This window comes from Staurois parvus, unplaced genomic scaffold (genome assembly GCF_062004578.1).
Source record: "Staurois parvus isolate SC_StPar_1 unplaced genomic scaffold, SC_StPar_1.0 ptg000827l, whole genome shotgun sequence".
In the NCBI taxonomy this organism is placed as follows: Eukaryota; Metazoa; Chordata; class Amphibia; order Anura; family Ranidae; genus Staurois; species Staurois parvus.
In genome coordinates, this window is record NW_028318623.1 from 6490779 (window position 1) to 6562867 (window position 72089).

General features: G+C 42.7%; 1 protein-coding gene across 2 annotated transcripts; it reads right to left on the reverse strand.

Moving 5' to 3' along the window:
- Positions 1-3264: 3264 nt before the first annotated feature.
- On the reverse strand, positions 3265-37362 carry CEACAM19 (CEA cell adhesion molecule 19). 2 transcript variants are annotated; one of them, XM_089655211.1, is made up of 6 exons: positions 37013-37362; positions 27473-27829; positions 19576-19722; positions 15221-15282; positions 11938-11970; positions 3265-5041 (listed from the first exon to the last, which is right to left on the reverse strand). In XM_089655211.1, the coding sequence occupies exons 1-6, from the start codon at positions 37032-37034 to the stop codon at positions 4994-4996; spliced, it is 669 nt and encodes a 222-aa protein (XP_089511337.1). In that variant the 5' UTR covers positions 37035-37362; the 3' UTR covers positions 3265-4993. The 2 variants fall into 2 exon arrangements, with proteins under 2 accessions (XP_089511337.1, XP_089511338.1); XM_089655212.1 differs by lacking the exon at positions 27473-27829 and having other exon boundaries at positions 37013-37359.
- Positions 37363-72089: the final 34727 nt, after the last annotated feature.

Sequence of the window (72089 nt, forward strand, 5' to 3'; positions counted from 1 at the left end):
CTGTTTCAAACCATTTCACATACATTTTGTCCCGAGTGCTTTGTCCGGCGCCCTGCCTGCATTTTTACTGTTCTTTCTGCCTGGAAACTTAGAAAAGTCCATGGCGTCCAAAAGCGTCCCTTTAGGTCAAAAGCGGTTTTAGACCGGCTAGAGAACAGCGATAGTAAATCAGAACCACTTGCAGAATTGAGTGATAATGATTCGTGGGGGAAATTCGTCTTTAGACACTGAAAACGATTTTGCGACTTTGCTCAGCGATGTGCGAATTTGCCTCTGTATTTAAAATTTCAGTGTTTTTGGTTTGATTATATTATTGAATTAAATGTATTAAAATTATATTATTATTTTTTATGATTATTTATTAAATTATAATTTATGATTTTGTGTTTCATATTTTATCATACCCGGGATGTTTAATAGACTCTTGTTCGGACAGATTTCAGTGAGTTATTCCTAAATATTACAGCCTACAATAAAAAAATGACATATTTCCATGCAAAATAATGGTACCGCTTTCAGCACCAAAAATCTGAAATAATCATACCGCCGGGGAGGTTAAAAACCTTCTGCCTTTACAACCACTTTAGATTCTGTAATTTTGTCATGAATGTTGAAGTTGTAAAACTCCACAGTGATTACAGGGCTGTAAAGTATCACAGACCTCTTACTAGCAGTACAAGGTATATGATCTACAATGCCATGAGTCCTCAGACATAACATTGACCACTATTCAGTGCATTTTCCATAGTAGAACCCCCTTCCCATGTTGAGCATTTTTTAAATATCTTAATCATACCTGTAGCATTCCTTCCAGAGATCTTTGCTAGGTGGCCTACCCTGTGCAGTATAGCTTTTCATCCAAAAAAAGTTCAGTCAGGGAGTTTACCCCGCACACATGCTTTGGACGAAATCCATTCACTAACTTCATTCTTCACCCTCTCTTATGGTCCCCAATGCCAGTTTTTTATGGTTTTTATATTTTGATATTTACGTGACGGAACGCTTGTCATCTGGATTGGGTGATTCTGTTAGAGAACCTTTTCCTCGCCACTGGGACACAGGACCAAGATATTATAGCTGGACATTGCACCCAAGACTAGACGAGGCTAGCTTAGATGCCAAATTGGAACTCTTTATTGAACAGAAAACACAGGTTTTTATACACTCCAGAAATAGGGGCATTGCCCACAGGAACAATATACACAAGTATTATACATTAGGATAAAGATCCCATACTGATTAGATAGCGAGGTGAAGCTTACATCAGTCTAATGTCATCATGCTGGAGCCTCCAAGAGGACTTGCCAACAGACAAGTAATAGGTAACTCAATTAACAATGGAATGCACACCTAGGAATCACACAATGGTAGAAAGACACATAACACCTTAACCACTTCCCGACCAGCCGTTGCATATAAATGGCCGGACAGTGGCAGTTCAGGGTCAGGTGGCCGTTTATGAACGGCCTCCCCGAACCCTGCTTGTGCGCGCTCCCTGGGAGCGCACAGCACTGCAATCCGGTGGCCGCTGTGTCCTCCAGACACAGTGAAACACCGATCGTCGGACGGGACCTCTGTATGAGGTCCCGATCATGTGATCACTGATTGGCCAATCAGTGATCACATGCAAAGTAGTAAGCAAGATGTCACTTGTGACATCATTGCTTACTACGTGTGAAATCTGTGAATGATCACAGAGGTCACATGGTACAGGGCTATTCACAACAGCCTTGTACCATGTGACAAGCTGTGACCAATCACAGCTCACTCAGTACTTCTCAATGAGTGCAAGAATGCAGACAGAGAGAAAGACAAATGATTGCTTTTACATGGTGACACTGTACTGCTAGGGTGACAGTATTTAAAAAAATAAATAAAAATAAAAAATAATAATATAAAAAAATAAAATAAAAATGTAAAAAAAAAATGTTTAAAAATTATATTTTTTGGTTATAAACTAATTTGGATTTTTTTTTTTACTAAAAAGATAACGGAATAAATTTTGGCAAAGATTTATGATGAAATATTATTTATTTGCAAAATTTTATAAAAAAACACTTTTTTAAAAAATGTTTGGACATTTTCATTTACATAGCAAAAAAAATAAAAATCCCAGCGGTGAATAAATACCACCAAAATAAAGCTTTATCTGTCTCAAAAAAATGGTAAAAAATTCATTTGGGTACAGTGTTGCATGACCGCACAATTGTCATTCAAAGTGTGATAGTGCTGAAAGCTGAAAATAGCCCTGGTCAGGAAGGGGGTAAATGTGTCCCGTCTGGAAGTAGTTAATAAACAGATTAGAGGAAGAGTCCTCACATCAGGTATGTTTTGAGCTGATTATATTAACATTGTCTTAGAGTCTCTGAGACTAGGAAGGGGGGGGGGGGTTGAAGCAGTCAATGCTGGTTTGGGCACAGAGACCCCAAATCTGTCCTGGTCCTCCAGTTCTCAGAGTCTGTGTGTATTTTGAGGGGGGGGGCATGGACTTGAATCCAAAGTAAACTTCTCCAAAGGTCCTCCCAGGCACACACCAAAGAATAGAGCCCCCTCAGACGACAGGGCCATGGTCAGTAGACAAGAGGCTAGCCTGCAGTTCCCTCCAAAAGCCCCTGTTCCCGTTGGGTCTGTCACATTTACCTTCAGTACATCCAAATTTTCATCATTCTCTGCAGTATTATGAAGGTGTTGTGGTTATGGATCACCAGGGGTGGGTCAGCAACAAACTGCACTCACAGTATGCACTCAGTCTTCCAGGTTTAGTGATGCTGGGCATCATTCAAGCTAAAAACTGAGGACATCTTGTGGAGAAAAAAAGGCACTGCAATGAGTGAAGATGAGCTTTTTATCTGGGGGGACTATTTCAAGAAATAAAAATTTAGTCTGGAGTCGGGATTTTATATAAAGCCCATTTCTATTTAAAATGTTCATATTAGGAAAAGGCTTACTTAGAATAAGGGTATGTATCCTTATATACAGCTTGTTTTTCAGGGGAAGCTATAGCAGAAAACTTTGAACTCTGCAAACCCCAGGAGATCTATTAATTTAAAGAGGGTTACAAGGGACTCCATAGAGAAAACAGAAACCCTTTCAGAAATTCAGAGGTCAATGGGAAAGCACAGTGGCACAGACTGAGAAATCCGAATTTATTATATAAATTTAACTGAAATCAGATTGGTTGTTGTTCTGCCCTCACTACATATTTCCTGTGTGTAACTCGACGTGCAGCTAACCCTCCTATTCTGCAATAAATCAGACTGAATGTAATCTTGAAGCTTTATTAACAAAACAGGGTAGGGTGAAACTATGGGAAAATCAGATAAGAAATACAGACGATCGGTGCATGAAACACACAAAAATACAATGAAATAACTAGGCTGCAGATGGCAATAAGTCCATGCCCACTGCCTGGGGGGGTTGTAGGTTTAGGCTATCAACATGCGCTGCAAAGAAGTGCTAAAAAAAAAAAAATCAGTGCAATCCTATGGTGATACCCCCAAAAAAATTGCTGCTTTTCACTACACCTCTCACCAATTATGTCTATTGCATATGTGCTGCAAGGATGATAGCTTCCTCTCCCTCATTTTAAAAATAGAGTCTGAGCTCCCAGGATGCCCCTATTTCCTTTTCTCAGAATGAGGGATGATGGATTAAACAGGCTTTAACTTCTGCAAATAATACATTTATTCCTGGTTCCATCTAGTGGCCAAATTTAATATTGCAGGGAGGACAACATAATGAATTTCCCTGCTGAAGGCAGAACAATTGTCGTGTTTTAGGACAGTGTACACATCATACTTATTAGGAGTGCTGGGGGGAGAGGGGGGGGCGGAATACTGCACATTGAAGGTTTTTTACCTTCATGCATAGACTTCACAGCCACTTTAATGTGATCCCATTCCCTCTGTTCTCAGCTACATAAGAGCTGGGGGAGGAGAAATGGCAGCAGACCGATCTTTCCAGTGAATGTGTAGGGGAGGGGGGGCGTGAAAGGACGAGTCTAATCAATGGAGGAGAGCACGTTGAGTTCTCAGCACAACTAGAAAGCTGTGCTTTCATGCCTAGTGTGGTCAGTTTTTAATAGGAACGCAGAAGGACTGGCAGGAACACCAGGGATTTCACACAAAGGAAACAATATAAAGAGAACAGGATACTTCTTCATACAAGTACATGGTACAGCAGGCACATATCAGGAATATGAGATTTTGGGTTAACATACTCTTTAACTCTTTCGTGCTCACTGCACACATATATGCAGCCTCTCGGTGGGTGGACCTTAATGCTGAGAGGCCGCACATATGCATACCCAAAGATAAACAGACCTGTGCCAAGACCGCGTGCCCTGAACGCTCCTGGGCAGGGGCGAACTGACAACTCATGGGGCCCCCGGGCAATAGGGGATCATGGGGCCCCTGTATCCTTGCCCAAACTCAAAAAAGCCTATGAAAAAGGTATCAGGGGCATCTCATGGGGTCCCCTACTGACCCCAGGCCCTCGGGCAGTGCCCGAGTTTCCAAATGGTCAGTCCGCCCCTGCTCCTGTGAACAGTTACCGGTGGCTAACAGAAACCTCCTGATCTCTACGTGCGATTGGAATATTTCCGATCATGTGACCGCTGTGACAGCCAGTCACAGAGAATACATGACCAGAAACCCTGCCCGCCCTCCCGCCATCTGAAACCCCTCAAAGGGCCGGGAGATGCCGGCACCAAGGAGTTAGGTATACCTTGTAAAGCAGCAACACCGTGAACACGGTGAAAAAATTACTTTTAATCAGAGGCAGTGAAAACATGTAGAATTAAGAAAAACAAAAATACAGAATATTATATTTGTCCTTGCTTTTTTTTTTTTTTTTTTTCCAAAAAAGTTTTATTGAAGTAAGAAAGACAAAACAGTGTCCTTGCTTTATCACATGCATTTACAATCTGATCACAGGGATGGTTGTCCATTGGATGTCCAGAAGAATCAGTCTTACAACGAGAACTAGTTGGGTGTCAGTTCTTTAGTGGTGTGTATACGTCTTCTGACTTCTTCTGCAAACTCTGCAAGATGGACAGGACCGTTAAAGCAGAACTTCAGTCAAGAAAAGCCATTTCAATAACATCAGTATGGTTCTAATTGTGTTGTATGTTTTTTTTTAAACACATAATCTTCAGAAGGCACTGCATGGAAGTTCCAATATTTCCTTTTCTCAGCTGTTACACTAATAGGCATTGATGGCTAACTGTTATTGGCTCAGATACCACTGAGGCTTCACAGCTAAAACTGGTGATATTGGTATCTCCCTTCTGCCTTGTACAGTGATGATGGGGGTGGGGGGGTTGCTCACTTTTCAGCAAATCCATTCAGATTTTGTCTTGTATTCTTCCACGAAGAATGCCATGATCAAAGGTCATCAAGGTCATCCAGCACTTCTGGCAAAGATGCCCCCCCCTTTCATTATGTTATATAGTCTGGATGAAGAAAAATGTGAAAAGTCCATCCAGTTCAACCATTAAAAAAAAAAAAAAGTTATAATCCTATACCCACAGTTGATCCAGAGGAAGGCAAAAAAAAAAAAAACACAGGGAAGCGTGATGCAATTTGCTCCTGCAGGGGAAAAACTTTACCTATAAATGTTAATATCCAGTTATATTCTGTGTATCTAAGAGAGAATCCAGGACTTTTTTAAAGCAAACCACTGAGCTGGCCACAACCAACTCTTGAGGGAGTCTATTCCACGTTTTCACAGCTCTTACTGTGAAGAAACTTTTCCGTGTTTGGAGATTAAATTTACTTTCCTCCAGATGTAAAGAGTGCCCCCTTGTCCTCTGTGATGACCTCAGGGTGAATAACTCTACACCAAGTTCACTATATGAACCACTGATGTATTTATACATGGAGATCATATCCCCCCTTATGTATTATACATGGAGATCATATCCCCCCTTATGTATTATACATGGTGATCATATCCCCCCTTATGTATTATACATGGTGATCATATCCTCCTTATGTATTATACATGTAGATCATATCCCCCCTTATGTATTATACATGGTGATCATATCCCCCCTTATGTATTATACATGGTGATCATATCCCCCCTTATGTATTATACATGGTGATCATATCCCCCCTTATGTATTATACATGGAGATCATATCCCCCCTTATGTATTATACATGGTGATCATATCCCCCCCTTATGTATTATACATGGTGATCATATCCTCCTTATGTATTATACATGTAGATCATATCCCCCCTTATGTATTATACATGGAGATCATATCCTCCCCTTATGTATTATACATGGAGATCATATCCCCCCTTATGTATTATACATGGAGATCATATCCCCCCTTATGTATTATACATGGAGATCATATCCCCCCTTATGTATTATACATGGAGATCATATCCCCCTTATGTATTATACATGGAGATCATATCCCCCCCTTATGTATTATACATGGTGATCATATCCCCTCTTATGTATTATACATGGAGATCATATCCCCCCTTATGTATTATACATGGTGATCATATCCCCCTTATGTATTATACATGGTGATCATATCCCCCCTTATGTATTATACATGGAGATCATATCCCCCTTATGTATCATTCATGGAGATCATATCCCCCCTTATGTATTATACATGGAGATCATATCCCCCTTATGTATTATACATGGAGATCATATCCCCCCTTATGTATTATACATGGAGATCATATCCCCCCCTTATGTATAATACATGGTGATCATATCCCTCCTTATGTATTATACATGGTGATCATACCCCCCCTTATGTATTATACATGGTGATCATATCCCCCCTTATGTATTATACATGGAGATCATATCCCCCCTTATGTATTATACATGGAGATCATATCCCCCCTTATGTATTATACATGGTGATCATATCCCCCCTTATGTATTATACATGGAGATCATATCCCCCCTTATGTATTATACATGGAGATCATATCCCCCCTTATGTATTATACATGGTGATCATATCCCCCCATATGTATTATACATGGAGATCATATCCCCCTTATGTATTATACATGGAGATCATATCCCCCCTTATGTATTATACATGGAGATCATACCCCCCCTTATGTATTATACATGGAGATCATATCCCCCCTTATGTATTATACATGGAGATCATATCCCCCCTTATGTATTATACATGGTGATCATATCCCCCCTTATGTATTATACATGGAGATCATATCCCCCCTTATGTATTATACATGGTGATCATATCCCCCCTTATGTATTATACATGGAGATCATATCCCCCTTATGTATTATACATGGAGATCATATCCCCCCTTATGTATTATACATGGTGATCATATCCCCCCATATGTATTATACATGGTGATCATATCCCCCCGTATGTATTATACATGGTGATCATATCCCCCCCTTATGTATTATACATGGAGATCATATCCCCCCTTATGTATTATACATGGTGATCATATCCCCCCCTATGTATTATACATTGAGATCATATCCCCCCTTATGTATTATATATGGTGATCATATCCCCCCTTATGTATTATACATGGAGATCATATCCCCCCCTTAATCTCCTCTTCTCAAGAGAGAATACATTCAGTTCCTCTAATCTTTCCTCATAGCTGATCTCCTCCATGCCTCTTATCAGTTTGGTTGCCCTTCTCTGTACTTTCTCCAGGTCCCCAATGTTCCTTTTGAGAATGCTTAGGGGATCCTACTCCCAGCAGTCATCCACTTTAAAACCTGACTGGCAGACTAGCATAGTGAGTTTTTTTAAATGGACTTATGCAGTGATGTTGTGGGACCAGCCTGCCTCTCCTGGTCTCCTTGTGCAGGAGCCAAAAACAAAAGGCAGAGCACTCATGCCAGTCACAGAGGAGGATGTAGTTGCACAGGGTAGGGAGAAGCATTGGGTTGTTTATGTCAGATCACCTAGCTATGAATTAAGTATTTAGTAGCTAATCCTGCACTGCCAGGAAGGAGAATTTGGGAGAGTGATCACAGCCCACACCTCCTCCTGGCTTTCTCCTCCTGTCCTCATCACTTCTATTGCTGGGCTGAAAGGAATAGTGATGCCTTGTCACTACTCCTTTCAGCCTTGTAGCAGAATTAGATCACCACTTGGCACCTCCATCCCTACGGTAAACTGCAGGGACCGGAAATTACGTTGCGAAAGACCAGAAGTCCTGATCGGAACGCATTTAAGGCCAACATCTTGATTGTCGGGACACTAGCGTGTGTTCTAGCATACCAGGAATGAACAGGCAAGAAAACTAAAAGACCTAGGATGAACGTTTTACAAATTGATGCTGATACTCTCTAGTAGCCATTTTAACAGCCAGTCCCAGATCAAGAATGCATTTCCTAGCAAGCATGCTCACATACTGGGGTAATGTGCTGTTTTCCATAAAGTCCGGAACTTCCATGGAGGGGAATATTGATATGTATATATATATAATTTTTTCTTCTATTACTGGCTTATTTTCACTGACAGCAGACCCCTCCCATAATAGGAGGAGCAAGCGGGGGTCTCTAGATTCCCATGATGTGATGGAGGGTATAAAGCTGGTTTTGTGATCATTTTTGGAGTTAGGCTCTGAGGAAGAAGGACTTGCCTTCAAAACTCATTAGCCTTTTAGGACCCGGTGTGGTTTCCCCGTTCCTGGGCTATGATTCCATTTGGCCACGGATGAGTGGCATGATGAGTGTGTAATCTTTTATGCTTGTGAGTAGTTTTTACTTTGAGTTTTATTAAACATTCTCTGGATAATGCACTACGTTGGTGAACCCTCTCTCTCTGTTGTTTCTTTACAGTAAACTGCTGTGCCTGGGGCAGCCGTCCCTCCTGCCCACCCTTTGTGCCAGCCCTGGCTGTGAGACACATAAAAGTATTCAGGCATCTCCATAGATCACTTTTACAATAAAGAACTGAGCATGCTGATTAAAAACTGAAAGAAGGTCAACAAGGTCATGACGCTACCAGGGGCGGACTGACAACTCATGGGGCCCCCGGGCAATAGGGGATCAAAGGGTCCCTGTGTCCTTGCCCAAACTCAAAAAAGCCTATGAAAAGGTACCAGGGGCATCTCATGGGGCCCCCTACTGACCCCGGGCCCTCGGGCATTGCCCGAGTTTCCAAATGGTCAGTCCGGCCCTGGGCTCTACTGTAAGTGTGAGCTCTATTTGGAAATGGCAGACACAAAGGATTCAAAAAGGAGAACTATATTGTATATATATATATATATATATATATATATACACTGCTAAAAAAAATTAGAGGAACACTGGAAACATATCAGATCTCAATGGGGAAAAATCTCCTGCTGGATATCTACACTGATATGGACTGGGGAATGTGTTAGGAATGTAAGGATGGCCCATCGTTTGATGGAAATTACAATTATCAACCTACAGAGGATGGAATTCACAGACAACCCCGAAAATCAAATTGAAAAAAATGATGCAGAAGGCGACTCCATTTTGCTGAAATTTCATTGCAGCAACTCAAAATGGTCCTCAGTAGTTTGTATGGCCCCTACGTGCTTGTATGCATGCCTGACAATGGCGGCACATGCTCCTAATGAGATGACAGATGGTGTCCTGGGGGATTTCCTCCCAGATCTAGACCAGGGCACCACTGAGCTCCTGGACAGTCTGAGGTGCAACCTGGCGGCATCGGATGGACCGACACATGATATCCCTGAGGTGTTCTATTGGATTTAGGTCAAGCGAGCGCGGGGGCCATTCAATGGTATCAATTCCTTCATCCTCCAGGAACTGCCTGCATACTCTCGCCACATGAGGCCGGTCATTGTCATACACTAGGAGGAACCCAGGACCCACTGCGCCAGTGTAAGATCTTACAGTGGGTCCAAGGATTTCATACCGATGTCTAATGGCAGTCAGGGTGCCATTGTCTAGCCTGTAGAGGTCTATGCGTCCCTCCATGGATATGCCTCCCCAGACCATCACTGGCCCACCACCAAAACGGTCATGCTGAACGATGTTACAGGCAGCATAATGTTCTCCACGGCTTTTCCAGACCCTTTCAAGTCTGTCACATGTGCTCAGGGTGAACCTGCTCTCCTCTGTGAAAAGCACAGGGCGCCAGTGGTGGACCCGCCAATTCTGGTGTTCAATGACAAATTCCAATCGAGCTCTATGGTGCCGGGCAGTGAGCACAGGGCCCACTAAAGGACGTCGGACCCTCAGGCCACAATTATGAAGTCTGTTTCTGATTGTTTGCTCAGAGACATTCACACCAGTGGCCTGCTGGAGGTAATTTTGTAGGGCTCATGCAGCGCTCTTCCTGTACCTTAGTGCACAAAGAAGCAGATACTGGTCCTGCTGATAGGTTAAGGACCTTCTACGGCCCTGTCCAGCTCTCCTAGAGTAAATGCCTGTCTCCTGGAATCTCCTCCATGCTCTTGAGACTGTACTGGGAGACACAGCAAACCTTCTGGCAATGGCAAGTATTAATGTGCCATCCTGGAGGAGTTGGACTGCCTGTGCAACCTCTGTAGGGTCCAAGTATTGCCTCAGGCTACCAGTAGTGATACTGACCCTAGCCAAATGCAAAACTAGTGAAAAACAGTCATAAAAGATGAGTAGGGAAAAAATGTACGCCTGTAAAATCATTCCTGTTTTGGGGGTCGTCTTATTGTTGCCCATCTAGTGCACCTGTTATTAATTTCATTAACACAAAGTCAGCTGAAACTGATTAACAACCCCCTCTGCTACTTAACTGACCAGATCAATATCTCAGGAGTTTAATTGACTTGATGCTATACTCCTGATTAAAAAGTGTTCCTTTATTCTTTTATGAGCAGTATATATATATACACACACACTATATTGCCAAACGTATTGGGACGCCTGCCTTTACACGCACATGAACTTTAATGGCCTCCCAGTCTTAGTCTGTTGGGTTCAATATTGAGTTGGCCCCGCCCTTTGCAGCTATAACAGCTTCAACTCTTCTGGGAAGGCCGTCCACAAGGTTTAGGAGGGTGTCTATGGGAAAGTTTGACCATTCTTCTAGAAGCACATTTGTGAGGTCAGGCACTGATGTTGGACAAGAAGGCCTGGCTCTCAGTTTCCGCTCTAATTCATCCCAAAGGTGTTCTATTGGGTTGAGGTCAGGACTCTGTGCAGGCCAGTCAAGTTCTTCCACCACAAACTCGCTGATCCATGTCTTTATGGACCTTGCTTTGTGCACTGGTGTGCAGTCATGTTGGAACAGGAAGGGGCCATCCCCAAACTGTTCCCACAAAGTTGGGAGCATAAAATTGTCCAAAATGTCTTGGTATGCTGACGCCTTAAGAGTTCCCTTCACTGGAACTAGGGGGCCAAGCCCAACCCCTGAAAAACAACCCCACACTATAATCTCGCTCCCACACAACCTTTGAAGGCCACACCAAGTTTGGACGTCTTTAGCTATTGGCTCTGCAGACAGTTGGCGACTTCTGCGCACTGTGCGCTTCAACATGCCTTACCCTGCTCTGTCATTTACGTGGCCTACCACTTGGTGGCTGAGTTGCTGTTGTTCCCAGTTGCTTCCACTTTGTCATAATCCCACTAGCAGCTGAGCGTGGAATATTTAGTAGCCAGGAAATGTCACGGATGGACTTATTGCACAGGTGGCAACCTATCACGGGACCACGCTTGGAGTCACTGAGCTCCTGAGAGCGACCCATTCTTTCACAAATGTTTGTAGAAGCCGTCTGCATGCCTAGGTGATGATTTTATACACCTGTGACCATGGAGGTGATTGGAACACCTGAATCCAATGATTTGGAGGGGGGGCCCAATACTTTTGGCAAATATAGTGTATATACAAACGTGCAAATGAACAACTTCTTCAATGCTAGTTATTTTTTTTTAAATTCTTCATGTGGTCAAGCAATTAACTTACTGTGTAATCTGAGTCTGTGCTTGCATCTTGGTCCTGTAAATCCAATAATATGAAATGTAAATGTAATGTAACTGGAGAACATAACAAGCAATGGAGAGAAAGGAAAAAACTATGTCCAAGAAGAAGCAAACCTAAATTTAGTTCATTTTTTTTTTATTTGCGTAAGGAATGGTATTTAGTAGTGTCTCTTGTGCTGATGTCAGCTATCTTCATTGAAATTTTTCATCACCCGCCCCCACCCCATACCCTCACAGGCAGTGCTCCATGGATTTACAACTACTGGACCTGTCAAATGTGCTGGCTATGCCGGCCTTTTCTCCATTCATAAAAACTGTACTATAGCTTCTAAAAACGAAAAGCTATCTATGAATGGAGAAGGGGCAGATGAAAGGAGGGTCTACCTCCTCCATTCATAGAGCACCTTTCATTAATAGAAGCTATAGTATTGCTTCTATCAATGGAGGAAGCAGCGTTGGCACCCTTGACAGATCCAGTGGCTGTCCAGTGGCACCAGAAAATTACCACTTAAGGGGTAAGTGGAGAGAGGGGATGTGGATTTCAAGTATCACAGCTGGCACCAGCACAAGGGATACTATACATTAAGCCCCGATTCACACGGTGTGACTTGACAGATCAAAGTCGCCTGACAAGTCCCACCCTATTTGCGGCTATGTAACCATTCACATCGGTGCAACTCTGAGTCACACCGACTTTGAAAAAGGTTCCTGCACTATTTTTTGTGATTTTATGTGGGGCTTGCATTGACATCTCTGCATGAATTCACGATTTACTAAAACTGGAGCACTCAGAATCTGGTGTACCTGTGCATGGTAGCCAATCAGCTTCTAATTTCAGCTTGTTCAATTAAGTTATGACAATAAAACCTGGAAGCTGATTGGCTTCTCTGCAGGTCTGCACCAGATTTTGCACTCTCCAGTTTTAGTAAATAACCTCCATAATGTTAGAATCTAGTTTACAACTGATAAAGGGATCTGCCAGCACAGTAGGGACAGGAATAATTATGGTAAACATAATTCGACAGCCCTCCCCTTACAGTACATAAAAGGAGAAAGTTATGTACGATTTTTAACCTCCCTAGCGGTATTCCCGAGTGTAGCTCGGGGTAAAATTTCTATACCAAAAGCGGTAACCCTGAGCTACACTCGGGCTTACCATGCAGCGCTGCATAGGGAGTCCCTGCAGCACTTACCTTGTCCTTCGCTCCCGCGGTGTGTCCCCTGCAGCGTCCCCGGCCATCTCCTCCGGCTGATGCCGGCATCCGGCTCCTGTGTTCCGGTCCCCGTGACGTCGGGACGTACGGGCGCCGCCAGCGGCGGGAAATTTGAAAATTTTAAAAAAATTAAATTTTTTTCAAAACGATTCTACATAGTAAAACATTGCTGTTTCAACCCATTTCACATACATTTTGTCCCGAGTGCTTTGTCCTGCGCCCTGTCTGCATTTTGATTGTTCTTTCTGCCTGGAAACGTAGAAAAGTCCACGGCGTCCAAAAGGTGTCCCTTTAGGTCAAAAGCAGTTTTAGACCGGCTAGAGAACAGCGATAGTAAATCAGAACCACTTGCAGAATTGAGTGATAATGATTCGTGGGGGAAATTCGTCATCAGACACTGAAAACAATTTTGCGACTTTGCTCAGCGATGTGCTAACTTGGCGCTCTATTTCAAATTTCAGTGTTTTTGGTTTGATTATATTATTGAATTAAATGTATGATTTAGACTCTTGTTCAGACAGATTTCAGTGAGTTATTCCTAAAAATTACAGCCTACAATAAAAAAACTACATATTTCCATGCAAAATAATGGTACCGCTTTCAGCACCAAAAATCGGAAAGAATCATACCGCCAGGGAGGTTAAGCAAATAAAAAGATCATTTTATTTTTTTTTTTAAAGTTATGCTTTGTGAACGTAAACAAATAACAATTTGGCTGCAAAAATGAAAATAGAATGTAAACTCTTTCATGTCTCATCACACCCTATCATCTAATCTACTATTGGAAACATTTTTCACACTTCAGCAAGCATAAATTAGGCAGATGTTAGACAAGTGTGAAAATGTTGTTATTAGTAGATTAGATGATAGTGCGAGCTCTTGCTGTGTGGCTGCTAAACTGGCTGATAACTATTAGAATGCATTTAATAGCAGGAAATTGGTAAATATCAGAGAGATTAAACTACATCACCCCCTTTCAGCTGTTGGCCAACATGGTGCTGGGAGGGGCCTGGTTTCTCTTTGGGAAATAAATTGAGGGGGCCAATTAAAGTGATACTAAACCCCGGACCCTGCATTCACTATATCCGCTCTCCCTGCACCCTGCATTCACTATATCTGGTCTCCCCGGACCCTGAATTCACTATATCCGGCTCCCCGGACCCTGCATTCACTATATCTGGTCTCCCCGGACCCTGCATTCACTATATCCGCTCTCCCTGGACCCTGCATTCACTATATCCAGTCTCCCCGGACCCTGCATTCACTATATCTGGTCTCCCCGGACCCTGCATTCACTATATCCAGTCTCCCCGGACCCTGCATTCACTATATCTGGTCTCCCCGGACCCTGCATTCACTATATCTGGTCTCCCCGGACCCTGAATTCACTATATCTGGTCTCCCCGGACCCTGCATTCACTATATCTGGTCTCCCCGGACCCTACATTTACTATATCTGGTCTCCCCGGACCCTGCATTCACTATATCTGGTCTCCCCGGATCCTGCATTCACTATATCCGGTCTCCCCGGACCCTGCATTTACTATATCTGGTCTCCCCGGACCCCGCATTCACTATATCTGGTCTCCCCGGACCCTGCATTCACTAAATCTGCTCTCCCCGGACCCCGCATTCACTATATCTGGTCTCCCTGGACCATGCATTCACTATATCTGGTCTCCCCGGACCCTGCATTCACTATATCCGCTCTCCCCGGACCCTGAATTCACTATATCTGGTCTCCCCGGACCCTGAATTCCCTATATCCGGTCTCCCCGGACCCTGCATTCACTATATCCGGTCTCCCCGGACCCTGCATTCACTATATCTGCTATCCCCGGACCCTGCATTCACTATATCTGCTCTCCCCGGACACTGCATTCACTATATCCACTCTCCCCGGACCCTGCATTCACTATATTACAGATATTTATATTACAGATATTTATATTTATATTACAGATATTTATATTAAGATATTTATATTTATATTACAGATATTTATATTTATATTACAGATATTTATACAGCGCCAACAATTTCAAAACTTACCACTGCAGTGTTCAGGGTATTTTCATAAATGGGCACCTGGATAGATGTGTCAACTGAAGGTCCTGCAAGTTCAATAGAAAATGGTAACAGATGTAACAATTTTGTATCATTACGGTGGACCTAGACTCAGGTGACCTTATATCACACATTGCAGTACAAAGAAAAGTCCTCATATATCAGGCATCACTAAATGGTGGACCGTGGTCCGGATCCGGACCTAGTAGCAGTCCTATCTGGACCACAGCCTCACCAAATAGTTGCCTGAGTGTCCTCTCCCCACTGCTGGCTCATCTGCCTTCTGCTGCCGTTATCATCCACAAGGAAGAGCACAACATGGGAGGGGGTTTGTGATGGGGGGTGGGGGGCTGTGTGCATTTTTCTGCAATGGATTGGAGCTCACCTGAAGGTACAGTCTGTTTCTACCCATATGGAAGAGAAATATATTTCCAATATATTTAGAAAAAAAAATGATACATGCAACATATATTTACAATATATTGGCCTACGTGAATATATTTTAACATGTATTCCAAAAATGTAAATTAAAATATATTTGCCTAAGGCAGTGGTTCTTAACCTTGTTGGAGGTACTGAACCCCACCAGTTTCATATGCGCATTCACCAAACCCTTCTTAATTGGAAAAATAAAATATGATTTTTAAAATTCAAAACATAGGTATATATTTATACATAGGTGCACAAAATGAACAAAACCGTTAAGAACAAAGAACAAAACCATTAAAACATGATTTTCACACAAAACAAAAACATAATAATGAATATTTACTGCACGAATCATATGAGTCGGGTGTGGGTCTTCACCTCTGCCGAACCCGCGAGACTGACTCACTGAACCCCTGGGGTTCGATCGAACCCAGGTTAAGAACCACTGTTTTATAGTAATTCATCCCCCATAGTAATTCATCCCCCCTATAGTAATTCATCCCCCATATAGTAATTCATCCCCCATAGTAATTCATCCCCCATATAGTAATTCATCCCCCATAGTAATTCATCCCCCATATAGTAATTCATCCCCCATAGTAATTCATCCCTCATAGTAATTCATCCCCCATATAGTAATTCATCCCCCATATAGTAATTCATCCCCCATAGTAATTCATCCCCCATAGTAATTCATCCCCCATATAGTAATTCATCCCCCATAGTAACACATCCCCCATATAGTAATTCATCCCCCATAGTAATTCATCCCCCATAGTAATTCATCCCCCATATATTAATTCATCCCCCATAGTAATACATCCCCCATATAGTAATTCATCCCCCATATAGTAATTCATCCCCCATAGTAATTCATCCCCCATATAGTAATTCATCCCCCATATAGTAATTCATCCCCCATAGTAATACATCCCCCATATAGTAATTCATCCCCCATATAGTAATTCATCCCCCATATAGTGATTCATCCCCCATAGTAATTCATCCCCCCTATAGTAATTCATCCCCCATATAGTAATTCATCCCCCATATAGTAATTCATCCCCCATAGTAATTCATCCCCCATATAGTAATTCATCCCCCATATAGTAATTCATCCCCCCTATAGTAATTCATCCCCCATAGTAATTCATCCCCCCTATAGTAATTCATCCCCCATATAGTAATTCATCCCCCATAGTAATTCATCCCCCCTATAGTAATTCATCCCCCATAGTAATTCATCCCCCCTATAGTAATTCATTCCCCATATAGTAATTCATCCCCCATAGTAATTCATCCCCCATATAGTAATTCATCCCCCCTATAGTAATTCATCCCCCCTATAGTAATTCATCCCCCATATTAATTCATCCCTTATATAGTAGTAGTAAGTAAGTAGCAAGTAGTAAGCCAAGTCCCCCCTGTGTCAATTCACTTACCTTTGCTCCGCGCGTTCCTCTCGCCGTATTCCCGCGCCGTTCCGGTCTTCAAGGCGGACTGTGAGAGGAGCCTAGCTCCTCTCACGTTCGTCACGCTGCCCCGCCTACACACATCCTGACAGCCAATCACTGGCTATGAGGATGTGAGTGGCAGCGAGACTGGCCAATCATTGCATTTGAGCGCGCTGCCCTGGCTGTTTTTTTTTTTGGATCACGCTGCAGAGTCCCTGCCGCCCGAGAGGAGGGAGGGGAGCGGGCGCCCGGCACACAAGAGCCGCATTAAAGCGTGTAAAGAGCCGCATGTGGCTCGCGAGCCGCGGCTTGCCGACCTCTGGGCTAAGCGATGTTGCGTGACCACCTGCAGCCAATGATGGACAAGCGGGGCATGTCATCACGAATCATATGAGTCGGGTGTGGGTCTTCACCTCCGCCAAACCCGCGAGACTGACTCACCGAACCCATGGGGTTCGATCGAACCCAGGTTAAGAACCACTGGCCTAAGGCATATATTTAAAAATATATTTTTTTAAATATATTTTCCAGATATTTTTGAACATCTAAAAAAAATGCATTTAAACATATATTTTTAAAATTACTTGTAAATGCATTCCAATTTACACTTTGAAATATATTTCAGCATGTGTTCTGAATATATTTTTAATAATGTATTCACAAATATATTAAAATATATTTTTGGAATATATTGAATATGGCCAAAATTGTGGTATTTGAAATATATGTCAATAGATTTGGGAAGAATAAATTCAGAATGTATTTTTTAAAATATATTTGTATTTTTCTTCCATGTGGGTATGCACCGCAACTGAGCTTTGGTGCATAAAAATGAATGAAATGTAACTTTGACCTTTCAATAATGTGGAAAGAAAAAAAGGACAAAGCGTGATGCACATAAATGCGCACCAGTATCTGTACCTCACACTAACAAGTACCCACACAGCAGAACCCTGCATTTCAACATAACCCACATGGAAGAAAAATATGCTTGCAATATATTTTAAAAATAGTCTTCCCAAATATATTGACATATATTTGAAATGCTACAATTTTGGCCATATTCAATATATGTCAAAATATATTTCAATACATATTTTATATATATATATATACAGTATGTATGTGTATATATATATATATATATATATATATATGTGTGTATATATATATATATATATATATATATATATATATATATATCCACACACACATACACTGCATATTGAAATGTGTTTTTATTACAAAATATATGAAAAATACTTTTTAAAAATACATTTCAAATACACTGTATGTCTTTAAAAATACAAATCTACATTTTTGGATTGCATTTACAAATATATGTAAAAATATATGTTAAAATGAATTTTTTATATGCTATAAAAAATATTTTTTTAAACATATTCTTCAGATTTTTTTTAACATACAAAAAAGTTATTTTATTTACATATATTTGTAAATGCATTCCGAAAATGTAGATTTGTATTTTTAAAGACATACAGTATATTTGAAATGTATTTTTAAAAATATTTTTCATATAATTTGTAATAAAAATGCATTGCAACATGCAGTATATATATATATATATATATATTTATATATATATATATATATATATATACACACACACATATATTTATATATATATATATACACACACATATATATATATTTATTGAAATATATTTTGAAATATATTGAATATGGCCAAAATTGCCAATGTCAAAATATTTGGGAATAATATTTTTAAAATATATTTCAAATATATTTTTCTTCCATGTGGGAAGGGACAGGATGTTTGGGTCCTAAAGGTATGTGTGTGTGTGGGGGGGGGGGCTGATGTGCACGGGAGGCTGTGATGTGAAGGAGTCACAGCACCAGCATGACACTTGGACCTCTGTTTGCAGAAGATGTTACTGACCGGACCGCTGTGGTTTTTAATTCAGCACCCCCACTCATATACTGTCTGCCCCCCTCCCACTGTAAAAATCATCTGCTGTTAGTTTGTGTTAGGACCAGGGACAGACTGACAACTCATGGGGCCCCCGGGCAATAGGGGATCATGGGGCCCCTGTGTTCTTGCCCAAACTCAAAAAGCCTATGAAAAAGGTACCAGGGGCATCTCATGGGGCCCCCTACTGACCCGGGCCCTTGGGCAGTGCCCGAGTTTCCAAATGGTCAGTCTGCCCCTGGTTAGGACTACAAAACACCTCCTTCTTTCCTCATCTCCATAACGTAGAGGGTCTTGTTGTCCACCACAGGTGAGATAACAATACAGACTGCATCAGACACAAGACAACATTACATTTCTGACATAAACAACAGGCATTTTTTTTTTTAATTGTCAGACATCACAAAATGCTTTCAGTGGTATATTTACCAGACCAAAACAGAACAGATAAGAGGAGCAGGGTTTATATGCACTTTAAATGTGATTTATGTACAAGCAATGATTACCATTGTTCTGCTTCCTTGTTTTATAGGTATAGTATAACAGGAAACCTGCAACAATCAACAGGGAAACAACAACCGCAACTGTCCCAACAATGGATCCGACGCTACATCCAGCTTTCTTCTTCACATTACCGCCATCAGGAGACACATCTACAGAAAGAGTGAGAAAACATTGTAATTCTTCAGTTTTAGAGCAGGGGTGTCAAACTGGCAGCCCTCCAGCTGTTGCGAAACTACAAGTCCCTTAATGCCTCTGCCTTTGAGAGTCATGCTTGTAACTGTCAATCTTGCAATGCCTCATGGGACTTGTAGTTTGGCAACAGCTGGAGGGCAGCCAGTTTGACACCCGTGTTTTAGAGGTTCTGTATGTAACACAATTATAAAATGAACCTGGAGGCAACTTACAAATGTGTAGCACAACCCTCTTGGGGGCTGTTGGATTTGTTTGGGTCTCCCTAAGCTCGCTTTTTTCACACTGGCACATCCAGAGTCAGTAAACAGTCCTTGAGCTGTTTTAAGTGTTAGAGCGATTTTACAGCTAAAAAACTCCTCTAGAAACTCACTAGTCCTGGGTTTTTTTTCCAGCCAAAAAACGTTGATTACAGTCTATGTGTGCATGGCAGGTGCGGACTGACAACTCATGGGGCCCCCGTGCAATAGGGCATCATGGGGCCCCTGTGTCCTTGCCGAAACTCAAAAATGCCTATGAAAAAGGTACCAGGGGCATCTCATGGGGCCCCCTACTGACCCCGGGCCCTCAGGCAGTGCCTGAGTTTCCAAATGGTCAGTCCACCCCTGGTGCATGGACACATAGGATAACATGCTGGGGAGTTTACTGGCTGTAGAAAAAGGTCAAAAGCCAAACACATCCCGTGTGCATGAGGGCTAAAACTTGTGTTTCAATGTTTATAAACTTAAAAAAAATATAACTCAAACTCATTAAAATCAGGAGATCTGAGGAGAAAGTACACAGATAGCAGGCTGTGGTGACCCACCTCCTCCACAGGAAATGCTACCACATTAACAGTTACCAGACAGCATTTCCTGATGACCCGAGGCAGAAATCAGCTCAAATAATAGCCAGCTGGAGAGCAACCTTGAAGCTGAGTTCCACCTGAGAAAAAAAAAAAAATTTAGCAGCTACAAAAACTGTAGCTACTGACTTTTAAAATACAGACACTTACCTGTCCCACAGTCCAGAGGTGTCCTCATCATGGCTGGTTTCACTGGCCATCTTCTCTCCCTGGTGCCGGCATCTTCAGTGTGGGAACCCGGCTGTGACAGCTTGCGGCTTCACAGCTGGGTGCCCACCGCACATGCGTGAGAAGCGCTGCACTTTGTGAATGGCCCCATAGTCTTCTGGACCTGTCATGTGTCCCAGAAGACTACAGAGAGGGAGGGGGGAGGACAGGGGTGGACTGACAACTCATGGGGCCCCCGGGCAATAGGGGATCATGGGGCCCCTGTGTCCTTGCCCAAACTCAATAAAGCCTATGAAAAAGGTACCAGGGGCATCTCATGGGGCCAATATACTAAGATAGTTATTAAAGAGGTTATTAAATACATTAACGTGTCACCCAATGTATGGTCTCCATTCAGTAGCCAAAAGAGGCATACAAAAAAGGAGGGTTGTGAAAAGAGATTCACAGAAAAGCGGCTACATAATGAACAGAACGTGACACTAAGGGAATAATTTCCAAAAATTATGCTTTATTACACACAAATGAATATGACATATGGGCATTTGCCCTGGTTTACCATCACCTCAGTATGAGACAATACACACAGACCTGAAACCATTTAAAATGACACAAAAACCGGTCTAAATGTATGTGTAGCAGGGAAAATGGCTACATGAGTCTAGTGTCCCTGCAACACAAACACACAGGTGAACACTTTCCTAGGGAGGTGTATCCAAAAATTATGCCATGGGCATACCATAATAGAGGATATAAGGGATTAAACAGTAACCATAATGGCAAATCCCTATCAAGAAATCCAAAAAATTATGCTGTAAACATATATATCACATGTATGCAATGGAGCAAGCACAATATGCGTCAAAAAGGAGAGTAGCAGGCCTCAGGCCTGTATGAAGGAAGACATAAATGTCAAATATATTGTACAATACATTCCTGTGCCGGCACAAGTGGTTGGGGCCCCAACCACTTGTGCCGGCACAGGAATGTATTGTACAATATATTTGACATTTATGTCTTCCTTCATACAGGCCTGAGGCCTGCTACTCTCCTTTTTGACGCATATTGTGCTTGCTCCATTGCATACATGTGATATATATGTTTACAGCATAATTTTTTGGATTTCTTGATAGGGATTTGCCATTATGGTTACTGTTTAATCCCTTATATCCTCTATTATGGTATGCCCATGGCATAATTTTTGGATACACCTCCCTAGGAAAGTGTTCACCTGTGTGTTTGTGTTGCAGGGACACTAGACTCATGTAGCCATTTTCCCTGCTACACATACATTTAGACCGGTTTTTGTGTCATTTTAAATGGTTTTAGGTCTGTGTGTATTGTCTCATACTGAGGTGATGGTAAACCAGGGCAAATGCCCATATGTCATATTCATTTGTGTGTAATAAAGCATAATTTTTGGAAATTATTCCCTTAGTGTCACGTTCTGTTCATTATGTAGCCGCTTTTCTGTGAATCTCTTTTCACAACCCTCCTTTTTTGTATGCATCTCATGGGGCCCTCTACTGACCCCGGGCCCTCGGGCAGTGCCCAAGTTTCCAAATGGTCAGTTCGCCCCTGGGGGAGGATAACTTCTGCTTCTGATCTCCTAGGCGATTGCAGTGGAAGTGGGAGCGGGTACCTGTCAAATTCAGGTATCCGCTCCCCCGCCACCCCCAAAGGTGCCAATCCTTAATGGGGAGCGGGGGAGCAGTCCTTAAAGCGGAACTTCCCCTTTTGGGTGGACCTCCGCTTTAACTCTACACATTTCTTATTTTCTGGATTTTAAAATACTACAAGTCCATAAAAATATCTGTTGATTGGCCAAAAATCGAGGAGTAAGCTAATTTTTTTGTAGTGAGCTGCCTCTGCTTGTACTGAAATCCCAAGTAGCGTTGTCTGTCAGTTTTCTTCCATGTTCTCCAGAACCCCTTCCCCTTTTTTATCACCATAACATAAGTGGGAGGTATTCTGCAGTAAGGGGGAACTGTTCATTCTTGCAGCATTTTTAGAGACAAAAGATGGAGAAATGTACAGTATGTAGGCACTTGCAGTCTACCTTCTCCACTGCAGATGGCACTTGTCCAGAATGGCCATTTAACTTGGGGAGGAAGTCAAGAGAAAACGTGTTTCTTTTTGGTTTTCTCTGTCTCCTGGAGCACTGATCCGTTTAGCTACACTGGATCCAGGTGACCCTGGTGGCCAACTTGGGTCACACTGAGTCTTTTGCCCTGGGGTTTTTGCGCACATCTTGCGAGTAGATAGTGCAGGGACAAGATAACCATCTGTCATGGACAGCAGTAGTGGCAGGGAAAGGTTCTGGAGAAGTAGGGAAAGCATAGGCCCATAGGGCATACGTCTGCAACTTCAGAAAGCTCACCTTTGGGTTGGACCAGCCAAGCCACATTCCGCTCCGCTTGGCAGGCACTATCATCTGTTTGGGCCTAGGCACTGCTGACTCTTTGCTCCAACTGAAAACAAGTCACCTTCTGCACTCAGAGACCCAGATCAGGCAATTCTGGACAGACCTTCTTGGGCAAAATAGATCCACCAATTAAATGCTGTGCTGCCCTTTAGGAAGGCAATACAATCGAATGGTATGTTATGTGTATTTCTTTCTCTTACTCCCACTGGCACTAACGATGGGGCACTATTCCTCCCACTGAAACAAACTACGGTGCACTATTCCACCCACTGACACTAAGGGGCACTATTCCTCCCACTGACACCAATGATAGGGCACTATTCCTCCCACTGACACCAACGATGAGGCATTATTCCTCCCACAAACACCAACGATAAGACACTATTCCTCCCACTGACACCAATTATGGGGCACTATTCCTTCCATTGATACCAATGATGGGGCACATTTCCTCCCACTGATAACAATGATGGGGCACTATTCCTCCTACTGATACCAATGATGGGGCACTATTCCTCCCACTTATACCAATGATGGGGCACTATTCCTCCCACTGACACCAATGATGGGGCACTATTTCTCCCACTGATAACAATGATGGGCCACTATTCCTCCCACTGATACCAATGATGGGGCACTATTCCTCCAACTGATACCAATGATGGGGCACTATTCCTCCCACTGATACCAATGATGGGGCACTATTCCTCCAACTGATACCAATGATGGGGCAATTTTCCTCCCACTGATACCAATGATGGGGCACTATTCCTCCCACTGACACCAATGATGGGCCACTATTCCTCCAACTGATAACAATGATGGGGCACTATTCTTCCCACTGACACCAATGATGGGGCACTATTCCTCCCACTGATAACAACGATGGGACACTGTTAACTCCCACTGACACAATGACATTTTCTACTCCTGCTGGGCCACAGTCTGGCCCTCCTAAAGTTTGAAGGACAGTAAACTGGCCCTTCATTTAGAAAGTTTGGAGACCCCTGTTCTAGAGTCTTCCTGCATTTGGGACTCGCACAGGACTCTGGTCCTGATGGTCAGTATTGCATATAACATGCTGATGAGTTTTGGCGTTTTGTGAGTATACAGGTGTACCTCGGTTTACGAACGCCTCGGTTAACATAATTTTCGGTTTACGAATGAAAATCCATTGAAAATAATGCCTCGGTTTACACATTTTTTTCACAATACGAACTGATTAATTTGTTTTCAATGCATTTACAAATTTATTTTAATCATGTCCCTGTACAGTATTTATGCCTTTAAAGTGCACTTTATAAAGAGTTTTGAACAAATAAAAGATTTTTTTTTACTTTTTTCTGACCTCCGGAACGCATTAATTGGTTTTCAATGCATTCCTATGGGAAACTGCGTTAAGGTTTACGAATTTTTCGCAATACAAAATGTCTCACAGAACACATTAAATTCATAAACAGAGGTACGCCTGTATATCTGTTTTCTCCTTTAGTAAACACGTTGCTGAGGTCATGCGCAAGGCTGGTGCGCCTTCTTTTTTTTTCTCTGCTCCAACTGTCATAAGTGCCCTGATCGGGTGAGCTTCCCCTCCGGATTTGTTGTTCTGTTTTACAAGCTCAATACATCGGTTTCTGCATTCCGGGACACCACGCTGCACCTAACCTACATTTACATTTATTGCAGTGATGCATTAAATATGTTTTTTATTGGGTCCATATGTACATTTTACATGGGAATATTGTCTAGGTAAACCAAATGTGGACTTTCTAGGCACATAGACTCAGTACCACGGTATGTAAAACCCAAGTATTCCTTTATTCATATAACTTGTCTAAAAAGAATATATCAATGATTTTAAAAATATACATTGCATAATACATTTATTCCAGTGTCTTTCCCCCAAAAGGTATTACCAATTGCCTAGTATGGATTCTGGATGGAACTGAAGCGGTCCACTTCCTTCAGATAAGAGGGGGTTCCAATGTTATGTCTGACCCAACATGTTTCATGACAGAGGTCGCTTCCTCAGGGGCTTGTAATGTATCTATGAAGTAAACAAACTTACAGATAAATATTGAAACAAGAGTAACAATACCATAATTAGACTTGGAAACCCGCCAATAGGGCACTTACATAAAAATGTGTAGAATAAATGAAGCAATACAAAGGACTCAATAGCATCGGGTAAGGCAATCCATGGCCAGGCGGTCCCAAAAGCTGAGTGTGGGGATACAAACCATGCCGCTGGAAGGAAAAGGGGCCAGCAACTTCCTTAAAGATGGGGATGCAATATACTATCAATAGTACATTACAGGGTTACTGAAATAAAACTCATGGAGGTCCGACCAGTAAAATGTTCTTCCAACAGAGGTCCGAACCGCATTATTTTTTTTTCAGCCATCTCCTACTGTATATTACAATCCCTATACTTCATTCAGTGTCCTCAGCCCCCTCCTATATGTCACAGTCCCCAACTTCACATCAGTTTCACTTTCACAGTAGTGTTCTCAGGCCCCCTGCACATCACCCCCACCCACCCCTTTACAGTACACCCCACTATTTTTAGCAGTCCTCAACCCCCCTTCCAATCATCACCCCCACCCCACACTCAGTGGTGTATTTAGGTGTTGTGCTGCCCTAGGCAACACAAAAATCCTCTGCCCCTATGGACACTGGCCAACACCACTCCCCACCTTCCCTCTCCCACGGGAGAGAGCCTGGCATTGACCAACAATACCCCTGCCCCCCACCTGGGAGAGCCTTCCGCTACCCCCCCCCAGCGAAAGACACTCATCTTCACAGCTCCGGACATCCCCGAGAATGAGAGTCAGGCTCTACATACACCTTCAAGCAGCCCACAGCCTCTCTCAGATCCCACCTGGTTCCAATGGTGCGCATATCCCTTCTTTCATCCCTTCTTCTGGGGTGAGGTGATGCCCCCCCTGAAAAATGCCACCCTAAGCAAGTGCCTTGTTTGTCTTGTGGTAATACGCCCCTGCCCACACTACTGTCCTCTGCCCCCTTCACATCTCTCCCCCACACTACTGTCCTCTTCCCCTTCACATAACTCCCAGCAGAACTGTGCCCCCTTCACATCGCCCACAACCATGCCCCCCCCTTTACATATTCCTCTCTACAACATTGCCCCCCCTACATCTCTCCCAACAGCCCTACCACACCCCCACACACCAAAAATCCCCCCCTCAACAGTAGTGTTCTCTGCCCTATTCACAACCCCCCCCCCACACACACACACAGCATTGCCCCCTTCACACCCCACCCCACCCCACCCCAGTAGTATACTCTACCCTCCTCACATCAACCCCACCCCCCACTTCACATCCCTACCCCACAGTACTGCCCCCCTTTACATCTCCCCCTCCACAGAAATGCCCCCTTCTCGCATAACATATCCCCCTAACAGTAGTGTTCTATGCCCCCCTCACATCAAGCCCCCCCCCCTGTGATCAGGTCCGGATGAAACAGTGGCTAGGTCCGCATTTGGACCACGGTCCGCCATTTAGTAATGCCTCATATATTGCATCACCATCTTTAAGTAAGTATTACTGAAATGGTGGGACACTTATGTTGCCCTTTTTACTACTCTATAGTTTTTTATATGCTGGCCCCTTTTCCTTCCAGCTGCATGTTCCAGCTTTTGGGATCGCCTGACCTTGGATTGCCTTACCCGCTCTATAGAGTCCTTTGTATTGCTTCATCTATTCTACACATTTTTATGTAAGTGCCCTATTGGCGGGTTTCCAAGTCTAAATATGGTAAAGTTACTCTTGCTTCAATATTCATCTGTAAGTTTGTTTACTTCATAGATACATTACAAGTCCCTGAGGAAGCGACCTCTGTCATGAAGCATGTTGGGCCAAACATAACAGTGGAACCCCCCTTATCTGAAGGAAGTGGACCGCTTCAATTCCATCCAGGGTCCATACCAGGAATTTAATACCTTTTGGGGGAAAGACACTGGAATATATGTATTATGCAATGTATATTTTTTAGTCACTCATATATTCTTTTTAGAAAAGTTATATGAATAAAGGAATACATGGGTTTTACATACCGTGGTACTAAGTCTATGTGCTTAGAAAGACCACATTTGGTGTACCTAGAAAATATTCTCTGAATCTGGAACATGGCACTGCTATAGTCTGTGGTGACCATTAGCCACCCGATGGTCTTCCAATCTCTTTTAATCAACTTGTTACATTTTAAATGATGCTAACAAATGTTGAGACTGATAAAAAATAGAAATCATACCCACCATAGACATGCAGCAATATAGAGGCTTCAGCTGTCATATTCGCCAATTCTACTTTCACTACATAAAGCCCTTGGTCTGTAGACGCTAGATTGGAGATCAACAGTGATCCATTGGGGAAGGCTGAAAGTCGAGGGTTGTACACTGGTCCATTATTTGAAGGAATTATTTCATTGGACGAATATAAAAGAATATGACATGCAGTAGATATGTCTGATCCTTTATACCAGAAGAAAGACCAATTTGTCTCAGTAATCCCAGTAACACTGACAGTGACAGATCCCCCGATGACCGGATACTCAGGGATCAGCTCAACGGACATCTTTCCACTGGACACATCCACCAACACACCAAGGAGAACTGCAAGAGTAAGATCCACGTTAGAACTCATTCTAAAGTCAAAAAAGATGGTAAGACTTGTTTGATTGGTTAAAGAGTTAAATGATAACCAGGGGCGGACTGACAACTCATGGGGCCCCCGGGCAATAGGGGATCATGGGACCCCTGTGTCCTTACCCAAACTCAAAAAAGCCTATGAAAAAGGTACCAGGGGCATCATCTCAAGGTAAGGCAGATCTAAATCCACAGCCAAAGAACAAAATGTAATAGAGGAAGCTGAATCCTGAATGGATGAAACTAAATATAAAGCAAGCATCCTTGATTTTCAAACTAATATTTAGCATGAGAAAGTGGAGTTTTCATTTAAAGTGACATTTAAATCAATGTATAATATCTTCTAAAGCTGGCCATAGATGGTTTGATTTGTTTTGTTTTTGTTCAGCCAGTGAGCACAAAGTAGATGGAGGAATCCCCTGGCTGATATATCGTATTCTGACAGCAGAACCTGCCGCTGTCAGAATACACTGATCAACTGCTGCAGCTAATTGATGGCAGCCCCTGATTGAGAAAGAGGAGGTTTGGGGCCACTCTGTTTAAAACCATTGTACGGAGCAGGTAAGTACACTCACCAGCCACTTTATTAGGTACAACTTGCTAGTGCCAAGAAGATATCACCCACACCATTACACCACCACCAGCAGCCTGAACCATTGATACAAGGCAGGATAGATCCATGCTTTCATGTTGTTTACTCCAAATTCTGACCCTACCCTCTGAATGTTGCGACAACCAGTCTGCCCATTCTCCTCTGACCTCTGACATCAATAAGAAATTTTTGTCTACACAATTGCCGCTCACTGGATATTTTCTCTTTTTCAGATCATTCTCTGTAAACCCTAGAGATGGTTTTGCATGAAAACCCCAGTAGATCAGCAGTTTTTGTAACACTCAGACCAGCCGCCTGGCACCAACAACCATGCCATGTTCAAAGTCACGTGAATCCCCTTTCTTCCCCATTCTGATGCTCGGTTTGAACTTCAGCAAGTCATTTTCACCGTGTCTAGATGCCTAAATGCATTGAGTTGCTGCCATGTGATTGGCTGATTAGCAATTTGTGCTAACAAGCAATTGGACAGGTGTGCCTAATAAAGTGGCCGATGATCGTATAATATGTTTGTTATTTTAAAAAAAAGCCTTTACAATTACTTCCAGGCTTTTGCATCCACATAAAGATTAGTAGACTCTTAGGCTAGGTTCACACCTATGTAGTTTGCGTTTGATCCGTTTCTGCAGTGCGTTTTGTATGCGTTTTTGCCGTGGTTTTGATGCGGAAAAAACACACTACATGCTTTTCTGCAGTGTTTCCATTGAAGTCTATAGATCCAAAAAATGCAGCTTTTTGCGTTTCAAAAAGTCCCTGACTGTTTCCAAAAAACGCACTGGGTGAAAAATGTGGAGATCTGAACACGTCCCATAGGAAATCATGTTAAATGGACCGTAGTGTGTTTCTGCAAAACGCTTAGGTGTGAACCTGGGGTAACTGTACATTACTACAAACTATAATGTCTTAGCCGACAAATATTATTTTATTAACCTCCTTAGCGGTAATCCCGAGTGTAGCTCGGGGTAAAATTTCTATACCAAAAGCGGTAACCCCGAGCTACACTCGGGTTTACCATGCGGCGTTGCTCTGGGGGTCCCTACAGCACTTACCTTGTCCTTCGCTCCCACGATGTGTCCCCTGCAGCATCCCCAGCCATCTCCTCCGGCTGATGCCGGCATCCGGCTTCTGTGTTCCGGTCCCTGTGACGTCGGGACGTCGGAACCGGCGGGAAATTTGAAGTTTTTTAAAATAAAATATTAGATGTGTCGCGCTCCTCAAAGAGTGTTTAGTGATGTATAATATATAATGTATATAAATGAAATAAATAAATCTGAATAAATCTAAATAAATATTAATTCATGGTGATGTAATTTAAATTAAATTTTAAAATTTAAAACACTCCTAGTGCTATAATTAATTAAATTGCAATTAGCTAAAAAAATAATTAATAATGTGAAGAAATAATATATAAAAATTATATAAACATGCCGTTAAAATGAATCAAATCAGGTGAACAAAGGAACCTCCATGCACAGTGATATTCATGTGCAAAAATGTGTGTGTGCAAAAATGCAAATATTGCCCAAACCAGTTATATAAAAAATATATATATATAATAAAGTGCAATGAACGAATTAATATGGAAAGATAAATAATAGTAAAACTGTGCAAATAATATTTTATAATCACTTCACTTATACAGCCTGAAGTGGTGATTAGAGCTATATACTGCTTATCCTTAGCTTAAATGACATATAATCGTCCCAATCTGTTTATACAGATATATGGAAAATATATTGCTGTTGGGGTAGACTGTGTTGTTACTTTCCTTCCACTAGATGGCCTCCCAGTTCCTTCTGGGTTGTGAGGGCTGGATGGATGGATATAGATATCTCCCCTCGTGCCGTTTAGGGTCTATCTCCTATCTCCTCTTCTTCCCTTTTACTCCTCCGATTTAGGCCATGAAAAAGAAAGATTCTCACATGGTGCTTTATCCTTTATAAAAGGTTTTGATGCGTCTCCAGAAAAATGCAAACTCACATTCCACAGAGCAATACAGAGCGTTTTTTTAAAATGTGTGCCCTCGCACAATGACAGTACTCGGCGTTCCGCTGATAGTGGCGTCGTGACGTCATGGGACGACAGGGTTGCCCTGTCAGCCACTTCCCTCGAATTAAAATTTCGGGTGGAAATTTGGTGAATGAATTACACCTACATTAGATCCAATGCGTACAGCGGCAACCTTAAATAAGTGATGCTTTAATACTCAAAATTTTATTTATCAGCGCTGTGCTCATAGTGTCCCTATGGGGAATCTGGATAATATGTGGGCTGTTTCTATGCGCTGAGAAATTACTGCAAGAACCTCAGGACAGCCTATTGCATTATATATATTTATTGAAATATATTGAATATGGCCAAAATTTTAGCATTTCAAATATATGTCAATATATTTGGGAAGAATATTTTTAAAATATATTTCCAATCTATTTTTCTTCCATATGGGTTATTATCATATTTAGGGTCCATGCACTCTGGGCTTAAAGGAAGCTACTTCTACAGGAGTTTTGTTTTGCCTGTAGAAGCAGCTCAATGTTATCCTATGTGTCCATATACATTAGGACGGTTAGAGTAATTTTTTTAACCACTTGCCCTCCAGAGGATTTACCCCCCTTAATGACCAGGCCTCTTTTTGCTACTCGGTGCTGCACTAATTCAACTGATAATTGCGCGGTCATGCAATGCTGCACCCAAACAAAATTTACGTCCTTTTTTTCACACAAATAGAGCTTTCTTTCGGTGTAATTTGATCACCTGTGAGCTTTTTATTTTTCACGCTATAAACAAAAAAAGGCCAAAAATTTTGAATAAAAAAATTTTTTTTTACTTTCAGCTATAAAAAATATATAGTAAACTCAAAGTTGGTTATAAATTTAGGCCAAAATGTATTCTGCTCCATGTTTTTGGTAAAAAAAATCCCAATAAGTGTATATTGATTGCTTTGTGTGGAAGTTATAGCGTCTACAAACTATGGTATAGATACTGCAATTTACGCCATTTTTCTGCTATACAGCGATGCGCTAGTTTAATGGACATTTGCACGGTCATGCAATACGGTACATAAATGAAATTTACATCCTTTTTTTCCCCACAAATTGAGCTTTCTTTCGGTGGTATTTGATCGCCTGTGCGGTATTTATTTTTTGCGCTATAAAAAAAAGGCTGACAATTTTGAGGAAAAAAAATTTTGGACTTTTTGCTATAAAACATGTCCAGTAAAGAAAAAATGCAAAAATCAAATTTAGTCATAAATTTCTGCCAAAATGCATTCTGCGACATGTCTTTGCTACAAAAAAAAATACGTGTAAATTAATTGGTTTACGTGAAAGTTATAGCGTTTACAAATGGCGGGAAAGATACTGGGATTTTTAGTTTTTTTTTATACTAATAATGGCGGCGATCAGCGAATTATGGCGGCGATCAGGGACTTATGACGGCGTCCAGCGACTTATGGCGGAACTGCGGCGGACATTCTGACATTGGGGGGTACTGACTTGGGGTCACTGACATCCCCAAAAACACTAATACAGTGATCAGTGCAAAAAAAAAAACACTGACACTGTACTAATGGCACTGGGGAGGAAGGGGTTAACTTTATTTTGCAGGGAAGGGTTATAGGAGTGAGGGGAGTGTTTTACTAGGGGGCGGGGGTGTGTACTGGGCGGGACAAGGCTGATCGAGAAAGAGAAACTGTTCTTTCTCGATCAGCTCATCCTCGAGCTGACAGGGAAGTGACAGACAGCACAGCTACTTCAGCTGTGCTGTCTGTCACTGTTTGCCGCCGATAGCCGGGAAACAGCCGCTAAGGACCGGCTGTGACCCGGCGACTCACATCTGCGGCGGTGATCGGTGGGACAGGGCAGCGGCGCGCCTCGCGTGCGCCCCCTATTTGTTTACAAAACACACGTTTTAAAACGTGGTTTTGCCTGCGAGTGCCGCCCTGCCGCCGTATATCTACAGTGGCTGGGCGGCAAGTGGTTAAGCTCAGCGTTTAGAGCAGCGGTTCTCAACCTGGGGGTCGTGACCCCTTTGGGGGTCGAACGACGCTTCCACAGGGGTCGCCTAAGACCATCGGAAAACACATATTTCCGATGGTCTTAGGAACCGAGACACCGCTCCTCGCCGCCGCCGCTGCCACCGCCGTCTCCAGGTGTGGGCGGGATGACATGCCGCCCCTGTCATCTGGACACACCTCGAGATCAATCCTCGCCTGTGATTGGCCGCCGGCACTGTAGCTCAGGCACACAGGCGGCCAATCACCGGCAAGGAGGTGGAGCTTGGAGAGGAGGGGCCGAGCGGCACCGCGAAGATCGAGCGAGTGAAGAGGAGGAGAGCGGCCGGAGAAGGAAGACAGCTGACAGGTAAGTGTCTGTACCATGGGAGAGGGAGGGAGCGAGCGAGCCAAGGCTGGAGCAGGGGTCTGCAAGGTAAGTATCACTGTTGTCAGTGGGAATAGTGCCCCATCATTGGTGTCACTAATACCAATGATGGGGCACTATTCCTCCCACTGACACCAATGATGGGGCACTATTCCTCCCACAGACACCAATGATGGGACACTATTCCTCCCACTGACACCAACGATGGGGCACTATTCCTCCCACTGACACCAACGATGGGGCACGATTCCTCCCCCAAATGACACCAACGATGGGGCACTATTCCTCCCCCACTGACACCAAGGATGGGGCACGATTCCTCCCCCCACTGACACCAACGATGGGGCACAATTCCTCCCCCCACTGACACCAACGATGGGGCACAATTCCTCCCCCCACTGACACCAACGATGGGGCACAATTCCTCCCCCCACTGACACCAAGGATGGAGCACAATTCCTCCCCCCACTGACACCAAGGATGGGGCACTATTCCTCCCCCCACTGACACCAAGGATGGGGCACTATTCCTCCCCCCACTGACACCAAGGATGGGGCACTATTCCTCCCCCCACTGACACCAATGATGGGGCACTATTCCCCCCACTGACACCTATGATGGGGCACTATTCCTCCCCCCACTGACACCAAGGATGGGGCACTATTCCTCCCCCCACTGATACCAATGATGGGGCACTATTCCCCCCACTGACACCAATGATGGGGCACTATTTCCCCCACTGACACCTATGATGGGGCACTATTCCTCCTCCCACTGACACCTATGATGGGGCACTATTCCTCCCACTGATACCGATGATGAGGCACTATTCCTCCCACTGATACCAATGATGAGGCACTATTCCTCCCACTGACACCAATGACGGGGCACTATTCCCCCCACTGACACCAATGACGGGGCACTATTAACCCCTACTGACACCTATGACGGGGCACTATTCCTCCCCCCACTGACACCTATGACGGGGCACTATTCCTCCCCCCACTGACACCAATGACGGGGCACTATTCCTCCTCCCACTGACACCTATGACAGGGCACTATTCCTCCTCCCACTGATACCAATGATGGGGCACTATTCCTCCTCCCACTGATACCAATGATGGGGCACTATTCCTCCTCCCACTGATACCAATGATGAGGCACTATTCCTCCCACTGATACCAATGATGGGGCACTATTCCTCCCACTGACACCAATGACGAGGCACTATTCCTCCCACTGACACCAATGACGGGGCACTATTCCTACCACTGATACCAATGACGGGGCACTATTCCTCCCACTGACACCAATGACGGGGCACTATTCCTCCCACTGACACCAATGACGGGGCACTATTCCTCCCACTGACACCAATGAAGGGGGCACTATTCCTCCCACTGACACCAATGACGGGGCACTATTCCTCCCACTGATACCAATGACGGGGCACTATTCCTCCCACTGATACCAATGATGGGGCACTAGTCCTCCCACTGACACCAATGAAGGGGGCACTATTCCTCCCACTGACACCAATGACGGGGCACTATTCCTCCCACTGACACCAATGACGGGGCAGTATTCCTCCCACTGACACCAATGACGGGGCACTATTCCTCCCACTGACACCAATGAAGGGGGCACTATTCCTCCCACTGACACCAATGACGGGGCACAATTCTCCCACTGATACCAATGATGGGGCACTATTCCTCCCACTGACACCAATGACGTGGCACTATTCCTCCTACTGCAAAATTACAGTTATGAAGTAGCAACGAAAATGATTATATGGTTGGGGGTCACCACAACATGAGGAACTGTATTAAGGGGTCACGGCGTTAGAAAGGTTGAGAACCACTGGTTTAGAGGCAGAGAAAAAAAAACCCTAATGGATTGAGTTTGGGTGGAGTTTTCTGGCAGAAAAAAAATCACTACATGCTCCTAGACGTATGTACAAAAAATCTCTATATGAGCGTTTTTTTCTGCCAAGGGAACTGGACTTTTTTCCAGCCCAGTGTGGATGGACTCTCAATGTTTTAGGTGCAAAAGATGGCCACAGACATAACCAAACAATTGACTACAAATTCCGGGAAGCATCTTTTTTACAATCAGTAGTACATAAACACTTACCGCTGTGAAGACAATTCTGAACATTTGCAAAAATAATCAATTAACTTACCAATGATCACCAGTTTATAACATTGTCTATCATAGACAGTAGTTATACAGTATGCATGTATTTTTACCTACTAATTTTCTTTTTAACGTATGTGTGTTTTTGTATGCATATATACATACATAAACGCAATTACCAATTTTAAAATATATCTTCAGCAAGTGTACTTTTTTCACAATTTTGTTTTGAAGTGTGTGTCCATATTTAGCTCAAATAAGTATTTTCAATGCATATGGGTCTATGTATAATTATGCATTGGATGAGACCTTTTATTCTTTTATCCATGTCTAATGACTTTTTTTTTTTTATACTTGTGTGCTATCTTGTAGCCCTGATGAAGGGGGAGATGAGTGTCCCCTGAAATATGTTGGCTTTTGTACCCTATATATGTTTGGAATCAGGGGCGGACTGACCATTTGGAAACTCGGACACTGCCTGAGGGCTCGGGGTCAGTAGGGGGCCCCATGAGATGCCCCTGGTACCTTTTTCATATGCTTTTTTTAGTTTGGGCAAGGACACAGGGGCCCCATGACCCCCTATTGCCCAGGGGCCCCATGAGTTGTCAGTCCGCCCCTGTTTGGAATAAATCCTTACTCTAAACTCTATTACTTCAGTTTAAGGCTTTGAATTGCATATAGTTACATAGTCTGGCTGAAAAAAGACAAAAGTCCATCCAGTTCAACCATTAAAAAAAAAAAGTTATAATCCTATACCCACAGTTGATCCAGAGGAAGGCAAAAAAAACCCAGCAAAACATGATCCAATTTGCTCCTGCAGGGAAAAAAAATTCCTTCCTGATCCCCCGAGAGGCAATCGGATATTCCCTGGATCAACTTTACCTATAAATATTAGTATCCAGTTATATTCTGTGTATCCAAGAAAGAATACAGGACATTTTTAAAGCAATCCACTTTGCTGGCCAGAACCAACTCTTGAGGGAGTCTATTCCACATTTTCACAGCTCTTACTGTGAAGAAACCTTTCCTTGTTTGGAAATTAAATCTCTTTTCCTATAGACATAAAGAGTGCCCCCTTGTCCTCTGTGATGACCTCAGGGTGAATAACTCTACACCGAGTTCACTATATGAACCACTGATGTATTTAAATTTGTATACTATCCAATCAAATGGAGATGGCTGTTTTGACAGCTGGCAGGGTCAAAATACAATAGCGACAACAGAGGGAAATGTGTCCATTCACGCTGTGTATTGTGGATGGAGGAATCTGTTTGATTTTTTTTTGTTTTATGAAACAGAAAAAAATCTATATGGGTATGGCCAGCTTTAGAGGATGGTTTGGGGTATTTGGCTTTTTTCAGTAAAAACATGGGAGGATGACCTTGGAATAGCAGGAGGGTTGTTCAAGGGTAATGCATTTTACTGAAAAAGTAGTGAATGCTTGAAACAGACTTCAGTAGAGATAGTAAGTAAACTAACAGTGATTGAAATACTCCAGCCAGGGGCGGACTGACAACTCATGGGGCCCCCGGACAATAGGGGATCATGGGGCCCCTGTGTCCTTGCCCAAACTCAAAAAACCCTATGAAAAAGGTACCAGGGGCATCTCATGGGGCCCCCTACTGACCCCGGGCCCTCGGGCAGTGCCCGAGTTTCCAAATGGTCAGTCGGCCCCTCACTCCAGCTATCCTCAGACAAAATATGCATTAAAAAAAAAATCCCAAAAAAGTAGGCAGACTCAACGGATCCACCATCATTTATCTACAATTCTTTGCATAATTCTATAGTATGGTGGTACTTGTGGGTAACAATTTGATGGTATATGGATTTATGTGCTCTGTAAAGTCACACATACCATTTTTGCTATGCAATATGAACATTTATGAAGAAGAGGTTGAATCAGAGGACTCTTGCCATTGCAAGATTTTAACAAAGATTGTAAATCCAATGCGCTTGGATGCATTTTTTTTTTTTGCTCAGGCATGTACTGTATGTCAAGTTCTGAGAAAAAGGAACTTACCTGTAACAGCAAAACCCGTCATTGTAGTTTACTGTCTGTCCGTTTCTCTCCCGGAAGCGACTTAGGGCAGATAAATATACAAAATAGCAGCACAATGATGTCAAACATGCAGAAAAGATAGGTGGACGTGGTTACAAGGTTGTGCTCATTATTTCCTATGAGTCATTCAGTCTGCTGGCTTCAACATAAGCTTGTGCTTTGCCCATTCTGGCTTTTTTTTTGCTATAGCCACCCCAACCCAAGAGCCACCAACGTACCTTCTCATCCAGGGGTGGACTGACAACTCATGGGGCCCCCGGGCAATAGGGGATCATGGGGTCCCTGTGTCCTTGCCCAAACTCAAAAAAGCCGATGAAAAAGGTACCAGGGGCATCTCATGGGGCCCCTTACTGACCCAGGGCCCTCGGGCAGTGCCCGAGTTTCCAAATGGTCAGTCCTCCCCTGGTATATACATTCCTTGAAGGGGTCTTTCGGAATGGTAAATAGCAGAAGACACAATAGACAGAGGGAGTTGCTACAATTTCATGCAGGAAATGTTAAAAAACATGACACTTCTAAAAAATAGCAGTGTCATAAAAATAGTGTAAGCAGACAGCAGCTCAAACTGCAATTAAATAGGGACTGACATAATGTTAGGTGCAGAACTATACAATATAAAGATGGATCAATGCCTGTTAAAGTGGCATTTTCAGTTACTTTACAAGTCTGCCTGAATACATTCCTGACAGGGGGCACAGAAATAGGTGATTTTGCCTGAGCTGAGAGGATTTTATCAGTTTACTGGAGGCAAACATTGTCTCATTCTCTACTTTACTTTTTCTATTCTATCCTGTTCTTTTATATTCGATTTTATGCTATACTATTCTGTTCATTTATTTTCTATTCTCTTCTATTCATATTCTATTCAATGTTATTCTGTTTTTATACTATTCTGTTCTGTTTTAGGCCTCTTTCACACTGACAGTCTGATCGGGTCTGTTTGTCAGTTTTTCAGGCAGACACAACTGGACCATCCATAGCTTTCTATGGAGCGGCGGGTATCAACGGATGTTTCCGCTGACACCCGCCGGCATCGGATCCGATCCTGTACACTAGAAACAGATGGATGGGGACATTCCCCATCTGTCTGGTGGATCGGATCAGATGGCAGTCCGATGGAAATGTATAGGTGGTCTGTTTCCACCCGACAGCCGATAGAGGACAGTGGAGTGTGTCTGTGTCCACTGACACGGACCTGTCATCCACCTGCTCAGGGGGGATCAGCAGAGAGATCCTATGCTGAGAAGGCAGATCCACTTGAAGGAGTCCACTCTGTCTGAAAGGGGCCTTATTCTACTCTATTTTTCTATTCTATTCTTTTATTTTTTTCATCGATTCTATTTTATTTGTTTATTTCTAATATTTTCTATTCTATTTATTTGTTATTCTCTTCTATTCTGTTCTATTTTTTATTTTCTGCTCTATTCTATTCTATTCCATTCAATTCTATGAAGCAGCTTAAGTAGGAATCATCATCTTATTTCACATTCATACTTTACTGTATTTATTGCAATATGTTTACAATTTCAATTCAAATTCATTTTCAAATTCAAAATCATTAATTCAAATTCATTTTCAAATTTGAATTCAGATCATTTGCTTTGTTATAATTTATTCCAGATTCGTTGAAATTTGTTACTATTGTGGTTCGGAAATTCAGATACATCCAAATCTCTGAATAACAAAAAATTCATCCGAATCTCGATTTGTAACGAAATGAATGGCACCTGTCTAGTTCCCATAGAGGGCACTAGGTGGCAGCACAATACAGACTACCAATATCCTGTTAGAATAGCTTATTGGTCTCCAAACTGCAGCCCTTTGCTTGTCTTTCTCCTTCCCTTGCGTAACTATTCCTCCCACTGATACCAAGCACTGTTCTTCTTGGGCAGCACTTTGACTAAATGGTTAGCACTTCCACCTGGCAGTACTCAGGTTGTTGGTTTGAATCCCAGCCATGTCACCTCCTGCCTGGAGTTTGCATGTTCTCCCTGTGCCTGTGTGGGTTTCCTCTGGGTACTCCGGTTTCCTCCCACACTCCAAGGACATGCTGATAGGTTAATTGGATCCTGTCTAAATTGGCCCTAGTATGTGTATGTATGAATGTGAGTTAGGGACCTTAGATTGTACACCCCTTGAGGGTTAGGGACTGATATAAATGTATAATATATGTAAAGCGCTGTGTAAATTGATGGTGCTATATAAGTACCTGAAATAAATAAAATTCTTCCCATTGAAACATGGCCCTATTTCTCTCACTGACACCAATTCCTTCCGCCAACAGCAAGGATGGGAAGCGGGAAATTCCTCCCAATGGTCACCAACTCCGGCCGCCCCAATGTCTAAAGGACAGTAAATTGGCCCTGTTATTTTCTTTTCCCGATAATGAAGGACATGGTCACTGCAACATTTTATATTTATTTTTTGCTTACAAACGTTTTTATTAGGAGATAGACTACAAAAACCGCACCATTTAGTGAGGTAGAATAAACAGCATGAAAAAAAGCTAAGAAATGAACAGAAATACAAAGTACAATCATGAAAGTACAAAAAAAACAGCACATGAAAGAGGTAGTCAATAATATCATCAGAACAACCACAAGATCAATAAAAGGTTCGATATAAAACAACCCATGATAGACCATCAATGGAATAATAAGTTTTGATGCGTTCTCCAACCATCCCATTTCCTGTTGAATAAATGCATCCCATCCAGCGACGTATATTGAATACGTTCCATAAGCAGAACCATATCAACTCTCCATAAGACAGAAGCCAAAGGGACCACTGGTGACTTCCAAGGAAGGGCAATGGCCCATAGGGTGGAATTGCAGATAGTGTGAATTAGCCTCATTTGGTTAACTGGGATCCCCGAAAGCGATACACCACACATTTTATATTTATAGACAGAGACCCGTAAGGCTGTTCTGTAGGGCTGTGTACAGCCAAAGCTTTGCCCACCACCTGGGAAAACATAGGAAACTGTAATGCCATTGCTGTGCAACCTGGAAAAAGGATAGAGTCTGCTGAGAGAAGCGAGGACATGTGGGAGCTTTGGTTTCCAGAGAGACTCTACCTGGTCCCGCAGAACATTTTGGAACTAATAGCCCCAGCAGGACCAGTGATCTACAGGAGAGGAAAAGGCATAGAGTTCCTGGGCTCAGGGCAGTCATTGGGAGGACATTGTGGAGGACACACAGTGCAGCAGGCTGCTGACAGGATGATCCGATGCAGTGCTGGGATGCAGAGAGGTCAAGTTGCAGATATCTTCTGGACATGGAGAGGACACTGCAGCTGACATCGCTGAGCCCCATACAGGTAGCTGAAGGTGGCAAGTCATCATCCTATATGTCAGTGAGAGGCCATTGGCCACACACTATTGCACCCCATTTAAAGGTACAGTATTGATCACTTGGGATATCACTTAGGCACCTATACCTGGACTCAGTGGGACCTAAGTTTATTGCTCCAATGCAGGATTTGGACCCCAATGCTTTGACGCATAGAGCCCACTGGTCATACCCTACTGCACCCCAGTCTTCCACAACCTCACCATGGTAGCAGAGTTTGGCTGTTCCTCACCCAGTTTTAAGCCTCCTACACAGCTGTTTCTGTTTCAGTTAAAGAATGTGGAGCCAAAGGAGACAAGTTATCATCATATGTGTCAATGAGAGGCCACTAGATATACCCTACTGCACCCCATTGAAAGGAACAGTATTGATCACTTGGGACACCACTTAAGCACCCATACCTGGACTCAGGGGGACCTAAGTTTATTGCTCCAATGCAGGATTTGGACCCCAATGCTTTGACACATAGAGCCCACTGGTCATACCCTACTGCACCCCAGTCTTCCACAACCTCACCATGGTAGCAGAGTTTGGCTGTTCCTCACCCAGTTTTAAGCCTCCTACACAGCTGTTTCTGTTTCAGTTAAAGATTGTGGAGCCAAAGGAGACAAGTTATCATCATATGTGTCAATGAGAGGCCACTAGATATACCCTACTGCACCCCATTGAAAGGAACAGTATTGATCACTTGGGACACCACTTAGGCACCCATACCTGGACTCAGGGGGACCTAAATGTATTGCTCCAATGCTGGATTGCTGGATTTGGACCCCAATGCATTGACACATAGACCCCACTGGTCATACCCTACTGCACCCCAGATTTCCACTCCCTCACCATGGTAGCAGAGTTTGGCTGTTCCTCATCCAGTTTTAAGCCTCCTACACAGCTGTTTCTGTTTCTGTTAAAGACTGTGGAGCCAGAGAAAGCAAGTTGTCATCCTATGCATCAATGAGAGGCCACTAGATATACCCTACTGCACCCCATTTAAAATAACAGTATTGATCACTTGGGACATCACTTAGACACCTATACCTGGACTCAGAAGGACTTACGTTCAGGGGCGGACTGACAACTCATGGGGCCCCCGGGCAATAGGGGATCATTGGGCCCCTGTGTCCTTGCCCAAACTCAAAAAAGCCTATGAAAAAGGTACCAGGGGCATCTCATGGGGCCCCCCACTGACCCCGGGCGCTCGGGCAGTGCCCGAGTTTCCAAATGGTCAGTTTGCCCCTGCTTACATTTATTGCTCCAATGCTGGATATGGACCCCAATGCATTGGCCAGTGGGGGAGGGTATGTCAGACACTGTTGGACCATTATCCTTGTATTGCCCTTAGTAAAGGGACTAAGGGTCAGTCATTAGTTCACTTGTCATCATCCAGGTTTATGCGTTATTTGGAAGTGTTTTTATACACTTGTTAAAGTGTAATTACTGCTTCTCCATCTTTTGTCTGTTGATTTATTGCATGTTGTCACAATAAATATATAGCTTTCAGCCCTGGTGTGTCAGAGGGTGTAGCACTGCCAAGAAGTCAGGGGACCCGAACATCAGCAGCTCCTTTGGGGGTAGACACTACAAAGATATGAAGAAGAGAATGCTAGATAAATAGTTGTTGCCTGTTTCTATGTGCTTCTTCAAAAGAGTTTGAAAAACACATCTTGGAACCCCAGTCTGCTTTTAAACCTTTGCCTGGGAGAGACCCTGCTGATGCAGTATAACTACCTTGTATCTTGTTAATGTGCTCAGTCCTGCCCTGGTGTATGGCCTATGACTTGAAATTGTCTTCCACAACCTCACCATAGTAGCAGAGTTTGTCTGTTCCTCACCCACTTTTAAGCCTCCTACACAGATGTTTCTGTTTCAGTTAAAGACTGTGGAGCCAAAGGAGACAAGTTGTCATCCTATGCGTCAATGAGAGGCCACTAGATATACCCTACTGCACCCCATTGAAAGGAACAGTATTGATCACTTGGGACACCACTTAGGCAAACATACCTGGACTCAGGGGGACCTAAATGTATTGCTCCAATGCCGGATTTGGACCCCAACGCATTGACACATAGACCCCACTGGTCATACCCTACTACACCCCAGATTTCCACAACCTCACCATGGTAGCAGAGTTTGGCTGTTTCCCGCCCAGTTTTAAGCCTCCTACACAGCTGTTTCTGTTTCAGTTAAGGACTGCGGAGCCAGAGAAGACAAGTTGTCATCCTATGCATCAATGAGAGGCCACTAGATATACCCTACTGCACCCTATTTAAGGGAACAGTATTGATCACTTGGGACATCACTTAGACACCTATACCTGGACTGAGAGGGACTTATGTTCAGGGGTGGACTGACAACTCATGGGGCCCCCGGGCAATAGGGGATCATGGGGCCCATGTTATCATCCTATGCGTCAATGAGAGGCCACTAGATATACCCTACTGCACCCCATTTAAAGGATTTGTATTGCTCACATGGGACGCCCCTTAGACACCTATACCTGGGTTCAGAGGGACTCGCCTTTATGACTCCAATGCTGAATGTGGGTCCCAACGCACTGGTCAGTGGGGGAGGGTTTTCCAGAGACTGTTGGAACATTATCCTTGTATTGTCCTTAGCAAGGAATTCCCATAGTATAGGAACTATGAGTCAGTCATTGGTCTGCTTGTCATCTACCAGGCTTATGTCTTATTTTCAACTGCTTTTGTATACTCGTTAAAGTGTAATTACTACTTTGACATAATTTGGCTGTTGATTTATTGTGTGTTGTTAAAATAAATATTTAGCCTTCAGCCCTGATGTGTCAGAAAGTGTGGCATTGCTGAGAAGTCAGGGAACCCAAACATCAGCGGCTCCTTCGGGTCAAAAATATACATGAAACGTATAGTAATATCAGTAAATAAAACTATGCATAATACTGTATATCTATACATATAATATCCATTTTGTTGCATCATTTATAACATATTCATTTATATCATTTAGATTCTACAAACCTAAAAAAAAACAAAAAGTAATTAAAGTAATAGAATAAATCTGTATTTGCATATAATAGATTTTAGCAAAATAGGCGAAGGTATAGATCATACAAAAATATGCATTAGATATGAATACAAATGATGTTTATTGTTGTGGTATATTAGATAATAAAATTATATTCCACGAACCCAAAAAACAAACAATAATTAAAGTTAGAGAACAAATCTGTTATTACATTACATATGATAAATGGCATTAGCAGAATAAGCAAAGGTACAGAGTGTATAAAAATATATATAACAGATCTATACATATGATTTCCATTTTGTGATATAATTTATTCTAAGATCAGAGTCTATGAATCTAAAAAACAAACAATAATTAAACGAACAGAACAAATCTGTATATAATAGATATTAGCAAGACAAACAAAGCTATAGGACATTTAAAGAAGAAATCCAGGCAAATTTTTTATTTTCCCATGCAGTGGGACCATGCCCTCACTGCATGAGTTAAATGCTCATTTTTGTCTAGGGGCTCAGAAAGTGAAGATATACTTAACTACTCCACTGAGCATAAGACCAGTCCCCGCTGATCCTGCCCCCCCCCCGCGCACTCTGGCGGCCTTGTGAATGGGCTGTTCCTGACGTCATCACGTCCATAGACCAGCTCTGGACGTAAGGATGGCAGGAACAGTCCACCTCTGGACGTGGGGGAGCGCAGTTTTCCAGAGGATCAAAGGAATGGGTAAGTATAGTTTTACCCTGAGCCCCCAGACAAAATGAGCACTTAACCCATGCAGTGCGGGCACAGCCCCATGGGAGACCCTGCTCTGTGGTTCAAATATGTAGGTCTTGTTAGTCATAAAAAAAGACACAGGGCTCCATTCACACTTGTGCAACTTATCATGCAACTTTGGTCATTAAAATCACATGACAAGTTGCACCCCAGGTTTACCTTTGAGTACCTTTCATATCTATGCGACTTATAGTCACAGCGACTTCAAGTTAGTTCAGGCATTAAGTCCTTATTTGCGTGCAAATTCTAGATCAGCAATTTCATGTATCAGGCCATGTGTGTCAGCTTGAATGGCAAAAATATATCATTTGCATAAAGAGATATTAGCAACGCCAGTATCCGACTTATCTCCATTGAGGAACCTAAGTACAAAGATTAACTATCATGAAGCTCACCAGTCATTGGATGTGGTGGCTGACTGTTTTTTTTTTTTTAAGGATTTTTCCTTTTATTTCCACTTGCTGATCCTGCCAGTAATGCACTTCATGCCCTAGGGTAATGATACTTCCTCCCCTCTCCTCTCCTCCCCTCTCCTCTCCTCTACTCTGTTCTCCTCTTCTCTCCTCACTTCGCTTCGCCTCTCTTTTCCTTTCCTCACCTCGCTTGGCCTCTCCTTTCCTCTTCTCTCCTCGCCTCACCTTGCATCTCCTTTCCTTTCCTCTTCTCTTCTCCTTTCCTCTCCTCCTTGCTTTGCCTCTCCTTTCCTTTCCTCTTCTCTCCTCTCCTTTCTCCTTCTCACCTCTGTTCTCCTCGCCTCAGTTTGCCTCTCCTTTCCTCTTCTCTTCTCTCCTCTCCTCACCTTGCCTTGCTTCGCATCTCCTTTCCTCTCCTCTCTCCTCCTTGCTTTGCCTCTCCTTTCCTTTCCTTTCCTCTTCTCTGCTCTCCTTTCTCCTTCTCACCTCTGTTCTCCTCGCCTCGGTTTGCCTCTCCTTTCCTTTCCTCTTCTCTTCTCTCCTCTCCTCACCTCACCTTGCCTTGCTTCGCATCTCCTTTCCTCTCCTCTCTCCTCCTTGCTTTGCCTCTCCTTTCCTTTCCTCTTCTCTGCTCTCCTTTCTCCTTCTCACCTCTGTTCTCCTCGCCTCGGTTTGCCTCTCCTTTCCTTTCCTCTTCTCTTCTGTTCTCTCCTCACCTCACCTTGCCTTGCTTCGCATCTCCTTTCCTTTCCTCTTCTCTCCTCACCTGTGGGGGGTAAGTGGTTAAAAGTGATTGTAAACCTCAAAAAAGAAATATGAACAAAGCATCAGTATAGTGTCTCTCTATAGTGTGTACTTGTCTCAATTGATAGCACTAAGTGTTTTTTCTGTCTGCTGCTTTCTTCCTTTGCTATCAGCATGAGTTGCTTCTGAGTGGAGAGGGTTGTGTCTCTTCCCTCCAATCAGTTCTCAGCGTTCACAGCATGTGTCGCTTCTGACAAGTTTTCCAGACACCAAGAGAAAAATGGTGACAGGGGAGGGACCTCCAGCAGATTGACAGTGTCAGCTCTGTCCCAGTTCACTGAGTGGAGAGGGGTGTGTCTTCCCTCCAATCAGTTCTCAGAGTTCTCCTCACTGAGCTATGCAGAGTGTAACTTCAGCTTTCCTCCCCCTTTTTTCTCAGACAAGCTGTGTAAATTCAGCACTTTGAACAGATGTAGAGAAGAGGACTGTAGATAAACAGGTACAACTTATGTAGGAGGATTTGTTTTATATCTGTATCTGAGGCCTGTCACTTCACTGGGTATATGTAAGGATTTAATATAGTTACTTATTATTTAAAATTAGAACTTAGTGTATAAAAGAGGGATGTATACCAACATATTAACCAGGGTTATATTGATTATAATTCCATCAGTCTTATTGGACCAACCTGATCTTTTTTTTTCTTTTTCTTTCTTTGTGTTTGATGGATACTAGTGTGTTGAAAATATTAATAGAATAAGATCACAATAAACCCAAGAACTAACATTAAGTATCTTGAAGCTCACCAGTCAATAGATGCGGTGGCTGAATTTTTTAAAGGCGTTTTCCTTTTATCTTCATCTGGTGATCCTGCCAGTAATGCATTCCGGTCCTACAGTGACAACGCTCACTCCCCTTTTTGCTTCCTGATAGAAGAGGTGACTTCTTGTCCACAGAGCTAACTAGGAACAACGTATGTAACTGGTAGGGATGTAGCACAGCAAGAGAGCACAGGAAACTCACAAGAGTTTTTTTTTTTGCTGTGATTAGCGTCTTTGCATAGATGACACAAGACACCCCTAAACTTCAGGATCAACAGGTTGGCAGATACTATAATAAACCATTTTCAATTGTTTATCTAAAGCCCAACCCCAGGCATAAAAAAAAGAAAAAAAAAACATGCAGTGCCTTGTTTTACCCCTTTCCCTCCACAGGATTTACCCCGCTTCCTGACCAGGCCATTTCTTGCGATATGGCACTGCGTTACTTTAACTGACAATTGCGTGGTCATGCTACACTGCACCCAAATACATTTTTTTTTCTGTGGTATTTGATCGCCTGTGTGCTTTGTATTTTTTGCACTATAAACAAAAAAAGACCAACAATTTTGAAAAAAACCCCCATATTTTTTACTTTTTGCTATAAAATATATCCAATTAAAAATAAAAAAAAATCAAATTTCAAAATGTGTTCTGCTACGTCTTTGCTAAAAAAAATCCCAATATGTGTAAATTAATTGGTTTACGTGAAAGTTATAGTCTCTACAAATGGTGGTATATATCGTGGAATTTTTTTTTTATGGTGACGAGCAGCGACTTAATGGGACTGCGGCGGGCATTCGGACACTGGGTGGGAATTGGTTAACTGCCATGGACATCCCAATGACACCAATACAGTGATCAGTGCTAATAAAAAGCACTGACACTGTACTAATGGCACTGGGCAGGAAGGTGTTAACATCTGAGGTGATCAAAGGGTTAACTGTGTGCTGTGTGTGCTTTACTAGGGAGACATGCTGCTGTGTATTTGTTGTGCAGAGAAATACAAAGCAGCATGTTCTTGCTGGCAGGAGAGAGGACTGTGTTGTTTATAGACAGGTCTGTCCTCTGTCAGTGTTACTCGGCGATCGCAAGGCGCCAGCAGGGAATCTCCAGCTGGGACCAGGACTGTGGCAGCATAGGTAGGGTGGCCCTACCCAGAAATGTGAATCACGTGTATAGTACTTCTGCTAGTGGGAAGTGGTTAAAGGAAAGGCTCAATCCAACAGATAGCCCCACGTAAGTACTTTTTTTTTTGTGCGTATACACGCATTTGTGCACACAATATATTCTTAGAGAAAATGCATTAATATTTATTCTCATATACGCGTATTCACGTGCATTCACGCTAACGTGGCCTAGGTTACTGACCAAAAATGGCGCTTTTCCTATTTTTACGTGGCGCTTATTTACCGGCCTGTGTGCAAAGGCACATTGTAAATAATGGGCTACATTTTAACTCAGTAAAAAAAAAACGCTGTACTGAGCTTTTCCAAGCTGCAGTGTGCAAGAGGCCTAAGAGTACCACACCAGCAAACACTCACAGTTCCATGTGACTTGAAAACACAACAGGTTCAGATGCACCGACGGCGTCTGTCTCAGAGGTGGGAGTGCAGCCTGGCTGGTCTGGTCCCAATGGGGAGGCTTCTGAAATAGAGTGTCCCTAGCCTGTCCCTCCTCATCAGGAACCTCTCCCTACCGCTATTACTTCTCCTGACAGACGTGGGCTCTTTCCCTATCCTATCCACTTTGCAAAATGCACGCAAAACCTGGGGGCAGGGTAGGGTTGCCACCTCATCCCTTTAAACCCTAATACATATTAATGACACATGTTCTGTGTCTGATTAAGGTGGTAATTAAACTCACTTAGTGCCTTATCTGCATTAAATTAGCCTCAGAACCTGTGTAATTAATATGTGTTCGGGTTTAAAGGGATGGTGTGCCAACCCTAGGGCAGGGACTTAAAGAAGACTCTAATGATCCAAGATGGTCACTAGGGGTCACCTGAATTCAACATAGCCAACCGAAGCACGACCTCGGGGGATCAGAAAACCATAGAGACATCATTTTTCTCCTGACTTCCTCTCTGACTGTGGTACCGCTCCGATTGAGCGCCACCTACAGTGCAGAAAGCAGAGTGCACCTGCCTACAAGTATACAAGCTACAAGTTTCTGAATGATCTTGCTATACTAAAAAATCATTCCTGCCATGGAGTTTCATTCCTCCTGTGTGCTCTTTATGAGAATGAAATAGAAAAATCAAGCAAGTAAAGCAAAAACGCTGTTCCTCATGGCAAAAGCGGGACATGCAAAGCTGGGAACTCCTATGAGATCCTGTGACCACGGTCTTGGCCTTTATGGGATGCTGATGGGTGACTCACTTGGCTGCTACCTACCCGAAACTGAAACACCTGATCCAGGTTTATTTTTCACGTCCATTAACATCTTTCACTTCCAAAGACTTTTAATGCAACAATTGATTAGCATAGACATCTAGGGCAAATTGACGGCTAATTCGCATTGATAGCAAAGAATCCACCCAACATGTCAATACTAAACAAAATGTTTTTTATGAAAACAATGATTCTTAATAAATATTCAAGAAAACATACACCCTATAATAAAACCCACACCTACTAATTACCTGTTTATTATCTTCTGTTACCTTCTTTGAATTCAGTAAGTAGTCAGAAAACAAATAGATGTGTTAAAATATACCTACAACACGAACATATAGGAATAGTTAGAACTCCTATCAGGGTTTTTTGCTTTTTTATATATATATATATATATATATATATATATATATATGCTGTTTGTGCTTCATTGGGGAGATTTCCCATCACTTTCAAGAGAGAAAAAATATGTAAACCCCCCATTTTTTTATTATTATACAGTATTTATAAAGCGCCAATAGTTCGCTCAGCGCTGTACATTACAAAGGGGGACAGAACATGTGACAGAACAATACCAATACAATGCAAAACATGAGGGGATTGAGGGCCCTGCTCTTTGGAGCTTACAATCTAGGAGGGAGGGGATGGTAGTACAGGAGGAGATAGCTGTGGGGGATGGAGTGGTAGGAAGAGTGGAGGAGGTCGGCAAGTTAGCAGGGGGTGGGGTAGGCTTCCCTGAAGAGATGGGTTTTCAGGGTGCGCCTAAAGGAGAGGAGAGTAGGTGATAATCTGATGGGTTGGGGCAGGGAGTTCCAGAGGATGGGTGACACCCTGGAGAAGTCCTGGAGGCGGGCATGGGAGGAGGAGACCAGGGAACTAGAGAGAAGGAGGTCTTGTGAGGAGCGGAGTGTGCGTGTTGGGCGGTACTTGGATATTAGGTCAGTGATGTAGTACGGGGCAGTATGGTGGACAGTTTGTACGTCAGTGTTTGGATTTTGAATTTCATATTCCTGATTATGTGCCTGCTGTACCATGTACTTGTATGAAAAAGTCTCCTGTTCTCTTTGTATTGCTTCCTTTGTGTGAAATTCCTGGTGATCCTGCCAGTCCATCTGCTTTCCTATTAAAAGCTGACCACACGGTATGCTATTGTTCCGCTCTGCCCCTGCGCAGGCGTATCATGAGCTTATTGTACTATAAAAACAAAAACTTCTTTAATTAAAATATTGAAATAGAAAAGCTGACCACACTAGGCATGAGAGGACAGTGTGGTCAGTTTTCTGGCTGTGCTGGAAACTCAGCCTGCTCTCCTCCAATGAGCAAACTTGTCCTGACACCCCCTGCCTGCGCAGCCATTCACTGGGAAGATCAATGTGATGCTGTTTCTCCTCCCCCAGGTCTTATGCAGCGAAGAACAAAGGGCATGTGATCACTTATTAAAAAAAGGAAATAAGGTATTTATAGTGTTTCTTTTATATCTGTGCATACATTTTTTTCCTTTCATTTCTATTTTAAACTGAATGGGCTGTTTAACAAGGTGAGGGTTTACAACCACTTTAAGCCGGACATATACTGGTAGATTTGTGAATAAAATTCTGTTTGAAAGTACCTAATTAATTAATGATGTCTCAGCCAATGAGGAGGGGGAGCCCCCAGAGAGCCGAGGCTCTCATGCACACCATTGAATTGTGATGGGGCTCAGGTAACTATTGTGGAGGGGGGCTGCTGCACAAAGAATGCACAAGGGTAAAAATACCTTGAGCCTTTACAACCATGTATGTGTATAAATTTCCATTTGAAAGCATTTAAATTTTTTTTTTTAACCTTTGATTTTGGGAATGAATGGGATTTCCTGAATGAAAACAACATTCACTGTTAGAAATTCATTTGTTCAAGAAAAAATTTCCGTCCTGCTCCTTTGAATTTTCTAGTCACTGAGATCAAAAACTAACTTTGATTTAACCACATTAGGCATAAGAGCACAGCGTGGTCAGTTTTCTGGCTGTGCTGGAAACTCAGCCTGCTCTCCTCAAATGAGCAAACTTGTCCTGACACCCCCCCTCTCTGCGCAGCCATTCACTGGGAAGATCAGTGTGCTGCTGTTTCTCATCCCCCAGCTCTTATGCATGAATAGAGGGAATGTGATCACTTATTTAAAAAAAAGGAAACAAGGTATTTATAGTGTTTTTTTATATCTGTATACAAATGTTTTGCCTTTCATTTCTATTTTAAACTGAATGGGCTGTTTAACAAGGCGAAGGTTTACAATCACTTTAAGCTGGACATATACTGGTAGATTTGTGGATAAAATTCTGTTTTTTTTGCTTTTAACAATCGATTTTGCAGTGAATGGGATTTCCTGAATGAAAATCACATTCACTGTTAGAAATTCATTTGTTCATGAAAAAATTTCCATTTTGCTACTTTGAAATTTCTAGTCATTGACATCAAAAACTAACTTTGATTTGACCACACTAGGCATGAGAGCACAGCGTGGTCAGTTTTCTGGCTGTGCTGGAAACTCAGCCTGCTCTCCTCCAATGAGCAAACTTGTCCTGACACCCCCCCTCTCTGCGCAGGGAAGATCAGTGTGCTGCTGTTTCTCCTCCCCCAGCTCTTATGCATGAATAGAGGGAATGTGATCACTTATATAAAAAAAAAAGGAAACAAGGTATTTATAGTGTTTTTTTTATATCTGTACACAAATGTTTTGCCTTTCATTTCTATTTTAAACTGAATGGGCTGTTTAACAAGGTGAGGGTTTACAATCACTTTAATCCGGATATATACTGGTAGATTTGTGCATAAAATTCTGTTTGAAAGTACTTAATTTTTTTTTCTTTTAACAAATGATTTTGGAATGAATGGGATTTCCTGAATGAAAACCACATTCACTGTTAGAAATTAATTTGTTCATGAAAAAATTTCCATTTTGCTACTTTGAAATTTCTAGTCATTGAGATCAAAAACTAACTTTGATTTGACCACACTAGGCAGGAGAGCACAGCGTGGTCAGTTTTCTGGCTGTGCTGGAAACTCAGCCCGCTCTCCTCCAATGAGCAAACTTGTCCTGACACCCCCCTCTCTGCACAGGGAAGATCAGTGTGCTGCTGTTTCTCCTCCCCCAGCTCTTATGCATACTGTTAGAAATGCATTTGTTCAAGAATAAAATTTCGTCCTGCTCCTTTGAATTTTCTAGTCACTGAGATTGAAAATGAAATTTGATTTGACCCCACTAGTGATTAAAAAAAATCAAAGAAACGCTCCAAAAACAAACATTTTTGAAACAAAAGTTTGTCCAGCTTCAATTTTTGAAAATCTGTGTGCTCGTTAGCAGGGGCGGACTGACAACTCATGGGGCCCCCCGGGCAATAGGGGATCATGGGGCCCCTGTGTCCTTGCCCAAACTCAAAAAAGCCTATGAAAAAGGTACCAGGGGCATCTCATGGGGCCCCCTACTGACCCCGGCCCTCGGGCAGTGCCCGAGTTTCCAAATGGTCAGTCCGCCCCTGCTCGTTAGTTGCTTCACTACTGGGCCAATTGTGAAATTTCTCTCCTACATGTAAAAGTCATCATTTTTTGCTAGAAAATTATTTAGAACCCCCAAACATATATTTTTTAGCAGAAATCCTAGAGAATAAAATGGTGGGTTATGAAAATTTTTGTCACACGGTATTTGTGCAGTGTTTTTTCAAACAGAAATTTTTTGGAAAAATACAATTTAATGAATTGTATTTGTTTTATTTATTTTATTGCACACGAGCTCAACAGAATATCCCAATTTTTTTTAAAAAAAAGTAAAAGATTGTGGTGTGAACATCGTTTATATATGCATGTGTGACCTATGTATGCCTTCGTCTTTGTGCACGAGCACGGGGCACTTTAAATTTTTTTTTTTTTTACACTGTCCCGTTAATTTTTTTTTACCAGCTTTATTGCTATCACAAGGGATGAACAACATTCTCTTAGATTGTGAGCTCTAACGACCAGGACCCTCTGTTTCCTCTTGTACCAATTTGTATTGCAACTGTAATGTCTACCTTCATTTTGTAAAGTGCTGCGCAAACTGTTGGCGTTATATAAATCCTATATATTAATAATAATACCTTGTGATAGCATGCGCAGTGACATGTACTCTTTACTAAGAAATCTGGGGTCTCTTAGCCTTTCCTCTGCCCTTCGAAACATCAGATTGGTTTGATCTGAGGCTGGTAATGCTCAAATTACATTAGAACGAAACTGGAACTGACAAAATACTCGCTTCCTCTCTCTTAGATCATAGAGATGATTGAGGACATTTTGGGCATTGATCATCTCTATGGTAAGTCATCGGAACAGCCAGCTTCAGTCCCGGGCTCTCCAGTGGGACAGGAGAGCCCGGGAAGGCGATGGAAGGTCCCTACATTGATCCAGCGGCTAATTAGCTTGCTTGGATCACTTTTAGTTTATTCAGCATCGCCAGCTGAAAAGACATATGGAGATCATGGCTGCAGCCATGGCCCCTTTATAACCACTAAGGGTTCATGTGCACTGCAGCTCAAGTTCAGGAGCTTTTCTGTGTTTTTTTCAGCAGCCCCTGAACTCTCCCTAATGTTTTCCTATGTGTCCATGTACACATCGTCGTTTACAGTCGCTTACAGGCAGTTGAGTTTACAGTCGTTTTTTTGAACGCACCAAACTTGCATTCAGGAGTAGATTTTATCAGCATTTCAAATGCCAAATGCTTGTAAATGCTTGTAAACATGGCTAACCGCGTTTATAAGCGTTTGCGTTTAGAAGCGTTTTTTAACTGTTCCGTGTCCAGGTGCTGTCCGGAGCCTTTTTTTATCATCAGAAATGCATGCAAAGTGTTTTCCATGTATTCAAATGGACCCAGTACACCAGCGCAGTCAGTTCCAGGTTTTGCATGAAGGAAAAAATGGTAGAACGCGACGCATTATGATGGGATCCATAGTGAATACAACCAGAAAAGACCGGTCATCTCAACACATACTGCTCTCTCTGCTTCTGCTCTCTCTATCTCTCTCAAAATGCCTGAAATAGTTAATTTTTTACTGTTTTTCAGTGCATTCTGGGCATTTTGGAAGGTCTCCTGAGGTTATCTTTAAAAAATGCTTCTAAACGCAAACGCTTATAAATGCGCATAAACGCGGTATGAAAACGCAGCTAAACAGACGTTTTTTAACCTACATTTTCCATCGTTCAGAAGCGTTTTCCAAACGTCCCGTGTACATGGAGCCTGAGGGTCCATGCACACGGGGCATTTTGATAACGCTGGTAACATTAGCTGTGTAGCGTTAAAAACGTGAGTCTTTCAGCTTTTTTTAGTGTTTTTGCATTGGCATTTTGCCGCGTTTTGCAGTGTTTTCCCGCGTTTGCGTTCTTTAGCTTTTTTTTAGTAAAAAAAAGTCCAAAAATTATGGTTTGCAGCGTTTTACCGTGATGTACCGCGTTTTGCCACTTTTTTCAGCGTTAGAGCATTTTTACAGCTAAAAAACTCCTCTAGAAACCCACTACTTCTGTTTTCTTTCCAGCCAAAAAGCATCCCTGCCAAAAAACGTTGATTCCAGTCTATGTGTGCATGGACACATAGGATAACATGCTGGGGGGTTTACTGGCTGTAGAAAAAAACGTCAAACATCAAAAACATCCGCTGTAAAATCGTCCAGTGTGCATGAGGACTAAAACTCAGGGATGTACAGGGACGCCCTTGGGCTATAAAATCAAGCAAGTAAAGCAAACCCTGCTTCTTATGTTAAAAGACTGTGTGCCGAAGCTGATGGCTGACTCATTTGGTTGCTACCTACCCGAAACTGAATCACCTGATACGGGTCTATTCTTTACCTACATTAACATCTTTCACTTCCAAAGAATTGTAATGCAGCAATGATTAGCATAGACATCTAGGGAAAATTTAGTACTAATTTATGTGGTTAAATTATATCTAAAACACATAAAGTAGGAATAGTTAGAACTTCTATCAGGGCTTTTCTAGTTGGTCTTCACTGGGGAGATTTCCCATCACTTCCAAGATATATTAGTTAAAGTGATATTAAAAGCTATTTTTTTTAATAGCAAATGTGCTATACTTATCTGCCATGTGCAGTGGTTTTGCATAGAGCAGCCCTGATCAGGGGCGGACTGAGAACTCATGGGGCCCCCGGGCAATAGGGGATCATGGGGCCCCTATGTCCTTGCCCAAACTCAAAAAAGCCTATGAAAAAGGTACCAGGGGCATCTCATGGGGCTCCCTACTGACCCCAGGCCCTCAGGCAGTTTCCAAATGGTCAGTCCGCCCCTCACTCCAACCTATCCTTCCAGCCTCGAGTCCAATCACTAACTAACTCAAGCAGACTCCACCTCCGCAACATAGCTAAAATCCGCACTTTCCTAACCCCAGAAACCACTAAACAGCTCATCCACTCCCTCATCATATCACGACTGGACTACTGCAACTCCCTCCTCACTGGCTTGCCTCGTCACAGGCTATCCCCACTTCAGTCAATCCTGAACACGGTAGCCAGACTCATCCACCTTACCAACCGCTCTGTCTCCGCCACCCCCCTCTGCCAATCCCTCCACTGGCTTCCGATTGCACAACGGATCAAATTCAAAATCCTAACACTGACGTACAAAGCTGTCCACCATACTGCCCCAAACTACATCACTGACCTAATAGCCAAGTACCACCCATCACGCACACTCCGCTCCTCACAAGACCTCCTTCTCTCTAGTTCCCTGGTCTCCTCCTCCCATGCCCGCCTCCAGGATTTCTCCAGGGCGTCACCCATACTCTGGAACTCCCTACCCCAATCCATCAGACTATCACCTACTCTCCTCTCATTTAGGCGCACCCTGAAAACCCACCTCTTCAGGGAAGCCTACCCCACCCCCTGCTAATTCCCGATCTCCTCCACTTTTCCTACCACTCCATCCCCCACAGCTATCTCCTCCTGTGCCACCATCCCCTCCCTCCTAGATTGTAAGCTCGAAAGAGTAGTGCCCTCGAACCCCTCGTGTATCACATTGTATTGTTATTGTTCTGTCATATGTTCTGTCCCCCTTTGTAATGTACAGCGCTGAGCGAACTATTGGCGCTTTATAAATACTGTATAATAATAATGTCATTCAAATGAAATGAATGCTTTCTTTAATTCCGTTATATCTTCTTTTGGATTCATTGACATTTGCCTTTCGATACCTAAAACAAGTAGGAAAAATGTATAGATTTGTAGCATCAAACGTTGCCCAGATGCTGCAAGCCACAATTATTGAACATAAAAAGAGACAGAAAGCAACAAGAACACTTCATTTTTAGAGTGTGCATGCTGAATAAATGGCAACACATTGATATACATATCTACGCCCTGAGTAGGGCTAGACAACAATGGATGAAGCAACTCTGAATACTAATTGCTTGATTACTGTATAATTATTGATCACAGAGCTGTTTATTCTTCACTTTGTGGATTCAGTCTACATAGCAGACTTACAAAATAGGAAGATAAACACATTCTTATAGCATTGGACATATTGCACCTGCCATATCACTGACTATAGGCTCTTTAAAGTGTAAGTGTTTAGTTATACATACTTTAGTTATACTTACTTTTTTTAAACCATCCACCAACTTCCTCTGCTAGTTCTATCCCCAATCCAACGAGATCTTGGTTGAATGGCTTCATTGAGGCCATAGACCCGCTTGTCAAAATCTTTTATTCTGGCCCCATGCATGCACCATTTTATCCACTAGAGAGCTTGTACACTATGACCTATGAGGAAATGTCTTCTGCATTTTTCAGTATCACAGAGATGGGGGCAGGGAGCTGCAGTCGGAGCTCTGTGAGAACTGATTGGAGGAAAGGGACCCCCGCACACAGCACATAGTAACTATGTTGTGAATAGACAAGCTGTCTGCTGAGCTCCCCCCCTCTTTCTCCAACACAAATTTATCTCATGTGTCTAGAAAACTTGTCAGAAGTGACTTATGCTGTTAACAGAGGAATGAAGAACCAGAGAGAAAGGACACTCAGAGCTTTGCAGAATGACAAGTAAACATATATCTGCGCTTTGTTTACATTTCATGACTAAAGCACTGTATATACGTTGAGAATAGCAGACACATTTTCTTTTGCTCGCTTGTCCCATATTGATAATGAAAAATTTACTAAAGTTACGAAAATTCTCCTACAAATTCGGAAGGGATGTAATGTGTTTGTATTGTATTTTCAGATGATAACTGTACTGATGAAATGAAAATCATACGATCTGGTAGTGAACGACAACAATTTTAGTTCTTGTGACTTCGAGTAACTTCGGACGATTGCTGTGTATGAACAATCAGATTATTGTACGGGTGTACGGGGCTTAAGGGTTTATATGTAGGGCCAACATCTATTTTCTAGACTGGGATGCTGTGTAGCTAGATCAGAAAAGGGAATCATGCCCCTCTGGCAGTGCCAGGTTAAGGTAATCCAGCACTCAGGTCAACGGGCAGCACAGTGGTAAATGGTTAGCACTTCCGCCTGGCAGTACTAGGGTCGCTAGTTCAAACCCCAACCACGGCACCACCTGCCTGGCGTTGGCATGTTCTTCCTGCGCCTCCGTGGGTTTCCTCTGGGTACTCTAGTTTCCTCCCACACTCCAAAGACATGCTGGTAGGTTAATTGATTCCTGTCCAAATTGTTCCTAGTATGTATGAATGTAAGCTAGGGACCTTAGATTGTACACCCCTTGAGGGTTAGGGACTGATGTGAATGTACAATATATATGTAAATTGATGGTGCTATATAAGTACCTGAAATAAATAATACTTGAAAGTTTATATGAGATTTTAGTGGATTTACATCTATCTTGACAAACTATGTTGAGTTCTGTGAGTTGCAGTGCTCACGTACATTCTCTTATGTGCTCTGCTTGCATTCACAGATCTGAACTTTCATCCAAAATCTTTTGAAGGACCAAGATCTCTCTACAACTAATTGTTAGCTCCTCCTTTGCAACACCTTAGCTACTTTTTTCTATTAATTGGGGCAATATCCCTAGATTGTCTTGTAGTATGGGGTATTCAAAGTGCATTGGGCAGTTGTTGCTGACCATTCTGCATAATTTGAAAAAACAAGTGTGTAGCACCCTCCTAGCGTAGGTGGCTAGGCAAATTTAGCTCTTGGGTTCCTTTCTGATTGTTTAGTTTGGTCTGTTCATTGTCTCACAGGCTGGGAGTTTGATTTCCTCTCTTGCATCTGGAAGAAGCTTTCAGGACATAGGACAGGAGATTTAAATCATCCAGCTTGAATATTTATAAGGGTCAAGCCAATCGTTGGTGGGGAATCTTCCAGAAGGTGCCGGAGTGTGGATTAGTAGTCATAGATACTGGAGAGCAGGGTTCCTCCTCCCCAGGAGGGTTCTAGATTTACAGGTACTGCTGCTGCTTCTGCTGGGCAGCCCATGGACTGGACAACTATTCAAGGGGGCTTCAGATGGATTTCGGCTCAGAGCTGATGTCAGAACCACATCACAAGGGATTCAGACCTGAGAGGTGTCATATCACTCATTGGGTTGTGTCCAGAGGAAGCTGGAGAGTTTAGAGTAGTGCCTTTAAGTTGAATCCTGAGACTGAGTGCTGGACACTGTCCTGGATACTGATGTTGCGCTTTGGCTGGGGTAACTAGATGCTCAAAGACTTGCGCCATGGTCTTCATTTGTGGGATCTTGTGCTATTCTGCTTCTAAAAGATTGCCGTCTTATTGCTGAGCGTTTCTATGGAAGCATCCCATGCCTTAATCCCTCTCCTGTTACCAGTTATATCAGCAATAAACTACAAAAAAGATAACCTTTAGACCAGGGGTCTCCAAACTGTCTAAACAAGGGGCCATTTTACTTTGCTTCAGACTTTAGGGGTGGCCAAAACATGGCCAATGGGAGTAGAATATTCCCCAGCATCATTGGGAGTAAATCATTTTCCATCTTTGGTATAAGAGGAAATTAGTGCCCCATTATTGGTATCAGTGGGAAGAATAGAGCCCCAACTTTGGTGTCAGTGGGAGGACTAGAGCCCCAACTTTGGTTTCAGTGGGAGGAATAGAGCCCCAACTTTGGTATCAGTGGGAGGACTAGAGTCCCAACTTTGGTGTCAGTGGGAGGAATAGAGCCCCAACTTTGGTGTCAGTGGGAGGAATAGAGCCCCAACTTTGATATTAGTGGGAGGACTAGAGCCCCAATTTTGGTGTCAGTGGGAGGACTAGAGCCCTAACTTTGGTGTCAGTGAGAGGAATAGAGCCCCAACTTTGGTATCAGTGGGAGGACTAGAGCCCCAACTTTGGTGCCAGTGGGAGGACTAGAGCCCCAACTTTGGTGTCAGTGGGAGGAATAGAGCCCCAACTTTGGTATCAGTGGGAGGACTAGAGTCCCAACTTTGGTGTCAGTGGGAGGAATAGAGCCCCAACTTTGGTGTCAGTGGGAGGAATAGAGCCCCAACTTTGATATTAGTGGTAGGACTAGAGCCCCAACTTTGGTGTCAGTGGGAGGAATAGAGCCCCAACTTTGGTGTCAGTGGGGGGAATAGTGCCTCGTATCAGTAGGAGAAATAGTGCCCCAATAAAAGTATGCAAAGTGCTGCATTTGGCCCCTGGGCCACAGCTTGGAGACCACTGCTCTAGACTGTTGTTTGGAGCCAGAGAGGATAGATTGTTGCTGCGTGCCTGGCTATCTTGCACTGCATGGGAAGGACCTGTATTTAAACTACAGAAGCTTCTATAAGAGTAGTCCTACATGTGTAAAAAAAACTATGCACCCAAACTACAGCACACACCCAATATTTTCCCTGCTGTATTCCCATATACCCATTTTTTTTCAATATCAGGTATAGAGGTATAGAACTTAGTTATGATTTATTAAAAGCTAATTAGTGACAGGACAGTACATGACCATGACCAGGCAGAAAAGACTAAAATGTGAATCCACAAACAAGGCAGGTCAAAAACAACACCTCAGAGACGCTTCAGAAAAAAATCCCCATCAGCAGCCCGACAAAACACTTATCCAGAATAAGGAAAACATTAAACAAGAATGGAGTACATGGGAGGACACCACGGAGGAAGCCATTGCTGTCCAAAAAGAATATTGCAGCACGTTTGATGTTTGCAAAAGAGCACCTGGATGTTCCACAGCACTACTGGCAAAATATACTGTGGACAGATGAAACCAAGATTGAGTTGTTTGGGAAGAACACACAACACTATGTGTGGAGAAAAAAAGGCCCAGCACACCAACATCAAAACCTCATCCCCACTGTAAAACATGGCGGAGGGAGCATCATGGTTTGGAGTTGCTTTGCTGCCTCAGGGCCTGGACGGATTGTTGTCATTGATGGGAAAATGAATTCCAGAGTTTATAAAGACATTTTGCAGGAAAACGTACGACCATCTGTCCGCCAACTGAAGCTCCGCAGAGGATGGGTGATGCAACAGGACAATGACCCAAAGCATACAAGTAATTCAACAAAACAATGGCTGCAACAGCACAGAATACGCCTTCTGGAGTGGCCCAGTCAGAGTCCTGACCTCAACCCGATTGAAATGCTGTGGCATGACCTTAAGAGAGCGATTGAGCGATTCACACCAGACATCCCAAGAATATTGCTACACTGAAACAGTTTTGTGAAGAGGAGTGGTCCAAAATTACTCCAGATCGTTGTGCAGGTCTGATTTGCAACTACAGGAAACGTTTGGTTGAGGTTATTGCTGCCAAAGGAGGGTCAACCAGTTATTAAGTCCAAAGGTTCACATACTTTTTCCTCCCTGCACTGTGAATGTTTACATGTTATATGCAATTAAACCATGGCAACATCTAATGTTTGTGTAGTATTATGTTCAGCAGACTGTGTTCTTCTATTGTTGTAACTTAGATGACGTTCAGAGCACATTTTATGCCCAATTCATGCAAAACTCCATGTAATCTCAAGGGGTTGACATACTTTTTCTTGCAACTGTATATTATTATGAGAAGTTTCCTCTAAATATGAGAGAAGTTGCAGCGAATGTTTTGTATAAGTTACCACATCAAAACTTTGTAATAGGGATGCATTCGTTTACTGAAGAATTTTTTTTCGCCTTATTCATTATATTTACCTAATTCGTTTTCAGAATTTGTTTCATATCTTATTTTAGTCAGATTTTTTTTATTAGTTTTTTTGCATTTTGTTTTTAAACAAACACACAATTTGTGCATGAAAAACTACAAACAAATCAAATAACATTGGTTATACAGTGACAAAGCAGCAATCAGTAACTAGGATTTACGTCATAGTCCATAAGCATACGGGCAGTCATTCCAGGCAGGGGTGTATTTATCACAAGGCAAACAAGGCATTTGCCTAAGGTGGCATTTTTTAGGGAGAAGGAACATATGCCCCCGGGAAGAAGGGACATGTGCAGCATGGGGTCCAGGTGAGATCTGAGAGAGGCTGTGGGCTACTTGATGGTGCATGCAGAGCCTGACTATTGTTACCGGGGATGTCCAGAGAGCTGTAAAAGTGAGTGTCTTTCTCTCTGTTGCCAAAGGGGGGTGTGTGTTAGTGGAAGGCTCTCTCTGATGAGGGGAGGGGATGGGGCAGCGGCAAGGGCAGGGGCGTCCCTAGGGTTGGTGTCACCCAGTGCAATAACACTTGGTGACACCCCCTTCAACGATCCCCGCAGAATGGATCGGATCTGCAGATTGAGCATAATCGATCGGACTCTGATCCATTTTGCTCCCCAATCCGCAGATCCGATCCATCCTGCAGGGATCGTCGGCTTTCTTTACAACTTACCTTTTCCTGGAGCGGGTCCGGTGTCACCCCGTATAGGTTGCATGCTGACGATCCCCGCAGGATGGATCGGATCTGTGGATTGGGGAGCATAATGGATCGGACTCCGATCCATTATACTCAATCTGCAGATTCGTCGGCTTGCTTTACAACTTTCCTTTTTGTGGAGGGGTCCAGTGTCACCCTGTGCGGTAGGTGTCACCCGGGGCGGCGCGCACCCCCCCCGCACCTGCCTCGGGACACCACTGGGCCGGGGTGTTGCTGGTAACTGTCAAGCTCTCTCCGTGGGTGTGGGGGGATCTGGTGTTGGTTGGTGTCAGGCTCTCTCCACTGGGGAGGGGAGCATCTGATTTTTGTGTTGCTTAGGGCAGCACAAAACCTAAATACATCACTGATTCCAAGAACAATAATTAGTATTCATGCCATTGCCTGTCAGTTGGCATTGTATATAAAATATTGAGTAAGTTTCCAATAAAAATGTACACCGTATGAACATATATCCTAAGGCAATAAAACTGCTAATAAATACGTTAATAGGTAGCTGCTTGTAGCAACATCTTGTATCTTGAGGAGAACCTGTTATTGTGCATCCATTCACCATTTGTATGCCTAGAGTCTTGTGATCACTCAACTGGGGGCAGTTATCTTTGACCCCCTGGATCCACATCCCATATTAGGAGACTGGGAGGCCTGATCCAGGAAAGCTTGCTGCTGGTTGTCAATGTTTATGGTTACAAACCGCTAGTTGAACACCTTAATCAGAGTCAATTTATTCTGGTGAGTGAGAAATTCACTTATTGTCTGCGTGTGGTGAAAGAGGAAAGTTTTGGTCTACAGGACTAGATCTTTATGGGACTGTTACTAAATATATGTTCACTTTTCATCATATTGTGTCCAGGATTATCATTTGTTTTATGTTATTGTTAGATAATTTTATTTTTGGGCGGAGCCTCCCCTCTGACATCATTGCGTTGTCCGCCATCTTGGAATCTGTATATGATATGAATGCTGCTTTTTTCTTCAGTGTTTGTAAGTAAGATTATATTTGCGCATTAAAGGCACTTTGGTTTTACTGCACTAGGAGAGGCACTTTTTATTCTTACTGCACTAGGAGAGGCACTTTTTATTCTTACTGCACTAGGAGAGGCACTTTTTATTCTTACTGCACTAGGAGAGGCACTTTTTAATTTTTACATGGGCTAATCTAGATATCAATGTCGTAATGGCTTACTGATATCCAAGTGGAACCTGGGTCCTAGTAAAGTATAGGAGTCGGGACGGAGTGTTTATACAGATCCTACTATGACCCCCTATAATTAAGGGGTCTGCTTATCTGGTAAGCCTCCAATTTGCCTATATGGTGGTGGTCCATTCACGTTGGTGGCTTTGTAGATGGAAAGAAGGTCATCACACTTGATTATTTTACCCAGAAAACGAATGTGTTTTTTCATGAACTGTCTGTGAAGGCTGCTATTCACGTGGACGTGGACGTGAGCAGTTATGGAGTGTTTGTGATTATATTCACGCGATTAATTCTGAGCACTTTACTGTGTATTTATCAGCTGTTTTTTTATATGTTTTCACGTATTTGTCACTCTACTCACACATAGCGAAACATTAATTGTTAACTTATCTTGAGGAGAGCCTGGGATTGGGAATCCATCCACTATTTGCAATAAATACGTTAATAGGCAACTGCTTGTAGCAACATCTTTTATCTTGAGGAGAACCTGGGATTGGGAATCCATCCACAATTTGTATACCCAGAGTCTTGTGATCACTCTGGGGGCAGTTATCTTTGACCCCCCTGGATCCACATTCCATATGAAGAGACTGGGAGGCCTGATCCAGGAGAGCTTGCTGCTGGTCGTCAATATTTATGGTTACAAAGCGCTATTTGACCACCTTAATTGGGGTAAATTTTTTCTGGTGAGAAATTCAGTTGTCTGCACATGGTGAAAGAGGACATTTTTGGTCTACGGGACTACATCTTTATGAGACTGCCACTAAATATATGTTCATTTTTCATCATATTGTGTCCAGGATTATCATTTGTTTTATTTTATTGTTAGATCATTTTATTTTTGTCATATGACATATTTCAGCGCCTACCTATTTATGTATTTATTTGTTATAAGTGTATTTCATTATTTAGGGGCAGCTGTCAACATTGCCGGTTTAGTGCGGGCATCATTCACTATTGTTTGATATATTCACCTATCTAGGCGCCACAATATTGCTTTTCACATATTAATAAAACTGCTAAACCAGCATAAATTGGCTTAAGTCTGTTACCTCTTCTAATAACGTCAAGCTGCATGTGTCTATCTGCTTATATGTTAATTTCAACTGTTACAATATAGAATACCCCTCACATTAATAGAGAGAGCAGACCAGGGGCGGACTGACCATTCGGACACTGACATATCTGTCATGAACATATTCATGTCCAAGGGCGGACTGATCATTCGGAAACATGGGCACTGCCCGAGGGCCCAGGGTCAGTAAGGGTCTCCATGAGATACCCCTGGTACCTTTCATAGGCTTTTTTGGGCGTGGTTTGAGTGTGGGCAAGGACACAGGGGCCCCATGATCCCCTATTGCCTGGGGGCCCCATGACTTGTCAGTCCATCCCTGGAGCAGACTATTGTCCATCATATGGAATGGAGCCAAAACGGGTGTTGCCAACCAGGGGTTCCATATGGCTTCACATTTTCTAATACAGTTTCTGTGTTGAAATATGAGTTTCTATCTGGAGATTACATTATTAACTTGATTTTTCCACTCTGTTACTGAGGGAGGGCTGAGCGACATCCATTTCCATGCTATATAAAGCAATCTGGTGACAGGAGGTACCAGCTCAGCAGGCACAATAGATTCATCAAGCATGTTAAGGAGACATATTTTAGGTTCTATTGTTAAGTTAACCTGGTAAATAGAGGATAGAAAAAAAAATATCTTACCAATATCTATGGCGTTTTGGGCACCTCCAGACCAAATGAATAAAGTCCGCTGAACCTTTGTCACATCTAGGACACAGATCTGTGCCTCTACGATTCCATCTATGTAATTTAACTGGGGTGTGATAAACCCTATGAAGAATAGTGAGTCTCTGCATTGGTGACAAGGATACCATAGGGAAGGATTGTAAGGCTTGCTACATAGTTCTTCTGACAATGAGCCTATATCTTCCTCCCATCCCCATCCAGCTGGAATATAGGTGCATGTATGTATCTCCACCATCAGGGTCCTGTATAGCTGGGAGATGGGAGATAAGCCCTTTTTTTTAGAATTGGTTTCCTTGAGTAACTGTACAATTGGGTTTTTATTTCCTACTAGTTTATATAAGTGTGCTTAAGTAGTTAACCTCCCTGGCGGTATTCCCGAGTGTAGCTCGGGGTAAAGTTTCAGTACCACAAGCGGTAACCCCGAGCTACACTCGGGCTTACCATGTGGCGCTGCTCCGGGATCTGTTCTTCTCTTACCTTGTCCTGCGCTCCCGTGATGTCCCTCCTGCAGTGTCCCCAGCAATGTCCTCCGGCATCCGTCTTCCGGGTTCCGTCCCCTGCGAGCGTCGGGACGTACAGGGCACAGAACGGCGGGAAATTTGAAAATGACAAAAAGTGACATTCACTAAATTCACTAAAATCACATAGTATAACATTACTGTATCAACCCATTTCACATACATTTTGTCCCGAGTGCTTTGTCCTGTGCCCTGCCTGCATTTTTACTGTTCTTTCTGCCTGGAAACTGAGAAACGTCCATGGCGTCCAAAAAGCGTCCCTTTAGGTCAAAAGCGGTTTTAGACCGGCTAGAGAACAGCGATAGTAAATCAGAACCACTTGCAGAATTGAGTGATAATGATTCGTGGGGGAAATTCGACATCAGACACTGAAAACAATTTTGCGACTTTGCTCAGTGATGTGTGAACTTGGCGCTCTATTTCAAATTTCAGTGTTTTTGGTTTGATTATATTATTGAATTACATTTATTATTATTATATTATTTTTTTTTTATGATTATTTATTAAATTATAATTTATGATTTTGTGTTTCAAGTTTTATCATACCTGGAATGTTTACTAGACTCTTGTTCGGACAGATTTCAGTGAGTTATTCCTAAAAATTACAGGCCTATAATAAAAAAAATACATATTTCCATGCAAAAAAATGTACCACTTTGAGCACAGAAATATGGACATAATCAGACCGCTAGGGAGGTTAAGGCTTTGTTTCATATCTTTGGCATTCATTTCATATATTCGTTGGTCCAGATGGATTCGAGAAACGTTGCACTTTTTCTCTATGATTGCTATATATTCAACATATTAAGATAGATGCAAATCAAAAGGATTTGATGTTTTCGGACTCTAGTCCAACCCACCAAGAGAACTGACAAGAGCTAATTGGACAATATCGACTGGTGTCATGTGTATCCAAATTGATGAATGGAACAGAATTCGGATCCATTCGTCATCAGCATTTTGGGGACTGATTGGTGTCAGCTCTGCCTGCATAACCACTAATGGACTCATTTTCCTAAGACAAGAACTGGGAAGGCTAAATTGTCTCTTTGAAATAACACAGGTAGAGAACGTAGTGCAGCTATAAATTTCTAGCAGATCACCAGGTTTTTTTACATTATAAAACAGATATAGCAAGAGATCCACAATTGTATATTTTCTAGACAAAAAGGGAACAAATAAGAGAAGTTCATTGGTAGGGTTTACACTTTAACTAATGATGACTTTCTGCTTCAGCAGGATAAATTGAGATTTTAGGGACGGTGGGTGGCAACCTCAGCAGGTACTGTTTGTAGCACCCTCCTAGATAGCTAGGTTAGGTAAATTTAGTTCTTTGGCTCTCTTGTAATCATTGCAGCTGGTTGTGATTTCACTGGTTTGCTCTGAATCACTGGCTGTGGGCTTGACTGTTTCCCCCTGCCTTCTGGATAGTTTTGGAAAGTAGTGGGCTGAGAGAGACAGATCTACAATATGAATGATTAGGTGATCCCCAGACAATCCCTGGGGGGAGGGTGCCCAGTAGGTGGCTGGGAGGGAGCATAAATAGCTAGAGCATTGGGGTTGTTGTCCAGGAGGAACAGATCCAAGCCTGAAGGGCTGCTGTCCTTGTGGGCACTTTAGCGGTGCTTTTTTTTTGCTCAACAAGGTCCCAGCTGTACTAGCTGGGGGGTCTATTTTACTGAACTTTGTTGCAGCTGGTTGAGGGACTTCTTTTTTGGGGATCTGCCCTGAAGAGTTCTCAGCAGAAATGTCTGCCTGAAATTGGAAGGAGGCATCCAACTATCCAAGGACATTTGCAAATACAGACCAGTGTGCAAGATCCCAGTGACTGTGTGCTGCTGCTATCCCTCTTGTGTCATAGTCAGCCTGTACTTAAGAGGGGATATTGTTTATGGTGTTCCTCAAAAAAGGATATCTCTAGACTAATCAGTGAGTTGGAAGAGTGACTGAAACCGTGTACCTGGCTGCTAGCGAGCTGAGGAAAGAACTTTGGGACCATTCATTGGGCCCTTTAGGGGAGAACAATACATGTATATCTTATAGTTTGTGTTGATGAGAAATATACACTCGCTGGCCACTTTATTAGGTACACCTGTTCAATTGCTTGGTAACACAAATTGCTAATCAGCCAATCACATGGCAGCATCTCAGTGCATTTAGGCATTTAAACTTGGTGAAGACAACTTGCTGAAGTTCAAACTGAGCATCAGAATGGGGCAAAAAAGGGGATTTATGTGACTTTGAACATGGAATAGTTGTTGGTGCCAGATGGTCTGGTTTGAGTATTTCAAAAACTGTTGATCTACTGGGATTTTCATGCACAACCATCTCTAGGGTTTACAGTAAATGGTCTGAAAAAGAGAAAATATCCAATGAGCGGCAGTTGTGTGGACAATATTACTAGAGATGAGCGAATCGAACTAGGTGAACCGGAATTCGAGTCGAATTTCAGGAAATATTCGATTCGTGTCGAAACCGAAATTTTGCCTACTTCGGGTGCGCGAATCGAACATTTCCCGATCAGCCGGCAAAAGTGTCCCTGCAGTGAGCTCCGCTATTTCTGACAGTTCTCTGACAGAAGGAACACATGTTTAGCGGTTGAAACATTGTATCTATTAGTTTACATTTAGGATACAGATGTTTCAACCACTGTACATGTGAAGAAGTTGTGAGAGAACTGTCAGAAATAGAGGAACTCTGCACATACACTTTTTGCCGGCTTGGAATTATTCTTCTTTTCATCCTACTTCTTCTTCTTCTTCATCCTCAGAAGAAGAGGATGAGGATGAGGATGAAGAAGAAGAAGAAGAAGAAGAAGAAGAAGAAGAAGAAGAAGAAGTAGGATGAAAAGAAGAATAATTCCAAGCCGGCAAAAAGTGTATGTGCAGAGTTCCTCTATTTCTGACAGTTCTCTCACAGCTTCTTCACATGTACAGCGGTTGAAACATCTGTATCCTAAATGGAAACTAATAGATACAATTTGTATCTATTAGTTTCCATTTAGGATACAGATATTTCAACCGCTGTACATGTGAAGAAGCTGTGAGAGAACTGTCAGAAATAGAGGAACTCTGCACATACACTTTTTGCCGGCTTGGAATTATTCTTCTTTTCATTCTTCTTCTTCTTCCTCATCCTCATCCTCATCCTCATCCTCTTCTTCTGAGGATGAGGATGAAGAAGAAGTAGGATGAAAAGAAGAATAATTCCAAGCCGGCAAAAAGTGTATGTGCAGAGTTCCTCTATTCTGCAGATACACTTAGAGGAGCTCTGCAGATACACTTAGAGGAGCTCTGCACATACACTTTTTGCCGGCTTGGAATTAATCTTATTTTCATCCTACTTCTTCTTCTTCTTCTTCTTCATCCTCATCCTCAGAAGAAGAAGAGGATGAGGATGAGGATGAAGAAGAAGAAGAAGAAGTAGGATGAAAATAAGAATAATTCCAAACCGGAAAAAAGTGTATGTGCAGAGCTCCTCTAAGTGTATCTGCAGAGCTCCTCTAAGTGTATCTGCAGAATAGAGGAACTCTGCACATACACTTTTTGCCGGAAACCGCTGTATGGAGTGAATGTCCCAGAACTGTCAGAAATAGACTATTTATGACAGTTCTGGGACATTCACTGCATACAGCTGTTTTAACCGCTGTATGGAGGGAATGTCATGGAACTGTCAGAAATAGACTATTAATGACAGTTCTGGGACTGTCCTTCAATGCAGCGGTTGAAACATTGTATGTATTTGTTTCCATAAATGGATCCATTTATGGAAACAAATACATACAATGTTTCAACCGCTGTATGGAAGGACAGTCCCACAACTGTCATTAATAGTCTATTTCTGACAGTTCCATGACATTCCCTCCATACAGCGGTTAAAACAGCTGTATGGAGTGAATGTCCCAGATCTATCAGAAATAGACTATTTATGACAGTTCTGGGACATTCACTGCATACAGCTGTTTTAACCGCTGTATGGAGGGAATGTCATGGAACTGTCAGAAATAGACTATTAATGACAGTTGTGGGACTGTCCTTCAATGCAGCGGTTGAAACATTGTATGTATTTGTTTCCATAAATGGATCCATTTATGAAAACAAATACATACAATGTTTCAACCGCTGTATGGAAGGACAGTCCCACAACTGTCATTAATAGTCTATTTCTGACAGTTCCATGACATTCCCTCCATACAGCGGTTAAAACAGCTGTATGGAGTGAATGTCCCAGATCTATCAGAAATAGACTATTTATGACAGTTCTGGGACATTCACTGCATACAGCTGTTTTAACCGCTGTATGGAGGGAATGTCATGGAACTGTCAGAAATAGACTATTAATGACAGTTCTGGGACTGTCCTTCAATGCAGCGGTTGAAACATTGTATGTATTTGTTTCCATAAATGGATCCATTTATGGAAACAAATACATACAATGTTTCAACCGCTGCATTGAAGGACAGTCCCAGAACTGTCATTAATAGTCTATTTCTGACAGTTCCATGACATTCCCTCCATACAGCGGTTAAAACAGCTGTATGCAGTGAATGTCCCAGAACTGTCATAAATAGTCTATTTCTGATAGATCTGGGACATTCACTCCATACAGCTGTTTTAACCGCTGTATGGAGGGAATGTCATGGAACTGTCAGAAATAGACTATTAATGACAGTTCTGGGACTGTCCTTCCATGCAGCGGTTGAAACATTGTATGTATTTGTTTCCATAAATGGATCCATTTATGGAAACAAATACATACAATGTTTCAACCGCTGCATTGAAGGACAGTCCCACAACTGTCATTAATAGTCTATTTCTGACAGTTCCATGACATTCCCTCCATACAGCGGTTAAAACAGCTGTATGGAGTGAATGTCCCAGATCTATCAGAAATAGACTATTTATGACAGTTCTGGGACATTCACTGCATACAGCTGTTTTAACCGCTGTATGGAGGGAATGTCATGGAACTGTCAGAAATAGACTATTAATGACAGTTCTGGGACTGTCCTTCAATGCAGCGGTTGAAACATTGTATGTATTTGTTTCCATAAATGGATCCATTTATGGAAACAAATACATACAATGTTTCAACCGCTGCATGGAAGGACAGTCCCAGAACTGTCATTAATAGTCTATTTCTGACAGTTCTATGACATTCCCTCCATACAGCGGTTGAAACCGCTGTATGGAGTGAATGTCCCAGAACTGTCAGAAATAGACAGAAACTGTCACAGAACTGTCCTTCTCATCCTTCTCCTTCTTCTCATCCTTCTTCTCATCCTTCTTCTCATCCTTCTCCTTCTTCTCATCCTTCTCCTTCTTCTCATCCTTCTCCTTCTGCTCATCCTTCTTCTCATCCTTCTCCTTCTTCTCATCCTTCTCCTTCTCCTTCTTCTCATCCTTCTCCTTCTCCTTCTTCTCATCCTTCTCCTTCTCATCCTTCTCCTTCTCCTTCTCATCCTTCTCCTTCTTCTCATCCTTCTCCTTCTTCTCATCCTTCTCCTTCTCCTTCTTCTCATCCTTCTCCTTCTCCTTCTCATCCTTCTCCTTCTTCTCATCCTTCTCCTTCTCCTCATCCTTTTTCTTCTCATCCTTCTCCTTCTCCTTCTTCTCATCCTTCTCCTTCTTCTCATCCTTCTCCTTCTTCTCATCCTTCTCCTTCTTCTCATCCTTCTCCTTCTTCTCCTTCTTCTCATCATTCTCCTTCTTCTCATCCTTCTCCTTCTTCTCATCCTTCTCATCCTTCTTCTCATCCTTCTTCTTCTCATCCTTCTCCTTCTTCTCATCCTTCTCCTTCTCCTTCTTCTCATCCTTCTCCTTCTTCTCATCCTTCTCCTTCTTCTCATCCTTCTCCTTCTCATCCTTCTCCTTCTCCTTCTTCTCTTCCTTCTCCTTCTTCTCATCCTTCTCCTTCTTCTCATCCTTCTTCTTCTCATCCTTCTCATCCTTCTTCTCATCCTTCTTCTTCTCATCCTTCTCCTTCTTCTCATCCTTCTCCTTCTCCTTCTTCTCATCCTTCTCCTTCTTCTCATCCTTCTCCTTCTTCTCATCCTTCTCCTTCTTCTCATCCTTCTCCTTCTTCTCATCCTTCTCCTTCTTCTCATCCTTCTCCTTCTCCTTCTTCTCTTCCTTCTCCTTCTTATCATCCTTCTCCTTCTTCTCATCATTCTCCTTCTTCTCATCCTTCTCCTTCTTCTCATCCTTCTTCTTCTCATCCTTTTCCTTCTTCTCATCCTTCTTCTTCTCATCCTTCTTCTTCTCATCCTTCTCCTTCTCATCCTTCTCTTTCTTCTCATCCTTCTCCTTCTCCTTCTTCTCATCCTTCTCCTTCTTCTCATCCTTCTCCTTCTCCTTCTTCTCATCCTTCTCCTTATTCTCAGCCTTCTTCTTCTCATCCTTCTCCTTCTCATCCTTCTCCTTCTCATCCTTCTCCTTCTTCTCATCCTTCTCCTTCTTCTCATCCTTCTCCTTCTCCTTCTTCTCATCCTTCTCCTTCTCCTTCTTCTCATCCTTCTCCTTCTTCTCATCCTTCTCCTTCTTCTCATCCTTCTCCTTCTCCTTCTTCTCATCCTTCTCCTTCTCCTTCTTCTCATCCTTCTCCTTCTCCTTCCTCATCTCCAAGGGCATTTAAATTAAAGGTACAGTGTTCTGCACTAATTTAAAGGCTCTCTGAAGCCTAGAAACCCTTTAAATAAGTAATCTTCGTAGCGGAGAAATTCGCATCGAATCGAATTTCACACTGGAATTCGCCGAATCAGCCGAATCGAATTTTTCATTTCTTCGCTCATCTCTAAATATTACCTTGTTGATGTCAGATGTCTGAGGAGACTGGGCAGACTGGTTCAGCTACGACATTCAGAGGGTAGAGTCAGAATGTGGAGTAAACAACATAAAAGAATGGATCCATTCTGCCTTGGATCAATGGTTCAGGCTGGTGGTGGTGATGTAATGGTGTGGGGGATATTTTCCTGGCACTAGCAAGATGTACCTAATAAAGTGGCCAGTGAGTATAATCAGTCTATAGATTATTCAGCTAGCATCAACGCTTAAATAATAATTTAATTTTGGGTGAACTGACCTACTGTCAGATATATAAATTGATGTCCGTCTTACACAATGGGATTGATTTACTAAAATCGGAGAGTGCAAAATCTGGTGCAGCTCTGCACAGAAACCAATCAGTTTTTATTTTTTTCTGTCAAATATTAATTGA

Bases quoted from the DNA above. Each gene is read 5' to 3' on its own strand.
- CEACAM19 (XM_089655211.1), bottom strand. From the start codon at position 37,034: ATGACGGGTTTTGCTGTTACAG. The intron at 11,971-15,220 runs GTAAGTTTTGAA...TTGGATTTACAG, and splicing joins ATACCCTGAACACTGCAGTG to GACCAAGATGCAAGCACAGA. The intron at 5,042-11,937 runs GTAAGTTAATTG...TCCATCTTGCAG, and splicing joins GCACAGACTCAGATTACACA to AGTTTGCAGAAGAAGTCAGA.